This window comes from Calidris pugnax, unplaced genomic scaffold (genome assembly GCF_001431845.1).
Source record: "Calidris pugnax isolate Ruff unplaced genomic scaffold, ASM143184v1 scaffold24, whole genome shotgun sequence".
NCBI classification, from domain to species: Eukaryota; Metazoa; Chordata; class Aves; order Charadriiformes; family Scolopacidae; genus Calidris; species Calidris pugnax.
The window spans coordinates 17,974,990-18,044,477 of NW_015090922.1; the positions used below are offsets into that span (position 1 = coordinate 17,974,990).

The 69,488-nt window shown below is 38.6% G+C and overlaps 2 protein-coding genes across 6 annotated transcripts; one reads left to right on the forward strand and one right to left on the reverse strand.

Moving 5' to 3' along the window:
* Positions 1-2,952: 2,952 nt before the first annotated feature.
* Positions 2,953-17,963, reverse strand: YIPF4 (Yip1 domain family member 4). 2 transcript variants are annotated; one of them, XM_014950796.1, is made up of 6 exons: positions 17,725-17,963; positions 13,540-13,693; positions 10,529-10,700; positions 8,247-8,324; positions 6,307-6,420; positions 2,953-3,999 (listed from the first exon to the last, which is right to left on the reverse strand). In XM_014950796.1, the coding sequence occupies exons 1-6, from the start codon at positions 17,807-17,809 to the stop codon at positions 3,862-3,864; spliced, it is 741 nt and encodes a 246-aa protein (XP_014806282.1). In that variant the 5' UTR covers positions 17,810-17,963; the 3' UTR covers positions 2,953-3,861. The 2 variants fall into 2 exon arrangements, with proteins under 2 accessions (XP_014806282.1, XP_014806283.1); XM_014950797.1 differs by lacking the exon at positions 2,953-3,999 and adding an exon at positions 4,009-5,818.
* A 3-nt stretch (positions 17,964-17,966) lies between these two features.
* NLRC4 (NLR family, CARD domain containing 4) lies at positions 17,967-32,659 on the forward strand. Of its 4 annotated transcripts, none has more exons than XM_014950792.1 (11): positions 17,967-18,093; positions 18,473-20,626; positions 21,382-21,516; positions 22,119-22,201; positions 23,864-24,124; positions 25,524-27,503; positions 28,494-28,586; positions 29,390-29,560; positions 30,352-30,444; positions 30,781-30,948; positions 31,167-32,659. In XM_014950792.1, coding segments are annotated over exons 4-11 (3,084 nt in total). In that variant the 5' UTR covers positions 17,967-18,093; positions 18,473-20,626; positions 21,382-21,516; positions 22,119-22,200; the 3' UTR covers positions 31,484-32,659. The 4 variants fall into 4 exon arrangements, with proteins under 4 accessions (XP_014806278.1, XP_014806280.1, XP_014806279.1 ...); XM_014950794.1 differs by lacking the exon at positions 17,967-18,093 and having other exon boundaries at positions 18,134-20,626; positions 25,524-26,385; positions 27,049-27,503; XM_014950793.1 differs by lacking the exon at positions 17,967-18,093 and having other exon boundaries at positions 18,134-20,626; positions 22,144-22,201.
* Positions 32,660-69,488: the final 36,829 nt, after the last annotated feature.

The following is a 69,488-nucleotide window of genomic DNA, read 5'->3' on the forward strand; positions in this document are numbered from 1 at the left end:
GCCCGTCACGGGAGAGGGGCGGGGGGCAAAGAGAGGGGCGGGGCTCCGCTGCGCGAGCGCATCCTCAGACCCCCCCGGTCGCACGGTGGGGGCTGCGGGCGCTCTGCGCGTGCGCGGGGAGAGGGAGTCAGCGGGGCCCGGTCGGCGGACCTTGCCCAGGTCCGGGGGCGACCGGCAGCGCCTGAGCGGGGTGCGCCGGGGCTGGCAGTGGGACGTTCCCGCCCCGGGCGGAGGAGCCCCCGTAACTTGTCCCTGCGGGGCCTCAGCGCGGGCCCGCCGTCCGGCCCGGGCGAGGAACTGGGGCTGGTGTTGGGGGGAGCGCGTTTGCCGCCTCCGGCCCCGGGGAGCCCCGGGTGGGGGGGTGTTTCTCACAGCCCGGCGCTGAGACCCGGGTTCTTTTGGCGCTCGGGGGAGCGCCCCCGTCTGAAGCCGCCCCCAGCTTCGGTACCAAGTGGAAAAGTGGGAGTCCCCGCTGCCCCTGAGGGGACACGGGGCTCCCGCCGCCTCCTGGGGGCGGGATCGTCTGTAAATACGATGGTTCCAGCCTCCACTCCTTTTATCTGACCCCAAAAGTGAGGATGAAGTCATTCTGCCCACGGAGGCGTGTTATTCTGAGGCAGCATTCGCCAAGCTTCAAAAATGACATTAGTAAAGCCTTTTGTGTTTGCCTGCCTTTAGCTGGGTGGCGAGTTCTGCTAAAATAACTGAGAAAGATTTTGGGCCACTGAGGGTCTTAAATATAATGAAGTTTCCAATATAATGTGGCTTCCTACAGACGAGTATTTTTATTAGGAGGACCCAAATTAGCACAGGCTGCCGTAGCAGGGAAATGATTTAAGTAGTGTCTCTATAAAGAAAAAGAAACGCACCAGGCTTGTCCAAATTGTCCCGAGAGCGAAAAAAGCAGCTTTTAAGCTCACTTCACTATCTCAAGTAAAACATTGAAGGCTAACAAGAGTAGGCTAACAAAGAGAAGGCTAACAAAGCAGATCTCAAGCTGTGTGTCGTCTCCGCATCAAAGCAATTGATTTCATACACCTTTCAAGTAGGTATGATTTTTCTGCTAAACAACAAAATACTCCTGATGGGCAGAAGATGGAGAAAGACGTGCATGTGTGCATGCCTAGCTGCTCTATACAGGAGATCATCCAAAAAGCATTTCTAATTAAGGTACGATATCTCTTGCATCTCTACCTTGAAATGAGGCGTTGCATCTTGGAAAGGAATCTTTTTGCTACATAGATCCGCTGTAAGTTTCTAGTTTTGACAGAAGTAGTATATTTGTCACAAAAATTTATTTGTAGCCTCAAAACTTGAGATTGATGACACATGTAAGAATATAGATATCGTAACTCAGTAAATATAAATGAGCTTCATACATTCTGTAAACAAGTTTAATTCAAAATTTTTATAAAATACATGTTGTATTTACACACATACCTCATCTAAAAATATGAGTTTGTTTAATGCAAAGTTATTACAAACTATCAGAACCATTTGAGAGCTGTTTGTACATATTTCTTGCACAGCGTATGCAAAAGGTGACCCTACAGATACTAAGATTAAAAGGTGCAAATTTGCAATTGTGTACAAAATATGTACTATGTTAAACGCTTATCTACATTGCATATTACACATGTGCCAAGTCTGCAGAAAGAAACAGTTAAAGTCGCAACTATAAAATTTCACAGAACATTAGTATAGAAGAAATTAAGAGATTTGAAGATTAAATAGAACATTCTTGCATCCTTTGAATATTCCTAGTCATTTCAGACGCAAAGGACCTTATGGACACCACATGAACAGCTACAGACAGAGGAACTAAGCTTAAAGCTCCGACAGCCTAATACCCTAAATGGTCCTTGCCCTTCATGTTTGTGGTGATGTTAGTTAAATGGGTAGTCACAGAGCCTGCGTTGAGTCTTCTAGTATTAGCTGGATGTTCCTGTTAAAAAAGAAATACAGGTAATGAAAAAAAAGAATATCAGATTATCATGCAAGACTCCAAAGCTAGAATGCTTTTTTTTTTAATACACTGTAACTTGCTTTTTTTAAAATAATGTATTTATTTTGTATGAATGCTCACAAAACACTTGCAGAGAAGTAAGCTGCTGCTGCAACTGGTTTAGTACAACTCCGCAGTAAGTCCACCAGAACTTCTGCAGAAGTCAAAAAAATAGGTGAAAAGTCCATCACTTTACCAGTTTCTCCTCCTTCCATGTATTACAAACTAGAATATCACATTACAATTTATGTCCAGCACCAGCTTTAAATAGTTCTGTTTAAAACACACAAGTATCAGCCAGAAAAGCAGATGAATAAGCTAAAGGTTTGTGGCAAAGTTGGAATTTAAGCATGTATTTTGCAACACTAATGAGTGATAAAAATAAGTTACCAAAATGGCAAGTTATGCCATCTAAGAAGGTGAAAAACTACAGTTGTGATAAGGAAATATGCCCATTAGGGATCAAAGACAGCCCTTGCTATTACCTTGTCATGGTTGATTTTTATTTGCAGAATCAAAAAAGAAAAAAAAAAATCAAAAGACAGCAGGAATGCTTTTTTTCTGTTAGAAAAAAATAAATTAGAAACTTAAGATCTATTTGGCAATACTAAATACTGAAGATTGTAAATGCCTAAATTAGTACCATGCAAAGTGAACTTCAGTGGACTTCTCTTGGGAAGAAACATTACCATAAGGACCACTGCCTAAGCAATCAACACAGTACACAGGAAATACTTAACATGTCATCACCTTATTACATAATCCTTGGACAGTCAAAATTAGCGAGACTGTAATTGTTACTAAGGCTGTCATTCTGCCTCACTTTAGTGGAGGGAGAATCTGGCCTTACAAATCTTTTTATTTCTCCGTGTAAGGGATTAATAGGCCTGGGAAAGAAAAATGGATGCGTGTTAAATACCAAGCTAAAAGCAAGACAGAGCAAGATGTTGTAAAACATAGTTAGGGAAGCATTATTTTTATTTTGTCATCATAAAATAACATTGTTTAAAGATCACACAAATTTGATAGATCATCTTTTTTCTCCAACATTAAGCCAACACTACAGTCGAGAAAGGTGTTCACCCGTTTCTCTGTAAATTTATACTTTTAAGTAAAATAATTTGATTCTCTAAATATGCAATTTAATTAATAATGTCACGCAGTAAATATCTTGCTCCTTTGGTCAGAGATAGTAAATGAAGACTTCAAATACTTATATCTTCAGTTTTTAAAAACCCAATATACATCCTTAACCAAGGAGTATTTACGCTACTCACAAGCCATAGATACAAAATACACAGTATATACATGTTTTGAAAACAAATTGGAATTTATAAAAACTCAATAGCCAAATCAAAGTAATTGAGGCACTAAATTAAAAGTAGTATCTTCATGTCTTGATTATACAGACTATTCTGTGAACAATCAGGACTGTTTCATAAATATATATTATCTACAGAATTTGCTGCGCCAAAAAAGCCAGCTGTGTTTAAGCTCAAAAGAAAAATTGCACTTTGAGATTCTTAGAGTTAACATCATTTTTCTCCTTGAATATAGTAATCTGGTCCTAGTGCTTTTGGCACAGGTATTGAATTGTGGTTTTGCTACACTTTCTTATAAAACACAAGGTTCTTATTTTGTTCATTAAAATCTGAAGAGTCTTAAACAAACCTAGAACTTTGATACAAATCTATATAGCTACAATTGCTTCATTAAATAATATACACAAATATGCTCTTCGATCTTAAAACATCTTGACAACTGGATACAAAACAGTCACTTTATTATCTCCAGCCTTATGCATTATCAGTCTGCAAGGGAATAAAATATGGTTGCTGGCCACATCTTGCACTAGATCACACCCCAGTGTACAAGGACAGAAAATAAATGTATAATAAAAAGATTGGATAAATTAGAAGGGGTTTCTTGGTCTTGAATTCTTCTCCAACTAGCAATGATGCAGCACTGTATGCAGCCCAAAAGACTCCGAACAACTGAAAAAAAAAAAAAGATAAACAGTCTTAGCTGACACCACAAGAAATTCTCTCCAAATATCAAGATAAAAATCAGTTGTTCTCCCAGTATAACTAAAAAGAAACTCCCCAAAAAGAATTGGGGGAAAGGAGGAAGAATTCACACACACATACAATACACTCTGCATTTTCATTTAAGTTTAGAGAAATATTTATCAAATATGTATGTTATTTTTGTTTGAGACCTTTTTACTGCAGTAAGCAACTAAGGATCTACAGTAAATTTTCTTGAAGACATCATAGATAGCACCAAGCAAGCTGTAAGCTTACATATCATTTGAAATTTGACCGGATTAACAACTCCCCATTCTATCTTAACTGTTGTCAGCTATTAACTCCTCCCATTCTGTAGGCTATACTTGATTCTTCCTTCCATGCTATGTAGGATTATATTACTTTTTTTTTTTAATTCGGGATTCATCTGGCTTATAAGCTTCACTTTATTTATGGTGTCCCCACCTCAAGGTAACTGAAACTCACATTCCTATTCCTGTCAGGTGCAGTGAGAAAGCTATCAAAATACAATCTGTAACAAAACCTATATTGCTTAGTAAGTTAAAAAAGAACCAGTTTAAAAGACTGGTAGAAAGTAACATTACCTATGAATATCCACTATGTTATATGAAGTTAGCATGCATACTTTAAAAAAAAGTTTTGAGGTCAGTGAACTTAACTCAAACTAATAAGGTTTTAGCTAAAAGTAATCAGACATTATCTTTTAGAAGCACCTCGACTATTAATCAAAAGGAGAAATACTTAAAACCAAATGACATGCAAAACCACCATCATCTCCTGCAAACCCCAAGACCAATGAGGGCAGACATAATAGGACCCCAGCAAAAGACTTCCTCCACAGTTCTGTCAGAGGAGCTGAAGCCCAGCAAGGGATTGTGTGTCCCGTTCAACTGCCATTGAAAAAAGAAAAAGCAAAATTTGCACGTGATCGCATCCTTCTGTTTTTGCTACCTAACCCGGGACTGCAGAGGTGGGCAAGGGGACAGTCAAGATCATGACTGAATTCCCTAGGACACATTAAGAAAATTGCAGCAATTACAACAATTGAGGTGCATTAGTTGAGTAGTTTACTTTGCTGATTGCAACTGGAAAAGAACTGGCTGAAATGTCACTATTTCACAGTAAGTTCCCCAGCTTTAGGACTGCTAAATACTTCCCCTAGCACAGAGCTCTCAAGCCACACACAGCAGCACTTGCTCAGCGTGAGCAGTTTTGGCCATCCAGGCCTTGTCCTGCATTTTCACACTAACAATGCAAAGGTAAGAATCTTGCACAGGTTAATGTAAGTTAATGTAAGACTGTTAGTAGTAATCAAGTAACAGAGGTTTCATTCACTTATATTTATTTTCAAGTTATATATTAGTTAACTGGCATGTTAATAATTTGCTTTCTGACTGTATCACTTACTAGTAATTGCAAGTTACCAAATCACAAACACAGCAATTGTTATTTATCATATGCTTTAGTTGTACTTCAATTATGCTGTTTACCAGCAAGCTGAAAGGACAGAAATCAATCAAATCAACAGAACAAGAACTCAGAAAGCATACACCTTAGCTAGCAACCGATTTTTTTTTCGGTCAACCCTTCCAGAAGTTCAGCAGTAACTTCAAAGGCTGCCTAAAAGGGTTTTAAGTACTAGCGATGTTCAAGAACATTATGTAGTTCCGGGATCTATCAGGAAAAGTTGCTAGTTTCATAGAAGGTGTCCAACAGCAGGTGGCATCAGGCAAGTTATTCTTGCTTTGTGCCTTACATTCCACATCTGTAAAAATCAGAACAAAACATACCTTCCCTGCGAAGGGTATTGAGAGCTTTGTACTGCTGCCACTACGGGCAAGTCTCAGAACAATGACTAACGTCATATTCATGCTGCAGTAACTAAAAATAAACTAGATGATGGGGGAAGGGCTAGAACAGCTTATTTTCAGATTCTTCATTTTGAAGTTTAATTATGCCCCATCTTCTCAAAATTATAATCCTATTTATTTTCATGCAACTATCATAGCACAGCAAAATACGTGGTAACAACAGGTGGTGTTATAGCAACAGCACTGTATAACCCCAAGTACTCCAAAGAGACATTTAAAACAGAATTCATTTAGCAGTCATGTCCAAGAGGATGACAGAGCTCATAGTTCTAAATATTTTGACACATGGTTATGTTGTCCCAAACAGATTAATACTTGAAGTCTTAGGAACGTGACTTAAAGCCAACTGTAAAGAATTCTCAGTAGATGATACCAAACTTACTTTTATTAGGGTAGAAACAACTTCAAATGATCCAACCACCAAAAGTACAGGTGCTATGACAATGAGGGGAAGTAGGGAATATCCTATCACACCAAGAACTTGGCCATAAGCAACCTGAAATTTTCAAGCACATAAAACCAAGCTTTTTAGTACTCAGTCATTGTCACCAAACACAACTCAATCTTGTTATAACAGTAGTAGTGATCATAGTATGTTAGGTATTCCTGAAATTTCAGCTAAAGGAAATTTGCTGGTATGAAAATTGGTTTTGTATGCTATCCCTCTAGAATTGTGTAATTAATCATTCAGTTCTTAGAAATATGTTGTCTTGTCTTTTTTTTTTTACCACTGTAACGACAGTTTTGTCATTTCCAAGGGCATTATTTACACAGGTTAAAATTTGTAATTCCACCAACCCCTCACATTTCCACATTCTGCCCTAAGTAGTTCTCCACTGCCACTCTCCATGGAGTGTGCAGCTGGTGCCCAGGAGCACAGAACTGCAACAGACCTCTCAGTTACCAGCTGCAGTCCTGGCCGTAACAAGCAGCAAAGATATAATTTGCCGCATCAACATACTCATATCCATTATACATAAATTAATTTATTAAGTATATTAATGCTTTTGGCATCAGGGGAAGACCTCACAGATATAATCTGATTTTCAGTTTAAATTTACTCTATCAGATTTTTTCAGAATATTTCCATAATGGTTTTTAACTTCATGGGGATCAAAGTGTCCGGTTTTCCCCTACTACAGTTTGAAATGTTCCCGGGCCCAGCTGGGCTTCTTGGATTTCACAGGAAAAGACAAGTGATCATCTTGCAAGCAATCTCTTGTGGCTCTTGATCCCTCACAGTGAACTGTGCAGACCTATACTTTGTCCCCAGTTTATATGTTCTGATAATTTCAATTTTGAGCCAGAAAAATAGATTGATTTTAGGGCCTTTGGATTATGCTGGTATGCAGAAAAAACATGTAATCACATTTATGAAAGCTTTTCCTTTCCAGTGTTCACACAAGAAGACTACAGCAATTAGGATTAAAAGAAAAATCTAAAAAAATTAAAGTAAATGTAAATAATGCAGGAAGACAACAACTCTAGTTCATCATTAATGCAAGATGCGTAGTAAAAGTATAAAAATCAAGTGTCACTGGATATTTAGTTCTTCACGACACAGTTCAATGCCTTTTGTGTTGCAGAGCCATTTTAAAAAGTTTCTACCCTTCTGAATGTTCCTCTGAAGCTGTCTGTGGGCCTTGCTGTAAGTCATTTTTTGTTGTTTACACCTGAATCACTTAGTGACTCCATTTGTAAACAGCTCAAGCAGCTATTCCAACCCTGCTGGGCGAGCAGCCGGAGGGAGGGATGTAGGCCAGAATTTGCATTGGCTTTGCAGTTGAAGAACACGTGGTGACTTTCAACCTTTAATGGGTTTGAATTGCATCAGGCCAAGGATGAAAACAAACACCGGTAGGTGCTCTACCCACAAGGACATTATACAACTGATGTTAGCCCATTTTTTAAAAAAAAGAAAATTAAATAAAAGGGAGTGCAAGAGCAATGCAGAGGAGGAGAAAGGGTTCTAATTTAGCTCAGGGAGTGAAAAACTGAAAGCACTTGTCCCTCAAGAACAGACTTCAGTTCTGGATCACAGGAACCAGTTAGAATTCCTGGGACTCAGAGTACAAGTTTCCAGATTATTTATCACATCCAGTATGACATCCATCACACAGAAAGATTAGCTCTGTATTTTAGATTTTATTTTGGAGGCCAGGAACCTGAACTATAGATGTATCCTATATCCAGCTGCATCCATTTTTAGTTTGGTACAAGGTACAAAGCCAAGCACCAAGAAAACCCAACTACTGCTGAAAAACATAACCAAGAGACTTTACATTACCTCCCTCTACATCCTTTTCGCATACAGGTACTTACTTCTCCTCCAAGAACCCTGGCCAGTAAAAAAATTGTCAAGGATCCAAATATCCAAATAGTTATAATCCAAGAAACAACCTTTAAGAGATAAAAGAACCATTCATTTATATTAATCATTTTCATTGTGAGAAAGAAAAACTCATTTCTATTAATCACTTTCAGTGCAGTCAAGAATTGTATTATGCAAAACTTAATTCCGAATTGCAGCAAGAATAGTTTTACTTAGTATCACAATGCAACTTGAGAATAAAATTCAGTGGTTACGTTTACAGAATTGCATTAGTGGTAAATTTGGTGAAATGGAATGCACATGCAATGTGTTTTGTAAGTACTGTAATGTCGTATCAGCATAGGAGGGGTTTAGTTAAAACTAAAGCTAAGACCACCCCAGCTAAATGTCTTCACATCCTGCCTGTTACAAAAGGTGGGCTCAGACAGTTTTTAAATGTCAGCCCAATCAATACAAGGTACTGGAATTCTGCTTCTTTCATGCATAAAGATGCCACTTTATTCTTTACTTAAACTGAGAACGCTCAGAAGGTGACATAGGGCTTCAATTCTCAGTAGAATTTGATGATGATTTCAACTTAAGAAACAGCCCCAGCCTCCTGGGACAAAGTCTGTCATTTTTTCTTGCTTCTTTCATTGGTCTGCTCTTAAACTGAAGTAGAGATCTTAAAATCATTCTCCAATTTAATAGAACCTTCAAATAACTTAGTTATTCTTGCAGTTGAGGCACTGGGAGAATTAGAAGTAAAGCCCTCCCTTTTGAAGCATCTTTTTAGAGGGAAAGAACAGTATCAATCCAGTCTCTGTATTTCCAAATGTACAACAGCTGCACTTAAATTTAGTACTCAATTCAAATTTTTTGCTTAATTCAAAGCTTCGGATTCACAGAAGAATCAAGTAGGTGATGATTTTTCTTTAAATTTAAAAACAGACAAAGATCATAGCACCACTTCAAAAAAATTAAGATAACAGCTTTAAGCTATTTGTGAAAATAGTGCATGGCCTCCTTTTAGTTCCTCTTTTCTTCCACAGTCTAAAAGAAGAGGCCCAGATTAAATTCCTAGATCAGGAACACTCATCTCTCTCCAGTTTACAGTCCACTATTCAGTTCATCTAGTCGAGCTGCTGTCAGTCATCTTGTTGCTAGTTACTAGTTTCCCTCCTCATACAGATATAGCACTCCTGCATCGGGATGGTAAATCCACTGTTCCTAAGAAACCTTAGACCTACTGTTCAGGTACAGTAGGTACACAAACTGCAAAAGGTAGTTTATCTGTCACAGGATCAAGGAACAGTCCTTGCTTTGCCTAGGAGGCAGCTAAGCGGTCCACCCAGAAGACTTGAATAATACAGTGGTTTAGTCTACTCAAGTCTCTTAGAAACGAGATACTGAGAGTGAATTCTTAGTCAGCATTTGGTACACCATATGGCAGCCAGAGGTCATAAAGGGAATGATTTTCTCTCACCATTCACAAAAATCCTTGCATAAGCATATTCTGCTGCTTTACATATGGCTTATTGCTATGCTACATTGTATTCAAAACAACTGTAACTACAAACATAGTCAAAGATTTCCGAAGAAGGATCATCTTGGCTCACATTCAAATTGTGATTATAAATTATACCACTTCTCTATTTCAATCTGAACGTAAAAAAAAAGCTAATGGTGTTTACGGAGGCCAATTAAACCTGCACAATAGCTCTGAATAGCTGATCACCCTAGCATTCAAAAGGAATTATGGAAAAAAGTCTCTTTACCAGGGGAAAGTTATTTGATTGTAATTGAGCAGGGAGGACAAAACAGCAAATGGCACTAATGAAGATTAAATACTATATCACCACTGTTATCTGGTGTATGAATTAAACAAATAGCTTTATTTGTCAGGAAATTAAAATTCATAGCATCCAAACAAATGTTCTTCGGCAACATTTTTTTGGTAATACAAAGCACATTAACAAAAGGTCATGATTAAAATGGAAAGATTCACTAATATGACTATAAACCCATTAGTATCAATCTGTTTCCTCTAGAAACCACATCTTTCCTTTGTTTTACTGTATTAAAACAAATCTGACATTTCATCATGATTAACTTATCCGTGGGCTATTTTACTGCTGTCTTTCTACATATTAACTTGGGGAACAGCATTTGAAACGCCCCACATTAGTATGTAAGGAAAAGACTTTCTACCTACGTAACAATGCAAATTGCTTAGCAATCACATCCCCAGATTTAGTTTAGATATCTTTTTAGGTAGAAGGCTTATACCTACCTTAAATTGTCCATATAATGAGATCATTGAGAAGAAGAGGACAACTGCCAGAGGACCCCAAAAGTCTGGATTGTCTCTCACTACCTGCCTATTAAACCCAAGAGATGGCATAGGCATCAAAACACATCGAATTTTGTAGTAAATATCCTTCAGATCAATGTCGAGTTCTTCCCTGAAATTGAGTAAAACAAGGGGCTATTAGCATACACCACAGTAATGAAATAAAGCATAAAAAAGTAAGTTCAGGGGCAAACAGGAGGTTTATAGAGCAAGTCTCCTGTCACCCATAAGGCCTTCTGAAGCCATGCCTAGCAAAGGAACAGTTCTGTCCACAACAAAGCAACACCACACCTTCATCCTGCATTCAGTAACTGATGTGACACAGATATATTTAATTATTCAAAAATCAATTATCTGACTGAGAATAGAAAACGTATACCACATACCCTAACATACTACACTAAGACCATAGATCTATTTTCTGACAAGCAGGAACACATGACACTTTCATACCATTGTAACTACTTAAAAGTCAAAGACATGCATACACATACATAGGATGTCTGTATTCCTATGATGAGCAGTTCACCATGAACACCCTTACTATGGAAAGTTTTATTTCAAATTCTACAAGAAAGAATAACTTTACATTAAGTAATCCTAAAACATTCAAAACACATCATGTAAAAACAATTTTTGAAAATAAAACGGTGTTTAGCTTGCTTCAACAACAACAGTTTTCAGCAGACCAGTTTATGCCAATTGTTTAGATGCTGGCTTGTTTCCAATATGGGTAAAAATAAATAAAACCCAATTAAACTAGCAATAAATTCTATCAACAGACCTTGCTCTTCTCAAATTGCCTTCTCCACTCCCTGCTACAAATGATTTGTAAGCAGCTACAAACTGACCAAAAGACTCTTCTGCATAGGAGACTCTTAACTGGTACATCTTGCTCTGACTGCCATAGCATAACAAGAAGGAATCAGACTTGCCAAGTAATGGGCAATTCCACTTCTTTAAGTTTCTGTGTGGAACCTTAAGACAGAACTGTATGTTAGTGTTTTCCTTATGCAGTCATGACCTAGTACTCTAAAGAGACCTCCCAGCAGATACCCCTCTGTTCGACATTTAAGAGCACAGTGGAGAAAAACGTAGAATCTTATCCTAAATCTGTTTATGAAAGTCTTCCACAAGGCTTTGATTTATGGCTTTTTCCTCAGAAAAGCTGAAGCAAGAAATAAATGTGAAGACATGATTCACTCCAATTTATCTTTAAAAAAAAATAATTAAATATTGCTCATTGAATCTCTCAAGGCAATTTCAGGATTGCTATTACTGAAGCTATTTCAGAATTGGCATTACTAACTTGTGACTAAAAAAAAAATTGTTCTTTAACACATCACTGAATCTAAGGAGTGGACTAAAAGCATTTATTTCTCTCCATCTGTCTATTCCTTACCTAAGAAGGATGTAGCTTTCCTATATTTTACTCAGGAAATATTTATGTTACACAGTCTTCTGTCTGGAAATAATTCTTTGTCATTGCCTTGGGCCTCTGACAGTTTCTCATGTGAATAAACTGTCTTCTGTATGAAGCTGACAGCTACCTCATGGAAGAGGTAATGGTAGCTGCAACAGGAAACAAGCGTCTGGAGTAAGGCTGCCCAATGAGAAAGAAAAAAAAAAAAAAAAAGAATCTCACTCTACTGAACAAAATGCTTGCACAGTAACACTGCATTGAACTTCCCTCAACTGGCTGCTATTCTCTAAATCCTTAGTAGGATTCAGGTTACAAGGCTTCACTACAGCACGTGTCCTGGGAATGACCAGAACAGTATAAAAACTGCTACATGGAAGCCAGATTAAGATCTTCTCCATTAGGATGATTATATCCATCCTGTTTGCCACAAACTGATCATTTCCCTGGCATCTTCTCCTCACTTCCAGCAATCAGCAGCTTAGAATGCCTGTCTTTGAATCAGAAGTTTCGTTTTTGTGGTATAAGAAGCTAGACAAAAGAGGAAATTCATATGTTGTCTCCTCAGTACACCATTCTGTTTCTTAATTAAAAGTTAGAAGTTTACAGAACAGACTTATTCACACAAGGAGCTAGTTCTGCACACTTTAATGTAAGGTACTTTTCAAGCAGCATTTTCATTATTAAGCTCTCCAGACATCTGTTATCTCCCAACACTCTCATCTGAGATCTCCAGAGTACTCTCCTATTCATTCCATTTTTTTTAAAGCATCATTACCTTTAATTCACGCAGGAAAACACTGAGACACTAAGAATGAAGTTGCTGAGGTGCAGGAGGACTAAGACCCAGGCTGTCTGACTCACAATGTGGTAGCTTTAAGATACAAACTTTCTTCAACCAACCACATTTCTATGAACAGCATAAAACATGCAGAGATTTTCAGTTTTAAGGACATTTTTGTCTTTCAACACTGACACCCTTTTAATCTAGTTTTGTAATACAAGATAGCACCAAAGATCACAAAGTTTGTGCTACCTTGCTTATAGCATCCCTACTGTAATAAGCATGATTCAACAGAGTAACTGACAGAATTTACTTTGATTTACATAACATGAATCTTTCCACAGGATTGTCTTATAACCTCTGATTCTTTGATGAGATTAAGAAACTTGCAACATCAGCACAAAAGATAGAAAGAATACAATCTAATTTTCTAAACCATTACAAGATCAATAGATAAGAGCAGAAAAGCCACAATAGCTTTATGGACATTAATAAAATTGGACTTTACTTGCTCTTTCCTTTCTCCTCTACAGAAAACAACAAGCCTCTCTTTTCCACTAAAAATAAAAACCATAGTGAGAAACAATGTTTTCATTCCTGCACCAGAAAACACTCACTGGTCAATAAATTGTCAAACATAATTCTAGTCACAGCAAAAGGCTGTGGGAGAATTTGAGAGGCTACAAGTTGTTTGTTTTTCCTACACAGCTAATAAAGAGAGATACCCAAAAATTAATTATGACATACAGGAGTGGCTTGTTATCTTCTGGGTCATCATCTTCCACTTCCAGAAGCCAGCCGTACCCTCTCTGTCTTAGGAATGTAGTTGCAGTAGATTCTTTGATGAATTCTCCTCCAAGATTTAGCTTAACATCTGGAGTTGTTATGGAGCCACTAAGATCTGAGAGAAAAAGGGAGAGAAAGATACACCTTTTTATGTCTTGCCAAAAGCCATGTGATTTCAAAAGTACTGGAAGATTAACAGACAGATAAAGCTACATGTCCTGGTCATCACCATAACATATTCAAAGTTATACAATAAAATTATACTTTAACAGATACATAATTTGAAAAGCTATTTCTAGTTTTAAACCAATAGTAACAGAGTTGGTTTAGATCTCAAATTCCCAAGTTTTAGTTTCTAGATGGAACTCTTGTTTTGATGACACAGGGTTACAATATGACAGAAAGACTTCAATTTGTGCTTTATCATTAAGCATTTCATAGAATGGTTTGGATTGGAAGGGACCTTAAAGATCATCTAGCTCCAACCCCCCTGCCATGGGCAGGGACACCTCTCATCAGACCAGGTTGCTCAAAGCCCCATCCAGCCTGGCCTTGAACACTTCCAGGAATGGGGCATCCACAACTTCCCTGGGCAACTTGTTCCAGCCTCACCACCCTCATAGTGAAGAATTTCTTTCTAGTATCTAATCTAAATCTCCCCTCTTCCAGTTTAAAACTGTTACCCCTTGTCCTTTCACTACACTTCCTGACAAAGAGTCCCTCTTGGCTCTCCTGTAGGCCCCTTCAGGTATTGGAAGGCTGCTGTAAGGCCTCCCTGGAGCCTTTTCTTCTCCAGGCTGAACAACCCCAGCTCTCTCAGCCTGTCCTCATAGCAGAGGTGCTCCATCCGCCTGAATCTTTGTGGCCCTCCACTGGACCCATTCCAACATTTAAAGTCATAAAAGGAATTATCTAATGAAAGTATCATCACTATAAGTTGTGGCTTATTTACCTTTTTTTTTCTGCCCATACTATATTTCTTTTGGAGCCCATTTCTGTACAGTGACATTGTTTCAGACAAAATCATTCTCTGTTTTTATGTCCAATTATTCATTAAAAGAAAACATTTGTAGACGTTTTTATCTGTAGCCTGCCTTTGATACAGGTGAAAATATTAGAAAAAAGAATACTATCAGAGATCCTTAGGCTCCAGCCAATAAGAAGAGATACAAGAAGTTCTCTTTAATATACTATGATCTTGTTCTGCTAGAGTACTACACAAAGCAAAGAGCAATTTATGTATGTTCTGGCTGTGTCAAAGCCACCAATAAATATTAATTTTATCATGTCATTATACTCAGTTATATTCAGATGAAAAATACAAAACAGTAACTGAATATATACAAAACACCTTGAAGAAAGAAGACAAAATACAGAAGAGGGGAATAATTATTTCTCTGAGAAATCATGGATTTCTATTATTTGCTAAAAAGGAAAAATCCAAACACAAGCATGTAAATTTTTTTTATAAACTTTATTACAAATATACTGAGACAGAGACTCTCTTCTCATCCAATACCTTTTTGTTTCACCAAAGAAAATCTTATTTGCCTTTCCATTATCATGTGTACTTCACACAATAGTTTCCAGGCACAAATTTCCCAGAACAGCTAGCTATAGAGGTATTTCTGAAACACTCACAGAGGCTGTATTTGTAGATTACTTTTGTAACTCGTTCTATCAGAATACAACATCGATTTACAGAAATGAAGTCTGAACAGTGACAGAATCTCACTGTTTCAGCCAGCGTGCCTGAAGTGTTCACTGATCACTCAGTACCACAACTAATTTAATAGAATTCTCCTTCCCAAATCAGCTTGCTAGGTCACTCAAACTTAAATTTAAGCTTCTCCATAAATGCTTTTTTAACTGTTTCATAATAATGAGAGTTAATGATCCATGGTTTGATTTTGGAACACCGCCTGCACAGAATCCTTGTAAAGATCACTGGATCTTAAAGAAGTTAGATCGCTTAGAACTTAAAGAAGGAATTTCTCTTTGCTGCTGTCAGTATTGCCACACATACGCTGTTCTCACCAGAGAACAGCTGTGTACAGAGGGAGGAAAAAAGAAAAATGTCTTCTTAATGCCTGGGCATCAAGGTAGAGAAAGCCTCAGAAGTTTTCTATTGTTCCTGGGACCCTTTTTCATTCTAAAACATTTGTTTATGCTACAACAGAACACTGCTTTGCAAGGAAAGGTTCTTGCTACTCTGTGTGCATAAATGTGGCTGTCAAAACAAGTAAATATAACAGTCCAACCAGCCATTTATTTCTCCTTTCACAGTGACCACTGACAATCCATCCTGACGCAGGGAAACTTCTACACAAGCCTTATTTACCAAGACTCCTTTTAGTAATCAATGACTGGTGAATACCTACAACCACACTTTTTAATCTTGAAACATTTAATAGGTTTTTTGCAAAACATCTCAGGTGGGTCATAAAGCTGCAGAAACCAAGGGAAAAAAAACAACTGTCTCCTCCTCTTCTATAGACCACTGTGAACGAGATGGTTAAGAGCACACCAACTGAGCGCTGAACAACCTGCCAAGAACTGATGATTCTGATGCTTGCTAGCGAGAGTTAGGGTGCCGTCACTTCTACTGTCTCAAGCAGAACACTGCAGAGGCAAAACTCAGGTATCTCATGTGACTCAATTCAACCAGGCATCGTGGAAAAACAGCTTCCAAGACAGTCTTTGTTCTCAATTTTTAAAAAACAGTACAAGAGGCAAATAAAACCCCCAAACAGTCTGTTCTTCATACCATATCTGTCCACTTAATTGAGAACACTTCTCCAGCATTCTTTCCCAAACAGGTCCTACCTCTCATGGAAATAAGATGGTAAAATAAAACAGCCTATAGTTTTATTTTTCATATGGATCAAGATTTGGGAAACAGGAATTAAGAGTGCAGTGTGTAGTATTTTGATTTAGAAATATTAAGCTGTTTAATTTTTCTTATGTTTTTGTTTGTGAGGGTGGGTCTATACAGCACTTTGCTGACAGGACTACACTCGAACAGGCAGGAGATCATGCCTTGCTTGTGTTCATAGAGAACATAGAGCAGAGTCCAGTTCAACACATCCTGCTGGAAAGGTGGCTACACTGGATTGGGTTCAACATTGCTCAACAAAAACTTCTGGGGGAATCCAGAGAGTTTCCATTCAGGGGTACACAGATCCTTTTTCAGGTCAAGGCAGAGAAGAAAAACAAAACAAATAAACCAACAACAAAAAACACAGCCAAGATTCTACCTGTTGATTAGCACTCCTTGTCAGAAGGGCTGGGCAGTTCCCCAAAGAGGCATTCTATAGTAGCTTTTTCACTTCAGTAATTCTTTACCAGGGTGGGCACAATCAAGATTTACATGATTCCCTACCCCTGTCTACGATTACAACAGTAAGTAAATACATGCATAAAGCAGAATGCTTGTTGTTTAAATGGGTAGAGCCCAAAAGGTCATTCTCCAAAGTAAGCCAGCATAAAGCTGATTCCTGTATGTTCATTTTTGCAGCCTTAGTGCAGATCTTCACAGAGCACTGGTACACCACAGCTCGGCAGCAGGCCACACTTCACACCCCAAACTACACACAGGGCTTCTTCCTCTCCCTCCCTCCATCGTTACCGTGCTGAAGTCAGACACGGCACAGAGGCTTCAGCACAGCACCACAGCGGATGTGAACATCGGTATGTTCTTCAACAGACACCAAAGGGCGCTCCCAGGAACGCGGGGCAGGGAGCGGGCCGTGACAGCGCTTGTCACGGTGACGGCAGGTCGCCGGGCACAACCTGGATGACGGCTCTCGGAGAAGCCGACAACCGGAGCGCCGCGGCCGGCTCTGCCACGCTGGTGCTTCCCCCGCGCGGGTAGCGCGGCTGCTCACAGCGGGGTTAACCCCGCTCCCCGCACCCTGCCCGCAGCGGAGACCCGGAGCCGCGGCCCGAGGGCAGCAGCCACCGCGGCCACCTCAGCCGGCCCGCTCCGCCTCCAGCCACGCCACCAGCCTCGGGAGCGGGGGGAGGAGGGCACGAAAGGCCCCGCTCGCCTCAGCGGCCCGGCAGCCGACCGCTCGCCCGGGGCCCGGCCGAGCCCTTCTCCCGGGAAAAACGAGAGCGGCCCCAAACCCGCGGCCCCGCGCTCACCTTCGGCGTCCGCCGAGGAGACAAAGGTGAAGTCCCCGTTGCTGGGCGCATAGAGCGGCGGCGGCTGCGGGCCCGGGGGCTGCATCTCCCCGCCCTCCGCGGGGGCTGCGGAGCCGGTGGGGACAGCGAGAGGCGAGCGGGCACCGGGGCCTGAGGCCTGCCCGGTCCCTCCTGCGGCGGCGGCGGCCGGCACCCGACGCCACAGCGCGATCCGCCTCACGGGGGGGCAACAACAAGGGACGCCGCCCCACCGATTGGCTGCTTACAAAGCGCGCTGCTATTGGCCCTTGGGGGGAGCAATGCTAACTGGCTCCCCCGGGAGTGAGGTCACTTCGACTCCAGTATAGAGCTCCTTCTTGATTGGCGAAGGTGCGACTTGATGGGTGGAGGGGCTGTGGGCGGTGCTGGGTTATTCATTCGCGTCATCTCCGGATCGGCGTCATCGCTCTTGCGTCATCGCTCCTGCGTCATCTTCCGGCCAACGGTTGCTGCGGATTCCTGGGCTGCCTCCTTTTCCACCTCTTCCCTTCAAGGGCAGCTGCCGGTGCCGGGTTTCCCGCCGGTGCCTCTTCCTCCAGCCATCGCTTCCCGTGGGGGAGGCCGGCTGGCGAGGCCTAGGAAGGGGCTCTGGGGGGCGGCTGGGCCAGCTCCCACCTTGCTGGGTGCTCCTGGGCAAGAGCTGCCGTCATCATGATGGGCAGTGTTGAAGGCATGAGAGCGGGTGTTTTAGTCCAGTCTGACTTCCCAGGGCTGAGCTGAAGGCTGACAGCAGAAATCGGGCATCTGCAGAATCCTGGGATGACATCTTTCCCCCTCACTGCCATCTGCAAGAGTCGTCCAGAATCATAGAATGGTTCAGGTTGGAAGAAATCTTAAAGATCATCAAGTTCCAACCTCCCTGCCGTGCATGTCTCACAAGAGCAGGTTGCTCAAAGCCCCATCCAGCCCAGCCTTGAACACTTTCGGAGATGGGGCATCCACAACTTTTCTGGGCAGCCTGTTCCAGTGTCTCCCCACCCATACGGCCAATGCCCCGTGCCTGCCTCCACCTACCATCTGCCTGTTGCCCTGTTTAATTGAAAATCTGCTTCTCATTTCATAGTGAGAGATTGTGTCTTTTTAGATGCTGCTTGACCCACGTTACCCGCTTCCTGCATACTGCTGAAAATAGTACGTTGAAATTACTTTCAGTAGCAAAAGATTTTGCAGCCTTTCAAATGCAGCTCTGGACTTAGTATTTTTTACTTTGTCGAATAAAAGTATCATCCCAAATATGTTCCTTCCATGATGGATATGAAAAAATGCATCCTTCCTTTTGACTGGTCAGAAGGATTTGTCTCCATCTTTACTATCCACTGATACTTTATATGGCTCCACTTTGCAGTATCAATCATGGTCATCTGCAACCCTGTCACTAATTGTTTCCGTATATAATCGTCCTGGTTTGAGGTGAAAGAACCAACTTTCTCTTCAGTAATTTTACTTCTTATCTAAGCCTCTTTTAACTCTCTGAAATTAACAGCATATTGCTGTTTGTTCTCAGAGTCATAAGACAATGTTTACAGTTGTTTATAGTCAATGTCAAGGAATGGTGTGTAGAGAGACTTTTTTTATACTTATTGCTGTAACCACCGAGGTCAGCTAATTTTGTTATTTACCACATTGGAGGGTTGGAAATGGAAAACTGCTGAGGGGTCCCACTTGCAGGGAGGAACGGACAGGACAGGTGACCCAAAACTGACCACCAGGGGTATTCCATCCCATCTGCATCATGCTCAGTATAAAAGTTGAGGGATCAAAGGATCAGCCCTCTTTCTGCAATGGCCGACGTCCAAGGAGGACTCTGTTCATCTGCCTTTGATCCCAATCTTTATGTTCCTGAGTCCAGTTCCCATCCGTCACTGAGTCCAGTTTGGGACTTCCCTGGTGCCTGCCGGTGACATCAGCCTGGGAGCTTGATACAGTTTTGTATATATTGTATTATTTCATTATTTCCTTTTTATTTTCTTTTTAATATTTCATTAGTTTAGTTCATTATAAACTCATGAATCTCTTTATCCTTCCTCCTCTTTTCCTTGGAGAGAGAGGTAAGGGGAGGCCAATTCAGCCTAAACCATGATGGAAGGACTCCTGTTTAATTTTCATTTTAGAAGTACAAGAATCATTCAGTATGTGAATTTACTGGAACATTTTGTAATATTTACTGTGTGAAAAGGAAGTAAGAATCAATGTTAAGAGTCATCTTGCAATTTCTTGGGGGAAGTCTGGAGCTGACTGGTGTGACGGGAAGTAGACAAAGTTGCTGGGGAGTTTTATTTAATGTCTCGGAGTAATATGAGAATAATCTTTATGCAAATAGTATGAATCATCCACTTTAAAATGGCTTTTTCATTTGCGTCTAGGGCTGTTAGATCCTTGTCCCTGCCTCACTATATCTAGTTGCTTGAGTCAATTAGTGAGGAAAGCCCTGAGCCCTGGCTTCTTGGACTCCACATCTGGATATCACAGAGTCCCACAGTGAACATCTCACTCATCAATTAAATTTGCTATATTTTAATAAAACCATTACAGAGTGAATGAAGTAAATGCATCATAGATACATTCATTTCTACTGGTGATAGAAATATTTACTAACTTGAGCATTAACCCTGGACTGAAGGCTATGTTTTTGGTAACTACTGTATCGTAAAATTTCAAATAGTTATGAACCGGAACTTGCTTTACATCAAGAAAGAGTTTCATATGTTTCTGGCAACAGAAAGATATTGCGCAAACAAGATATTAAGTAATTGTACAAGGAGGAACCTTACAGAGGAGGAACCTACAGATAACATGGAGTCAGTTTTCGACAAGTACTATGACACTTTGCTGCTGAGTCTTTTTAATTTAAGAGCACCATGATGTGAGTAAACTGCTTTCTTTCTTAACACTACCTTACTTCTTGAATATTTGTAAAGAAGAAAGTTCAGAGATGTTTTAACTTAATTTTGCTATTTTTTTTTCTTAAGAAACCTTACATGCCTTTTGCAGTAGGGAATTTGCATCTGTTTATTTTAACTAGTTCTTTAAACAACAACAACAAAAAAGCCGGTGTAACATTTGCTTAAAAAAGCTATTAGTCTTTCAGGACTGTAAAGCTAGCCAAAATTTATGGCTAAGTAATAAGCTAGTACACTAGCAACTATTATTAATTACTACAAACTATTAACATTCTATTTAGTGTGCTACAAACTATGATATTATTACTATTATTACTAAGTAAAGCTGGTAATACTGAAAACTATTGTAGATTCTAGTAGCTTTAGAATATTTCAGTTTTGGCTTAGAGAGGGTTAAAGTCAATAGACCGTGCTTCTACACTTGATATTTGAGTATTTTAAGGATTTTTTAAAAAAGCTTTTTTAAGCATACAATATTTTTTATTCAGTTTTTTGTTGTTACTCTTAAAAATTGTGGGTTTGCTTACATGAGGATGGTGATTAACATTTACAAATGAGAGCTGGGGATTAAAATTGATAGCTCTGTGAAAATACCTGATCAACACTCAGTAGAAGCAAATGGAAGGAAGTGTCAGAAAATGAAGAATGAAAGGGAGAATATTATTGTGGTACCGTGTTCATCCATAAAGTCATATGGTATCTTAATATCATGCTCTAGCATTCCATCTCAGAAAGAATATAATGGAAATAGAAAAGATCCCGAGGAATGGAATATCTTACAGAAGGCACTGCTGGAGATGAGATACTGAGCTAGATGGATCTTTAATTTGACCTGCTACCTGTTATGACAAAGGTACTTTATTCTCAGTTGTATCTATTAAAAGTAATTTTATTTAAGGCACCTTTATTTAGTTTTATGTAATGAAATGTTGGGTAATGTAATGAATTAATTTAAATTTTGGGCTTGTACGCTATTACCTTAGTTACCATTTTCATCCAAATGTATCTTGGTATCATTCCAGTAAAAACAAATAAATAAGCGACGTATGCCTCATTCACCATCCTTAATCACAAAATTGTGAAAAAGAAGAATCTTCATATATATATATCTATGACACTATGAAACTATGTGAAACATGAACTGAAACAATGTGAAAAATGAACTGTATCTTTCTGGCTGTCAAAAATAATGACCAAATTTACTTTAAAGGTTATATTTTAATGATTATGCTTGTCTATGAGAATGATCTGTTTCTTGGGAATTAAAGCACAGAAGATTAAAATCACTTGCTTAAATCAGTATTTCCTACTTATTGTTTTGAAACATGCTTTAAAGTTATAAAATATGAATCATCAAATCAAAGTAATTGTAGTCAATTCACCTAGAGAGAATATTGTTATATCTGACTAGTTTCATATCAGCATTTCATTAACTTTATTGTTTTTCTGGTCTAGGAGAATGATTTGTTTTATTTTTCAGTCTGGATATTAGATTCCCTGTTCCACAGTTCAAGCATTGAAACTTTCAGTCTGAACAAGTAAGATTTATAAACTACAGTTTCTTTGTATTTAATGTTAGATGTAAATAGTAACTAAAAAATCAAATAACCTTAAAAAGGAAATGTCTTTTCAAAAAACAATGCATTATAATTACTATCTTTATGTCCTAGTTATACAATATGGCTATTTCTTAACATTGTAAAAAGTCTTGCTCTAAAACATTTTTTAAAGGTAGCGTTTATAGAGAATTTTTATTAAAAAATCTCTATTTCAACATATTACAGATAGAAAATTTTGGATTAATAATTTTTTCTGACAAAATATTTTTCTGAACTGGATATTTCTTGTGTTAGCCATCTGATAATCATTCCTACAGTATATTCCAAAATATTGCAGATAATTTCAGACTTGTAAGGACCACTTTCTCCCTTTCCCCCCCAATTATGCAGAAGCTTAAGGTTTATAAATTATCCCTGAAAAAGTCTTGTTTACTGTAGCATTCAATTTTTAAAAAACTTAGAGGAATGATAGTAGTTTTGATTTTGACATGCAGATTAATCAATGTCCCCAACATTTATTTTAAAATTCCATGCAATGAAATTGCACATTTGCAAAAAATGTCAAATTCTCAAAATGCAGCTCTTTCTGGAGAAATGCTTGTGGCACACACACATATTCCCACAAAAGACATTCCCATGACTCCCCTAGTTATTACTATTATAGCTCAAACCTCTTACCCATTTTGGGGAAGGAAAGAGAACGGAGCTGCCCAACTGAAATGGGGGTGTCCCTAATGATTCCAATTTACCGACATCAGGCCGGAGCCCGACTTCATTCCTGTAACATCTTGCTTTTATCTCCTTACTGCCTCTACAGTGCTGTTACCTACCTTCAACTGGCTATTAAAAATAATTTTGGCCAGGTATTTTTGGCTAGCTTGGGAGATGAGAATCCGATAGATAGATAGATAGATAGATAGATAGATAGATAGATAGATAGATAGATAGATATCACGGATATATATATATATATATAGGATATATATCATATATGTATTCCTTCTTGTTAGGAGCCCTTGCATACCTTGACACTAATTCTTAGCCATCGCAGCCACAGAGTACAGAAGCCTGTTTGGGAGCGTTTTCATCCTGGGATGTGTTCAAGACTGCCTATGAGCTTGGGCATTAAGTGTAACTCGTTTTGACTTTTTTACTCTTAAAATGAGTGTAAAAATGTTTAAGTACTTCATACAGGTTTTGTTTGAAGAATCAGATGATATTTGTCATGCCCTGCATGAACTTGCCACGGTCTTCTAATGCAGATCCAAAAATATGAACCCGTATTTAGACATATTAGTAAATGACTTAATTTTCAAAAACAATTCCTACTGAAACTTTTAATATGTTTCTGCAATGCCAGCCAACCTCTCAGACATATCCTGTGACTTTTATGCCCATACTGATACATTCTACACTGCACTTTTTTTTTGCCAGAGACCTCCTATCCATTCACAGAAGCTTTTATAAACTTTTCCACATTCCTACTAAGATCTCACCATTTCCTGGGTACTATTTGTACCTGTGTAGATATTAGCCACTCAGTGCACCTCAAAAGTGTGCACTGAATACCAAAGGACAGTTTATGTGTCAGCTGCTCTATGAGCTAGACTTATTCTAAGAAGTTGAATTTTCCCTTCTCAGTGGAATTTATAGAAAGCAACAGAGGACATCTCATTCAAAGAATGGGAATGATCACTGTCAAGAAAATAGCAGATGACCTTTTGGCCTGCCGTGTCATGTCTTATGAGGAAGTGAATACCATCACCTGTGAGAGGGTTGAACAAGAAGCCTCAAGAATGATGATTTACATGATTTTGAATAAAGGTTCAGAAGCCTGCAATATTTTGGTTAAGTCACTTGAGAAACACAACCCTTTTCTCTTTCATGACCTGCAAGGAGATTGTAAGTATTACTGGTTATATTTTTTTCTTCTAGTTAGGAGTTAAATTATAGTAGAAAAAAAAAACTCATTAAAAACTTGCAGTGCACTCATTTTTACAATAGTCTTATAATACTGTAGTTAAGCAAACTCTAATTCAATTTGTATGGTCTGAATTGTTTCATCTGAGAAAATAAGACGGTGAATAAAGTCTTATTGACAGTAAAATTGAAATTTTACAAACGTCAAGACACAAAGAGGGGAAACCCAAATCCAGTGAAAAATTCTGAAAGGGTGAAAATCACCTGTGATCAGATAGCTGAGGTTCAGGTGGATAAACATATCCTATCACGTTATAAGTGAGTTGTGGGTAAGCTGAACACTGAATTAGACCAGTTCTATGAACAAATTTAATGGGAATATGTAAGGAGTTTTTCAAATATAAACCTCTTCCCTGGAAGCTGAAACTACATGTGCACAGACTGCAAGTTTGTTATGTCATTAAAGGACTTACTGTATGAGTGTTAAGCACACGCCTAGCCTAATCTTTCAGCACTCCCAGAGAGGCATGACATTTGTTGCCACAGCATTTCCCTAAAATAGGTATCCCTATTTCCTTCAGGTTGTGGGTCTGTGCTTGCTTCCTCCATCTGCTTCAAAAGTCTGATCTTAAAATACGTCTGACTCAGCCTTGTCCCTTAGTTTACATAAATGCGCTTTAAAAAGCAGTGCATACACACCTTCCAGGACTCCCTTCAGAAGCTGTTGTTTTGTAAGCTTCAGACTTTCTAGATGTTACTATATTTTTATTATATCTATGACAGAATGCTCTATTAAGCTTACCTCCAAACTGTATGAAAGCAACTCTTACACTAACCAAAAGTAACAAAAATGCAAAAAACATAGTTTAAAAAAAAAAGAACTAGATTAAAAATTCATTCCACCCAGCCGTCAAAAACTGGTACTGATTTACAAATCTCTCTCTAAATACCTTTCCTCTAAATACCTCTTAATATCTTTCATATATATAAAAATGCTGCTTTTCCCTATTAAAACTTAATTACATAAAACCCCCTCATACTTCCATGCATTTCCACATATAAACTTTCATATGCTTGTATGCAAGCTTACATCTTTGGAATCCAGTGCACAAATAGGGTAAGTCTAAAAGGCCCTCAGATAAGGAATTAAGTGGAGCCAGAGTGGTATTTGGAGACTGTAAGAATCTCCTGCACAAGGAATAGCTACAGCCCTTATCAATTAAGTCCCACCTAGAGAGTGGGCAATAAATATATCTCATGCCTCTTGCTTACCACTGTGTCATTGATGTAGCAAGTACATTCAGGCAGTTCTTCCAAAAGTAATGATAATTGACAAACTCATTGACTATTAATTCACTGATACATGATCTCTTTGCCTTAGATACTCCTGGGCAAGTGGAACAAGATAAATTAAATGACTTAATTCAGGATTTAAAGTATGTGTATCTATCTTCGGCTTTTCAAAAATACCATCCTCTGGGTAGTGATATTGACATAATTTTTGATTTGGGAACTGCCTATACTGACATCTTGCTGTGGAAAAAGGATATACAAAATAGCAGGAAAGGGCAGCTGACGCTAAATGTCCTTCTGGAGGAACTGAAAAATCCCTGCATTATAGAAGGAGAAGCTGGCAAAGGAAAAACAACTCTCCTAAAAAGAATTGCAGTACTCTGGGCTTCTGAAAATTGCTCCGCTTTGAAAAAATTCCAATTTGTTTTCTTTATCAGCCTGGCTAGCACACGAGGTGGAATATATGAGACTGTCTGTGATCAGCTTCTTTTTGAACAATACCCCATCCGTAAACAAGATTTCATGAAAATGCTACTAGCACAAAGACAAAGGGTTCTTTTCCTGTTAGATGGATACGATGAATTCAACCCCCCAAACTGTCCAGAGATAGAAGCAATGATTAAAGAAAACCACAAATTCAAGAACATGGTCATTATTGCTACCAGGACTGAGTCTATCCATAAAATCAGACAGTTTGGGTCATTGGTTGCTGAAATAGGAGACCTATCAGAGGAGAGTTGCAAGAAGCTCATTAAAAATGTCTTGACAAATAAGCTGGCTGATGGTTTGTTAAACCAGCTTAAAGAGGCAACTTCTATGAAGAATCTTATGAAGACTCCACTCTTTGTCATCATTGCTTGTGCCATCCAGATGGGGGAAAGTAATTTTCATCCAAGCACCCAGACTCTACTTTTCTCTACTTTGTATGATTTGATGGTGGAGAAAAACAGGTACAAAACAAAAGAAATAACAGAAAATCATATTATGCTGAGCATAAATCATTGTGGAGACTTGGCTTTAGATGGAATATTTGACCAAAGATTTGATTTTCAGTCTGAGGATTTAGCTGATATAAAAGAAGAAGTCCTACTAGCTTCAGGTCTTCTAAATAAATACACAGCTCAAAGACTAAAGCCAACATATAGATTCTTTCATAAATCATTTCAGGAATACACTGCAGGCAGAAAACTTTGCAAACTACTGACGTCCTGCCAAGAAGCAGACGTGAAGAAAGGGTATAGTTATCTACAGAAAATTAATACTATTTCAGATATTACTAACACTTATTTCAATTTGCTCCTCTACACTTGTGGATCCTCTCTAGATGCCACTAGAATAATTTTGGACTTATTGAAAAGAATTGATCAGCACAGAGATATTTCTGAAAAGAATCTGGCTTTGGAAAGAGAATACACAAAAAAATCAGAAAATATAACAGAAACAGAAGATTTAAAAAGAACTGATAAGGATATTTTTGCGGAGTGTGTAATTAATTTCTTTTATGAAAGTTCTTCAAAATCAGCCTTGAGCAGAGATTTTGAAGATTTTTTTTGTGATAAAAGTATTTTCATTAATACTCAAAATATCCCAATTTATTTCTCTGACTTTTTTAGATACTTACCAAATTGTCTTAGTGTACTAGGACTCATTAAATTAGATTTTTTTGGAAATTACTCACCAAGTAAGGAAATAGATGATGAGAATGTGGAAGACCTTCAAATTAGTTCACTGAAAACTTACATTCCTGAAAAGGCTGTCTCTTTATTCTTCAACTGGAACCAGAGTCTCAGATCTTTAGAAATTACACTGCAAGATTTCAACAAGTTAAAGAAACGTGATATTAAATATCTGGGCAAAATATGTTGCTCTGCTGCAAGCCTCAAGCTGCACATCAGCAATAGTGCTGGTATCACAGGAACACTGAATGAAGTCCTTGAAACCTGTAAAAACTTACAAGATCTTACTGTGGAGTCCACCCCTCTTACTGTGGAAGATGAGCAACAGATCACAACAATGACAAAGCTGAAAACCTTACATATAAGAGATCTGCAAAGTGAAAATCTAGAAGGTACAGTATTACGGTAATGAGTAAGTAAATGAGATTTGCTAGATAAATGTGGATGAAAAGGTAAAACAAAGGGGCTTTTGGCTGCCTTGTATATGGAAGATGCCTGGCTTTGATCAGTTTAAGAAATGTCATATTACTAGAATGCAATTCTGTATTTGTGGTGAAAATGACTGTAGTCTACTCTGTTATGTACATTTACTTATGTTATTTAGTTGTGTAAGTCAAGTCTGGCCTTTGAATTCCTGTAAGTTGACATTCCATTATGTTCTTCATTCTTGCTACACAAAGGCCTTTGAATTCTTGTAAGTTATCATTCCATCAGATTCTTGGTTCTTGGTACACAATATATTAAAAATCTGGTTTTTAATAAAATACTAGATGGGAGAAAAAATTTAACAGCTCTAGTGCAAATAATCCACAGTAAATTAGATAGTGTCTATAGGCTAGATAAACAAAACTCAAGTTCTGAGGTTAATACCTAATATGGTGAAAAATCTGCAGTAACTTTTGATAATGTCATTCCCATAATTAAGTAAATGCTTCTATCTCGAATAATTGTTTTCTCCCAAAATTACAATGGCATAATAAGCAAGAGTGTAGTAACTGTAGTGTAGTTTGCTCCAGATGTACCTGCCAAATCTGGAGCATTATGTTCCCTTTCAGGCTGCCCAGTATAAAAAAGGTACTAGCAATCTGGCCCCTAATGTGGCTGGGGAGCTGGAACACCTAATACACAAGGAGAAGCCGGACATGGTTTGCCTGGGGAAGCAAAGGCTAATGGAGAAACTAATTGAAGTCTGCAATTATTTTAAGGGTGTTACAGAAAGGTGGAGCTTTTCAGACGTACACAACTAAAGGGCAAGAGTCAACAATTTTAAGTTTGTAAAGTTGCAACCGGACATAAAATGATTTTTACCAGGAGGGTGATCAAACATTGCAACAGGGGTCTGGAGGTCATTTAATCCCTGTTCTTGGGGTTTTTTTTGGCAGGTGGACTTATTGATGGAATAAAGAAACTGGTGAATGCTGAAGGGCTTGTACTTGACAACATAAGTATGGATGAAGACGATGCAAAAAAATTAGGTCATTTCTCTCTCCTATTTCAACCATAATCAAGTACACAGTGCTGATAATGTGAATGTTTTAACAAGTTGGTCTGAAGTTTGTACACTATTAGGACTTGAAAATCCTATCATCTAACTTAGAGAATTTCTTATAGATTTGCATTGAAGTCTTGATATGTTCTATATCCTGATTGTCATTGAGTGCTCCTTTCATGTTAGTAATGCATACTGTAGTCAAACAGATCTAACATACTGATCCCAGGACTGGCTAATCTGCATGAACTGCAAGTCAGGAGGTTGCAAAGGTGATATAGTTCCCTTCCCTGACCCATTGCTGACTTTCTGCAAGGTCAGTCACTGGATACCAAGGTTGAAAAGTTTGAATGATGTTTGCTAGGGCCATACAACCCGGTAACTGAAATGGAGATGGCAATTCATATGTCTACCCATCCTCTCTTTGATGGCATGGTAAAGGAAATGTTTCTCCTGGATTCGTTCCACAGGAAGATCGCATTTGATCTTCTATGAGTTACTTTCTCCTCGCTGAGGGGCAGATTCTATTGATTACATGATACAGTAGCTGAAGAGGAGGCTGTGTTTATTTTCAAAAAAACTTATCGTAAATCTTTAAGATCGCTTCCAACCTAAACTGTTCTATGATTCTATATATTTCAAGGCATCAAAATATAGATAATTCTAGTATTTCAGGCAGTAAATGTCTAATTCTGTCTAGCTGTTTGCTGTGATTGAGACATTTAAAACTTATCAAAACAGTTCACCTAACAATATGACCTGTGGGTTTTTTTTTTAATCCATTCATAGCTGAAGGTATCAGAAATTTGAGAAAGCTACGCTTATTATACATGAGTCATTTGACAGCTATTAGGGATGGCATAACCTACATTGTAAGATCAGTCTCTGATGACCTAAGGGAACTTGAAGAAATCCGACTCGTCAACTGCTGTATCTCCAGTGATGCCGTGGAAATTCTAGGTATGAATAGTAATAGTAACTTTACAGACTGAGTATGTCTGTTTTGAAAATCAAAACATAATTCTATAACAGAATAAAAAAGCAGATAAGGATAAAATCACAAACAGGTTCACAAAGTTTCAGTTAGCAAAGATGTAAAATGCAGTAAGGAAAGTTTATATAAAGCTTTTCTATAAATCCTAAGCATAAAGGTTATATAAAAGAGGAAGATAAATGATTTCATAGTTCTGTAAGCAAAAAAAAAAATGCAAAGCAAATAATGGATAATGCAAGCAAAACTAGTTTTCTAAGTTGTTTTTGTTTCAGTTGTTGCCAAAAGGATTCATTCTGGTCAGGTACCTACTCAAATTTTAACAAGGTCACAGTAGTACAAATAAGGATAAATAAAAGTTATTTAACTAAAACACATGAACACATGAACAGGTTAGCAGAACTTAGGGAAACTCATAATTAAATATGTAAGCAACAAGCAGAAAGAATCATTGAACCATAGACAACTGCCTCTGAAAATTTGTGGCAGCAGGAAAGTGGAAAATACAGTATTTTTTCCTCGAAAGGAGGAAATCATAGATAAGCCAACCTCATTTTGATACCAAGAAAAATTCTTAGATAGGTTATCACATAAACATTTTATAAGCACTTAAATTATAGACATAAAAGGTAGTGTGAACAAATCACATCAAACCTTTCCAGGGAACAGGATAATAACATTGTAATCTAAGAAAGGTCCACTAGAAGACAAATCCTGGTGCATTGAATTCACATATAACAAGCTTTTTTTCCTCTTGTAGCTCAGAATCTTTGTAATTTGCCGAAACTGAATGTACTTGATTTGTCAGAAAATTACTTAGAAAAGAGAGGAGAAGATGCTATCCACAGACTTGGTAAGTCAGATTTCTTTAGATAAATCATTTAAATTGGGAATGAGCTCCAATTCTAAGGCTTATGCAGACAGAAATTCAAGAATTCTTTCCTCTTTTATTTTTATGTAGGATATAATTGGTATCCTGAACGATTTCCTGTCAGCAAATGGGAAGTTTTTAGAAGTGAGCAATATTTTATACAATTGTCTGCTTGGTCTTTGCTATCAAAGCAACAGTCTTGGAGTCTTTAACCTACCAGTATTTTCTTCACTGTTGAAATGTGATTTGGTTTAAGTTTTTAAAGTGATTTTACAGTGAGCTGTTGTAACAAAAAACCCCACGCTTATTTTCATTTAGTTGATGGCTTAAATGTCCTACCTGGGATGAAAGTGCTGATGCTTCCCTGGGGAGATGATGTAAAGGTTTGCCTAACAAAATTGTTAGAACTACTGGAAACAATGCCACAGCTGACAAAACTTGGATTGAGGAAGTGGAGCCTCACTGACGTGGAGATCAGAATTTTAGGTAAGGAAAGGTACTGTGTATGAGAAAAGATGAAGGACGAAAACCAGACTAAACTCAAAAACAGTTCAGGAAACCCAGCAACTTTTAACAATGTCAATGAAATAAAAACTTTTAATAATGTAAGTGAAATAGCATCAAGTCTGGGTGGGAGATACATAGGAAGAGGAAACATTTTCACTGAAGCAAAAATAAACACATAAATAAATATATGTTTACAGGCAATTTTTTTGAAAAAGAACATCTGCAGAACCTTCAGCACTTGGACTTGGCAATGAATTGTGTGACAAGTGATGGCTGGCTTTCCTTCATGCAGACTCTGATCTCTGTCAAGAAGCTGGTATCTGTAGATTTCAGCAGTGAACAAGACTGGGTGCCTGCATCACTGTTAGTCTGCAAATTAAGTCAGGTACTAACCACACTGAATTATTTAAAGGAGATTAAAGTGACTGGATGGAAGTTTGATTGCCATGATCTTGGACTTATTAATGATGCGAAGATAAACTGCAGAAAACAATTTCAGCTGGTGCATTCCTAAAGAGAACAAGCTTTCCCAGCAGAAGTGTCCCAGTGGACTATTTCCATGGAGCTTTCACTTTCAGTCTTTTATATTTTTATATTTTATATTTTATATTTATATTCTCTATAACCAGAAATTGAACCAGCAGCTCTAGGTTATTTGGATTTCGTGGTCTGCTAGTGAGAATGGAGTGAGAATAGTATCGCATCCTCTTCTGGGAGAAACAGGTCAAAAGAAAGTTAGGGAGAGGTCACCTTGTATTAGCCCCAAATCCTGCAACCTGTCATGCCTCTCGGTGGTTTCAAGGAGTGTCCATTTTATCTGTGTGTGCTTTCTATGAGCTCATTTGTATTAGCTTTGAAGTTTAACTGTGTAGATTAAGGAAAGCTGTTAATAAAAAGGTAACAAAGTCTGCAAAGGTAATTGCAAAATCTCAGATCCACAAAGCAGCTGACAAAAAAGGGTTAATAGCTATTGCTGAAACTGAAGAAGAAAGTGTGGGTAGTCCAGGCAGATGGCCTTCTAAGAACAAGATCTTGGAGATGATGCTAAAAAATCAGTCCTGGAGCTTGAATGGACATCGGTGATCCTTTTTTTGAGGATGATTGCAATTAAGGCACCTTAGGAAGAACCTTAGGAAGCAAACCAGGAGCTTGGACAAGATGCTGAGAAATTAGAATGACGAAGAAAATAGTTTCTTTGTACTCCAGGTGGCTGTGCAGTTTTGTTGCCCGTTGACATCTTGGACATAATAGGACCAAGCTGGACACCTGAGCTATAGAGCAGGAAGATTTGGGTAAAGCCTAGAGAGAAAATGAAAGCCAGATGAGGCTTACGTCTCATGCTATGCCAAAACCCAAAGGACTATGCGAGCACTGAGGCAATTAATGTTCTAAAGCTATAATTGGAATATATAAAGCTTTTCAGTCGAGAAAAGGAAAGGAGAAGAAAACTGAAAAATAAGTCCATGGAGTCACAAAAATGAACAAATGATGTTGCTCAGGTAGTTGGAGACAAAACTGCAAGTTTGATTTGACAGTGCTATCAAATTGTACTGCTGTCTTCACCTGGTTTTAGGCTCTCATGCTATTTGGCCTTATTCTTCTGGTCTGAAGACCTTTCTGTTTCCTATGAAAAAACGAACAGAACCATGCATAATTTAATTGTTGAAATTAAAGGACTATTCTCTTTTTACCAATGTGTTGTGTTGTCTTTTATCCCGGAGTGTCATGTTTCCAGAGTGCTTTGCAAAGGCAGACTTTAGCCCTCATTTACTTACATACTGATGTAAGTAAATACATACAGTGCATAGCAATGGCAAATCAGGCACTAGAAATGTGGAAGACTATATATATAATATATATTATATATATATAGAGAGAGAGAGAGAGTGGCAGTGTGTAGCACGTCTTGAAGATCAGAAACAAGTGTCACTAACTGTAGTCCTTGGAGGAATACTTTACTTTTGGTAAGTAGTGGAAAAGTCTTTGTTGGGACTGTTGACAGGGGTCAAAAAGCAAGCAACTGAAGAGCAATGTTTTAACCACTTTCAAGAATGGGTAACTGAGCCTTTGGAAGACAGTTCTAAAGAGGAGCCAAAGTAGCCTGTGGATAGTCTCAGGCCTACTAGAAGAAAGGCAGGATAAGATTAGACCCCAGTTGTTCCATGGTGGAGTCAGTGAATAACCCTACATTTTGGTGTGCGGTTTTCCTCACTAAACCAGCACCTTTCTGTATTTCTACAAAATATTTTGAAAGTGAAAAATACACCAACAGCATCCTCCTATCCATCCTATAAAGCAAAGGAGCCTGAGGCATATATAAAGCTGATTTTTCACATCATTCTCTCAGTTGCTTTCCCCAATTTTCCTTCACGATATCTTGGATCATATTCTTTTATATTTTGTACGTGCTTGTAGTAAGCACAGCTGCGTTGCCTGTAAACATGAACAATTTTAGGTTTGTTTTTACAGTCTATCCCCTTCCTTCCTAAAGGTCTGATGATTAATAAGCTGAGTTATAATGCTATTGCTACACATTCACAACTTAGGGATAAAAAGATGCTGATGAGATACTTAAAATGTCAAAACGTAGATATATAGAAAGCAGGAAACTGCACCCTACAGAAGATCATTGTTTGTTGTTACAATACTGTATAGTGTATGCTTTCAATGATTTATGAACGATCATTTAATCTGCCTTCCCAGCCCTCTGGTCCTGAATTAGTCTCTTGATAGCTCTGATTAACTTGGCCCCCTTCAGTCATATAATGCTGTTTTTGCTTGTAGATAAGCAGCTTTTAGTTCGTTGTATTTGGACTGTTTCCCACAAGTGGTATAAATGTGTCCTTAATGCTTCTTACAAGTTTGCTAATAAGATTAGAAGGATGATTGTAATATTTGTTGATTACTATCCAGTATACTGCTAATCCATTATGGCGGTGAGGAAAGGGAAGTACACAGCATGGATTTGAACATAAATCTCAAACAGTAGCACTTGTTAACTTTCAGCAGCTTATGTATTTTATTGTGCTCATTGCTAATTAAAATTCTTACACAGAAAGCTTGCTTCACCCTAGCCTTGACCTGCCTCATATGATGCACTGAGGTGGCAATTTCCTTGAATTAGGGTAGTTTGGGCATGTGACAAGTATTCTCTGATCACCTTCCTTATTGTGAGTCTCTAATAACCAGCTAGCACGCAAGAAGAGCATTAATGTCCTTATTGTGTTAGTTCTCTTGTGTGAAAACATAATGGATTCCAGTGGAAGGAAAATAAGATTGGGGCTATTTCTGACTATAGGGATTCCTTCATATATGTCAAGCAATTATTTAAATTTATTCCTCTGCATTTGCTTTGCTTTTCTCCTCTAACTTTACTTCTTTCTACTCCCATTCCTTTTTTCATGTGAATCTTCCCTGACACCCTTTTTTTATACAAAGAGATTTTTATTAATATGTATTTAACTAAACTTTTACTGGGGTATAGGAATGAGCAGGTTACTTTTGCTGGAGCTGCAACTGCTCAAATTCTTTCAAAAGTGAGACCTCAAAATTTAGTTTGAGATTTGGATCAAATGGTGCCACCTGCCAAAAGGCAGAAAACAACCATAAGAATTTGTGTAATGAATTAGAAAATTTTCTCCAAATTACAAAAATATAATAGGGAAAACAGCAAAGGGGTGTTCCTCTTCAAGCCCATGGATGTTCCAGTGTCCAGAGAGAAATCTCATTGATCTGGAGGCAGTTGCAGAAACCTAGCTACTTCTAGGCCTTTTTCATGGCACACGGATGTCTCAGGAGCTTTACTCACAATCTGTTAGGTTATTTACTCAAAATTACCCAGACTGCTTCCAATTGAAGGTTTGATGGTAGGAATGTGGAGCACACCTAGCTCAGCACTTACAGGGCAAGAGGACATGTCAGCTCACAGAAAAGCCTAAAAAAGGCCTAAACAACCCCTGTTCTGACCAATATATTAGAAGATGAGACTGAGCACGCGTGATTGGTAGGAAGCTACCTTTTTCCAGCACTACATGAAAAGAAGTAAGGGTGACTAGGAGTTTTTTCCACAGGCTTTAGGACAAAACCAAGTATTTCATTAAAACCACAGCCTGGAAAATAAGTCAGTATATTAATACACCCCAGCAGTCAGTGTTACCCTGTTGTAGCGTAACAGTCAACTCATAAGCATCTCTCTTCCTCAAGCTTGAAGACTGAAGGTGGTTGAATTACTGAGCTGCTGCTCTACAGAAACAATCAATGGCTCTACCGCTAGATTAGAAATCAGGAACCACTCCTCAGTATTAATTTCAAGCAGGAAGCTTTTTATTTATGTCAAAATAACACAAGAGCAATTTGATTTTTAATTAAACCTGGCATCGAGTTTCCATGTTGAAGCCTGACATGGCTCCTGCAAAAAATCCACAATAAAATTTCAATCTATGCTTTAGAGTTAAACTGGCTTTATTCTTGAAAATATGAATGGTCTTCACACATTATCAGCTGTAAGAGCAGATTTTCTAACCAAAACACTAAAATAAAGGCGGAATAAGAAATTGAATATAAACCATTCTATCTCCTGCCCTAAAGACAAAATAGAGAGTATTTTCTCTACAGACTTAATTAGCAAAAGTTTTGTGACAAATGAAAACAGCTGGTTATTTGAATTGTACTTGAGCCAATACGGTTTTGTTTAGAAAGGGCTCTAAGAAAACACTACATTAACTTCATGTTACTGTGAGAAGCTGGAAGAATCCAGAGGTGTAGAGTTTTCTTAAAGGAATTTTTCAGACAGAAGTACAAAAAGTAACCTGAAAAGATGGAGACTTGTGACATTTTTATTATTCTTTGCTTAGTAGAATTAGTGCTGTGTATTTCTAGTTTATTTTGGATTATTTTAGTTTAGGATCTTCAATAAAATCTATAACATAGGAACGAATAGTGATTCACGTTCTTTTTCAATGAGCAGCTTTTCTGACCCTGGGATGCATAGGAGCTAGTTAATGACCTGATCCAGTTCTCCAAATAAATGATGGGTCAGTCTGTTATATTTACCAGCAACCACCGGGTGTCGCTGTGTCTCTGCAAATACAGCCAAAATAGGCCTGATACGATATTAAAGAAACTGCCTCTCAGTTGTGGATAATGCACAATCACAACCGTGATTGTGTCTTTTTATGGAACTGTCAGGTTGGTTGTTCTCCTGTGTATACAAAACTCAAAGAAACTGAAGTAATGAACGGCCAATGATTAGAAAACTGGCAGCCAACTAGGAGGCTGCCCCAGGTACTCCTTCATCTGCTTTTTATGCACTCTGTAATTGTCATTGCTGGCATCAGCATGGGTGTAGCTCATTTTATATTTCTTTGTTTGCAATGCTTTGGCTACAAAAAAAATGGCTGCCGTACATTTTGACCAACCTCTGCAAGTATCGTACTATTAAAGCCGCATCCCTTACTGCAGTTAGAGGCTGTTCTCCTTTAAAAGATTCATAGTAGCTATAAATAACAACTTCAGCATGGAATTCAGCCTGTAAACAACGTGTGCTCCAGAAGGAAGTTCTTTCTTCAGTGAATATTTTAAAAAGATTGATTATGGCACACAACGGCTCAAAACTCTGGTTTTCAACCCTTTGTTCCATCAACAGCTTTCACCCCGACTGAGGAAGCGAAGGCCAGGATGACTTTTAGGCTCTGAATAGACCTTAGCACATATTATGCCCCCCAAAATTCTTCTCCAACTATTTAAGTTTCACTAGACAGAGAGTAATTGGCAGTGAGGGTTACCATGCCCCGCTCACAGGGAAAGCAAAGCTCACCCCGCCAGCACTACCCGGGCCGGGAGCTGAGCTGTGCTGAGCTCCTCCCTGCAAGGGCTCAGGTCTGACAGTAGGTACAGCAGGGGCAGAAAGAGGTGCTGCTGTCAGAGGAAGAAGGAACCTGAATCCTGCTCACCATGATGCTTTAAAGTCCTCACTGGAGAGTCCAAGCATGCAAGTGGCCTCTCACCATCTTTTTTCATATGATTCTGCCATGTATGGTTGCCATGAGCTGCACATATGCAAGGCTCAGAAGACATACATGCTGATACTCTTCTGGCATCTGTGGACTTAACACCAACATGAGCAGAAAGTATTAAGGCTGGGAGGTTCTCCTGAAGGTATGAGATGCAACATTTCTTTAGCCTTGCTTCTACAGTTACCACAGAAAGTGGTGGTACAGTGCTTTTATAGTTAGGGTGAAATTCATGTGATATGTTGAGCTATCTGAAGCATTTATAGTAGAGACCGGCAGCCGTAGGTATCGATGACAATCTTCAGCTTGATCAATCACAGCAAGAGAGGCAGGAAGGTGAGTGTCCTGAAGAAAATAAGAGAGGAGTGCTGGCTTAGTGTGAGCCATATGTATTTTGTCTTCTAAAGTCTGAGTATACATAGAAACATTCCCTGGTGAAGGGCTGGAGCTAGTCTGCAGTTAGCTCTTCCCCTCGGAGTCAGTAGATGCCTAAGCAGTTGCATAGATCAAGGCCTTGAGACTGCAGCTAGAATTGCATAAAACTTAGTTTCTTGTACTCTGAAACATGGAAGATTGCCCCTCTGATCTGGAATGGAAATTGCAGTCATTGTCATCCCCCACAGATTTCTCTGGTCTTCTTGCTTTGGTTTTTTTTGGGGTTCTTTTTTTTTTAATTTAAAAAGGCGACAAAGCTGACTTATCTCCTGGGGACTCCCCGGCGGGTTTGCTGCCGCAGCCCTGTGGCCTGGCACAGAGCTCGACTCCCTGGCAGAGAGCCCAGGACACTCAAAAGCCCCTATCTGTGTCCTGGCTTCCCGGCTCCTCACCCCAGCTCAGGCTTCAGGCAGCCTAAGAACTGCAGTGTCTCCATTTGGCACCCAGTCCTCCGGCAGGGAGAGGGAGAGTCTTGTGAGCCCCTGTGTGAACACGGCCCCCGGTGCTGCTGTGCTCGGTGTTACGGCCCAGGGGTGGTGAGAAGGGAATCCTCCAGCGGGACAGGCAGGGGGCTTGAAATCCTGGGGACCTCTAACCATCGGCTAGCCTGAAGTGCAAGCACCCATGGAGTAAATCTCTGTGGGAGCCACCACCACTCTGCCATTAGCCCATCCCCAGTCCAAAAATGAATTTGATCTCTCAAGCCCCAGATCAGTCCTATACCTGTAGAAGCAAGATTTACGACAAGCTGCTCTCTGAGGTGCTTTTCTCCTCCCAAGTCAGTAAGGGCAGTGTCCTCATCCTCTTTCCCAACACCGGGCAGAGCCATGTACTTTTTGGCCCTTCCCCTTTCACAGTGAGGTTTTGCAGGGATGGAAATGAAAGAAGCAGTCCTGTTGCTGCCAGGGTGGATCCAGAGGTGCTGGATTATTTCTGCTCTGGTCTTCTTCTGTCAGAAGGGCCAAGCAATGGACTTTGCTTGCTCCCTGCAGAAGCTGTCATCAGCTGCTGTAGCCCAGAAGCAGGGCTGTGAAGCCGGCAAGCATTAGAGGGATTTCTTCTGAATATTTTATCATGTGCTCTCTTCTATAAGCCACCTTTCTGTTCACAAACTATAAACTTTGGGTCCTCGAGTCCTTCCAATTCAGCTTATTTTAAGCTTGGCCAGAGCTGGCCAGAGCTCTAGACCTTGGACACACAAACTGCTGAACAGCCCACTACATGAATTGTCAGAAAACTGGACAAGTTTTTAAAGGAAATATGACTGTGATTTGGGAAAAGTTTGTTGAAACCAAACTATTTCCAAAGAATATGTTGTTTTTGACAGATCAGCATTTTCCAATGACATTACATTTTGTCCCTAAATTCCTGAACAGTTCCAGTCAGGTCTTCGTTCTGGTTCATTGACAGCAATGAGATCATCATCCAGTCATGCCAGACAGAAAATTCAGTTTTGAAAAAGGACCTTTCTCAAGCTGTGAGTTTCTACTTTGCAAAGGGCCTCACCACTACTTTTAATTGCCATTTGCATTTTAAATTTCACTTTCTTGAAGGGAAAATCACAGGATGCTAAGAGGAACACCAAAGGCATACGTTTATAGTGAGATCATTCATTCAAATGCAATCAACTACAAATGTTGATGACATCTTTGGAAAGGAAGGTGAACATGATTACCTTGAGCCAAGTAGCAAGAAATCAGGGTGTTTACACACTTCCTCCCCCATTCTGCAAATGTAAAAGCAACATCTGTGGATGTCTCTTGGTTGAAGACAAATAGGGGTAGTAAGGTAGGAAATGACAGAACTAATAGGAATTTGCTGACATTCAACTCTCATACTGTGATTAAACTGACGTGACGTGTCCCCAGATATCCAGCAGTTAGAGAGACTTGCAATACTGCCAAGGGAGATCTTCACCAGGAGCATCTCTGTTCAAATATTTAGAATCACTTTGTGCAGTATTACCTCTGAGGTCTTATTTGGTTTACCATGTTATACATGCTTTTATCAGCTATGTTTATTTTCTAGCCCTTCATGATATCCATGGAGTGTATCCAGTTTCCTACCCCTGAATCCCTTTTTTCATAGGCTAATGCCAGAGTGCTCTCTGACCTTTTTTTACTTTTTTTTTTTTTTTTTTTTTTTTTTTTTTTTTTTTTTTTTTTTTTTAGCCATTTGGAATTGTGGTACCAGACAGATACTGTGATTTTAACACTGCAGTCCTTAGCAGTAAGATCACCACCAGGAGCTTGCATGCAGAGCTCTTAGATTATTTTTTTTGTTTCCACTGGGTCTCAGAATGATCTGAAATGTTCCCTGTTACAAAGAGGCCTGTGGGCAATACTGTTCACCAGCATCAGCAATAAGATTTTAATCCCTTAAATTTCAGTTGATCGATAAATTCAGATTCAAAGATCGTGATCCAAATTTGCCTTAGAAGTGTTTGGTTCAAGACAAATCAAAACATAACAGAATCACAGAATCACAGAATCTTCTAGGTTGGAAGGGACCTCAAAGATCATCTTGTCCAACTGTCAACCTAACTGACAAAAATAGACACCCACACAACAAACAAGAAGCATCACCATCACTAAACCATACCTCCCAGCACTACATCAACCTGTCTTTTGAACACCTCCAGGGATGGTGCCTCAACCACCTCCCTGGGCAGCCCATTCCAATGTCTGATAACCCTTTCAGTGAAAAAATTTTTCCTAATATCCAGGATACTAACGGGATAACGGGACTTGCTTTTCCGGGCTATTTCTGATTTGCTGCTTGCTAAGGAAGTAAGCAGTTCACCAGAGGGAGAGAGGCAAAGCCTTCTGGAAATATCAAATGAGAATTTGGTACCATCAAACTTCACCCGGTAAGCACTTAGATTTGTATTCAAAGTGAGACTGAATGCAAACCAGCTGCAATACAGACTCAGTCCCAAAGCTTTTCATTCCACTCTTAAGCAACATTAAAGACTGTGACAGCCATAAAAGTCCACTGTGCGGTAAGGGAACTTGTTAAAACACACATACTTTTGATCACTTGAGACAATGAATAAACAGAATAGCAAGCACTCCTAGACTCAGGACTGTAGGTGAGTTAATTCGAAAATATTTAGATTTACTAACCTTGAAGTGAACTTCACTGTGTAGTGGGCTGACAAGGTTACCTTGCTCCGTTTGTAAGGTACAGTAGTGGCACAACTCCCAATGGATCAGGCACCTCCAGGCCAGCCCCTCAATCAGAAGGGAAGGAAACAGTGGAGAATGAGAATTTTCTTTCTCTGGCCTTTTGTACACAGACATAAGATTTGTTCTGAGCTTCATGGTTATGCATTGGGCCTGTCTGCCCAGTTCTGAGATATGGGATTTACCACAAACTTCTTTATGGGTCACTTAGGAGCCTCTAAAGTACATTGCATGTGAGGAGCTTATTGCTTAGGTTTTACGGGACTCAAGCAAATAAAACTGTTTGAATACTAACAATATCTCTTGAACTCAATAAACTTGGAGGATTTTTAGATACAATTAAAATGGTGCACAAGCCAGAAGTATTATTAAAACTGATTCATCTCAGGGCTGTTTTAGCCTGAGAAGCTCGCAGCTGCTTTATGTCAAGGTTACTGTGGCTGCAACATCCTGATGAAACCAATTTAAACCTCCCTTATTCATTTTTCTACTGTGTTGTAGCTGTCATCAGTGTATAGACCCAGTGCTAACCTCAAGGATGTCTTTTAAAAATAAATGTAAACTTGAGTTTATAGGTTTTGGTTAAACAGATAAAAACCCCTATAAAATACCAGGGGCTATCTAGATCTTCAGTTCAATGTACATTCGAATGATTGCCATAGAAACAAGTGCGTTATATTTTTTCATACTGGAAGAAACTAATGAATTAGAGCAGTGAGTTAAATAATTTAGAAGATGAGTATGGGTGACTGCTTAACTCTCAAGCAGCAAGCTTGTTCTATTTATAGCATAGTTTCCATTTTTCCTCCTTCTTTCTGTATGTATTTCAATAATTTACTTCTTCACTAATAAAGTATTAAGTGAGGTCAGGAAGCTTACTGCCCTTTTCTACATCATCATGCAGAAAATATGAGTTTAGGAGACTTGCTTCTGAGGTCAGAAGAAGAGGGCGCATAGAGAAGATGATCAGCTTGAGGGCAGAGGTAGTGATGCTGATGTGTTGGCATGTATGAACAATCCTATGGCTGATTTATCAAATGGAGTGTGATGACACCATTGCATGACTGACAATTTCATTTCATAGTCTGGGATGACGCTACATAATTATCCTTCTGCTGAGAAATAAAAGGGCAAGTTGAATGTTGATCCAATTAAATAGTTCCAGGAAGGGAATATTTCACTGAAAGAAAGTGCAGTTGCAATGCAGAGCATCCCATTTGAATTAGGCATTGGATTACTTGCTGCATGACCTCTTGGTTGAAAGTAGGGCATGGGCAGAATGTCGTTATATTTGAAAGGGGCACATAAAGACAAACTATTATAACCAGGCATTCAGACAAGTGAGAAGGCAGCAGCACGGTCCCAAAGGCAATAACAGAGGCTCTAGAATGGAAAATAAAGAGAAATCATCACGTGTGTTCCCCTTGATACCAACACATGTTATATTGGTGCTGGAGAAATCACTAATGATCACTAATCAATGAGCAATTATGGTCTCCATATCCGTTTTTAAGTGTTTTGCTGCTAGTCATTCAAACTCCCTTCAACAACAGTTTTAGTGCTCATCAGCCTAAAGGTGGACAAAGCAGATACTACTTAGCAAAAAAGAAGACCAAGGAGCTCCAAATTCTAATATATGCAGCTTATGGTACAGGACAAGGTACAGACAGGCCAGCAGACAAGACAGTACATGGCATAGTGTCAGGAAAAAACCTGTCTGGAAGAGTCTCCCAGTGGGTGAAAATGAACTACTGGCTATTATACACCTAGATTTAAAATATAGGGAAACAAAATTTTGGAGAGCAGCATGTCTGCAGAATCTACTTCAGCAGTAGTTGATTAAAAAAAAACAAAAACAACTACATAAAAATGAGAACTCCTGTTGAAATAAGGACTTAAAGGGGGTGACTAAAAGAGTAAATGTTTGCAGTTAACATAAAGACTACTTATAGACAAGATGTCAAAGGCTCAGCAGGATGGCACAGACTTCAGATATATCAGCACACTCCATGCGAAGCCCAAAGCAATCAATTGACATGATTTAGTATCAGGTCAATAGAAGGTATTTGAAGTAAGAAGACAGCTTTCAAATATCTGAGGCTACAGTGAAAGGAGAAAAATGGAAAATAATATAAAAACTGACAGGTTAAATATAAATGCATATGAAGGCAGATTGGAAAAGAGTTTGAGGGACAACTTGGAAAAAACATAAAATGTCATATAAATTCTTTTTCAAATAGATGAGGAATAAAAAGCCAGCCAGAAAGCTTGCAAGGCAATCAATGGCCAAGCATAAAAGGGAGAACTCAGAGAACATAAGGTCAGAGCAGAAAAAGTAAACAATTTTTGTGGTAGCTGTGCTCTTTTTGGAGACTTTAGGAACATTTGCACATCAAACTCATTCCCATTGGGTGAATCTGAGGTTGTGTCACAGGCTGAATCGTCAATGGAACTGGAAACATCAGTGAAGTGAATAGTAACAAATCACTGTACCCAGATGTTGTTCAGAGAAAAGTGGTAAAGGAATGCAAGTCTGAAATATCAGAACTATTAACTGTCATGTATAATTTCTTGTTTAAAACCACCTCAATACCAGCTGAATGGAATTTCTTAAATTTGTCAGAAATAAGAATTCAAAACCATTAAAAACTCCAGATAAACTGGCAAAAACAGTGGTAGAGAGTGAGCTGGAAAAGGGGTTAAACAGTGAAGTGGTAAAATTTGCTGATGATACTGTACTGTTCAGGGTAATCAAAAAGAAAGCTGACTGTGAAGATTTGCAGGAGATCCTTGTGATGCAAAGGGAGCAATAAAACAACAAATGAAACTGAATGCATAAATGTAAAGTACTGCCTGTGGGAGAAACAACCCCGTATACATGTTAGACTCAGAAATAGTTTAATAGTTTCTGTCACTCAGGAGAGAGATTTTGAAAGGTAAGTCTTTACTAACGAACAATTAAGCTGCTAAAATGCTAGGAATTATTTGGGAAAGAGTATGTCATGAATCCATAGTGGACCCAGAACCTGAAAACTGACTGCACTTCCAGTGCCCTCTTCTCAAATAGTAAAAACAGAGAAGATAAAGAGAGGAACAAGAAGGACTGTTGAAGCTTAGCAATGGCTCCCCTTCACGGAATGGCACACAGCCCAGAAAACAATGGAGGGATGCTGTGATAAGACTTCTGTAAACAGAGAGTAGCAAAGAAAAGGTGAATAGGAGCTAATTCTCCCCTGTCTTTTCTAATATAATAACTATGGATATCAAATAGACCTAATAGGTGACAGCTTCAAAACAAACAGAAAAGAAACACTGCATATAATATATCATAAGTTCTTAAATCCCTGAGCTGAGTATGTACAAAGGAAGCATCACTGGATACCTTCTCTATTCTTATACTTGGATTTTTCCAAGTATAAGAATAGGGACTCTTCTAAGAGTAGAAGTCTTAGGGGTAGAATGCTATTCTCATGTCTTATGAGAAGGTTGTTATTCTCATGCCATAAGACAAATTAATTTCATTCCTCCCCTTTCCATTTTCTGAGTTTATTTGTTAAAGGCTCTTATCATGTCAGCAAAATATACAAGGACCTGAAATTGAACCACTGTAGCAAGAGCTTCCCAAGAAAGCTGGACTAAAACAGATAAGTTTAGTTTCTGTTGAACTTCAAGTAGAAGTCATTTTGGTTAAACACATATCTTCATAGAGAAAACATCCCTTTTAAGGCAGAACAATATTAGATTACAGGGTATGTGACACCATTTTTCCACATTCCAGTTTAACATTCACACAAGCTCTTCCTCCCAGATGCGACATTTCGCCCGACACTTACTGGATGTCATGCACTGGCCTGAAGGCAGTAGGTGAAAGTGACATGGCATTTAAAGAAAATGTTCCTGACAGCATTGTCATGATCTGCAATCTCATGAAAATCACTACTGTTTATTTACAGTGGCTTGGTTAAAGATCTGTACCCAGCTCAAGGGCATAAAGCAGTGACCTAAAGTCTTAAATAAAATTCCACATGAAATAAAATAAAACAAAGGAAATATGCCACAGTAATAATATTTGAAAGATCTGCTGAGTGGTAAAATAAACACTGCCTCTATTTATCTGGCTATCAATCCATGGAGAACACAAAGTAATTTGTCACACTGGAATGGTGAGACCCATAAGCATCTTTGGGATCACTTAACTCACATACATAAAAACTTAGTGGGAAGACACAAGATCAAACCCATCCCTTTTTAAACTTGGTATTACAGCCAACACTGAGTAAATAATAATTTCCCTTTCTTTTTCCCAGCGATCATCCATCGTATTTTCCTCAGGAATTCCAGCTATGCTCAATTTTAATTTAATATCTGAAACAATCTTTTAATGTACACTAAAAAAGCATTTCTGTATATTTGCATATTTTAAAAAGGAATTTACAAATAAGCTGGAGTGGTTTAAACAACTACATTTTAAAGTATACATGATGTTCTATAAAGGTAAGTGGGAGACAGGATGTGTGGATTACAGTGATTTCCCTCCGCAGATGTGATAGATAGGCTTGGGAACCACATACAACTGTCCCCATGGTGCCACATCCCAGCAGCTCAGAGAGCAGCCGGGGGCTGTCCCTGTTGGCCTGATGGAAGGGTGGTACCCACCACGTTGAGCAGAGCACCCATGCAGGTGGCTGCCTGAGCTGGCACCAGGTGCAGGTTATGCCCAGACTCCCTCCCCTCATGAGTGCCTGATCCCACTGCCAAGTCAGGCCTTGCATTCATACAAGGAAAAGCAGCAAGTCTGGGCTCCAACAATGAACAACACAGATGCACCCACGATTCTGGGAATTTTCTACCTAGTCCTTCTTCTGGGTCATAGTTTTGACTGCCTAGTAGATTAGTGTGAAAATGATGACTTTTGCACAACAAGAACAGAAGCAGCAGCCATTGCTGTTCCTAACAACTACCAATTCAGGTATGTAACATTGAATCAGAATTACAAGGCTGTTCTTTCATTTTATGCGTCCGTGTGCTGCATTTGCCACGTGCTTCCACATTTTCAGCAAATCAGGTAGAAGTGCTACAGAAACTCTCAGTCGTGACAAGGCTGCCTCACTTGCCATGTACACCGCTGAACATTGACCAGAAATGTTGCTGGACAAAGCAATAGATAAAACTCTCAAAGATTCAGTGCAGTGCTTAGCAGCAATGAAAAAACAAACCCACAATATATAAATAGAAACACTGCCTATAATCTGGCAGAAATAATTTTAGAATGATTTCAAGTGGACAGCAGTATGCAAACTTGAACAATGTGCACAGAGATTAATATTCAGGGACTAGTATGAGGGGGAAAAGTGGCTGGAGTAGTGTCTGAGTCTATATTCCGGGGTTACAGAGAGAGTAATGGAGCAAATGGCCTGGTTCTCAGAGGAGAGCTGCATGAGGAGTGCCAAAGGAGTTTCTCTGCCCGTTTTACATCCATGAGCAAAAGAAAGAAAATGATCCAGAAACAAAGAATAATCTACTTAGCACTGAAATCCTGATGCCACCAACATTTCCCTTAAATTCAGTGGGCTTTTGATGAATCCCGTATATAACCAGAGCAGGGAAAAGAAAAAGGAATGACCGGGAGAAACATTCCGAAAGGTGGCTTAGTTATCTATTTGAGGGATTTAAAGAAATGGTGAGGAAACAGCAACGAGCCCAGGGCAGTGACACTGCTGAATTTCTCACCTTCTTTACATTTTTGCATCTCCTGAGGCTTCTCAATAGAACTGTATCTCTGCTCTGAAACAGTAGGAGTCAGCAGGATAAATGTACTGTAAGAAACACATTTTCATCCAACAGTTCAAAAGCCTCAGTAAAAATGGTAAAGCTTAATCTGTCCGCTGTGGGCTGCAGCAGCAGACGGCATGGGTGGGGCCTCAGTGCAAGTCTTGGCTGCTTGTTTTTTTAGGGAGCTTGAATAAAGATATTTATTCTTGGAAGAAAATAGGTCAATTATTTTCTATGGCAACTGGAAAATAAACACACAAACTGGCAGCAAAACATCTATCCCCTGGTTGTTTTTTTTTTAGAAAAAAGACCAAGTAAAAGGTTACTTTGTAATATTCATTGCTAAACTATTTATTCAGTTAAATTCCACGTTGGCTTTTTACAGCCATGCAGAGCAGAGTCTGCATAGCTGGAAGCTGATGGGACGAGCCCCAAGAACTGCTGTGGAAGCTGAGCCCAAGCCCAAGCCTGACCCAGGCCACTGCTGACAGTGAGCAGGGAGAAATGTCACCTGGATGCTCATGCAGCAAAAAAAGTGAATCATGAACACTGTCTCACTTCCAGCGGAATTTGCATATGCATCATTTATATATGAATTACATTTACGTCTTAAGAGATGTCGGTACTACTGGGTTGTTGAGGTCAGAGGGAAGCTACTTTATTATTTACTTCCCTTGTCTTTGCAGAAGCCAGCATGACCACAACAAGGCATTCAGCCTGCAGTTCATTTGTTTCTCTTAAGCTCGAGTCATCTCTGTTTCTGTAGATAGGTTCTTCCTTCCAAAAGTCAGAGAGTTTCCTCAGAGCAAGCAAAAGAGCCTGCTGCTTCTTTCAAAAGGAAGTTGACTGACTTCCCCAGCATCTTTCCTCCTTTTAAAAAACGGGAACCTTAGCCCCTCTCAGACTATTTTGGACTTTCAGTTGTACACCTCCATGTCAGCCTCTCGTCTTCTTTGTTGACAATGGCTGATCTGCTAAGCCATTGACTGTGAAGAACAGGCAGGTAAGAGATACCATTGCTGTCTATACTTGCCAAATGAGACTCAAATTCTTATTTCTTGTATACATTTAGAGCAGCTCAATGAAACCAAGTTGCAGGATTCACTTCAAACTTATGCCAATTCACTTCAAATTGATGTCAATTGATGAAGCTTTATAGAAGTAGAGCTAACGTGTGAAGCCAGCCTATCTTTTTGTGGAAAAGTGGAAGAACTCAGAGCTATTTGAGTTATTTCAGAAGGAAAGTATTAAAATAGTGGACTATAACTGAAGTCTGGTTTTAAAAACTAATAGCATCTTTTAATACCTTGAAAAAGGGACAGCAGTAGTGAGGCAGTAGGCACAGCACTGAAATGTAAAAATATGAAAATTCTTAAAAATATCTTCACATTCCCCATGAGTGGAGAGGAAAACACACTGCTGTTAGCAGCATGGTTTGATCCTAACAGTTGTTACATCACCATCTCCTAACATCTGCCAGTTGGGAAAAAAGCTTAGCAATGGATTCAATCACATGTCTTTATACAACTTAACTTAGAAGAATGTATAAATCCCACTTCCTTGACTGTAGAAAAAAATCAAACAACCTATGACAGCTTCTTCACTTACCCCTTCAAGACTCTTTCTGCCAGAACATTAATCCAAGAGTCACCTCTCCAGGCTTCCCACAAGCCTACACAGGAGAGCTGTTCAGACTGCTGAAGCTGCTTTTTCTCTCCCTTCCAGTGTGTGGTCTCACTTTTTGTATCCCCAAGCCATATCACATACACACACAGGCACGCACACACACACACTCACACATACTTTTCCTAGCGCCTCATGCAGCCAAAATATCTTTGCTCAGAACATTTAAATTCCTGAACAGCTTTGTTTTGCCTTAATTTAGTGTTAAATATCTGAGAAATTAAGAGTCCCAGGGCAAGAAAGAGCACAAGAAAAGTACGATCTTGATCTGGAGACTGTAGTATTAGGGGTCCTCTGCCCTAAAAGTGGGCGGGTATGGTCTCTAGTGCCAGCTTCCTTGAATTATTTCTCTTTCATCCAATAAATGTGCACTGTGACTTGCATCCTTTCTGGGGCATAGACTCTTCCTTTTTCATCTGAGTGCTTTAAACAACACCTCTCCTTGCTTGCTCAAGGGAAGGGGCACTATTCCTCCCTAAGTTCCTGGCACAGCCTGGCAACTCAGCCCTCTCCTTGGCAGCAGAACATGTGATGCAGGAAGTATCATTTTTCAGATAAGGGTCATTTTTCTGTGAAGGGTCATAGGTAAAGAGGCATGAAGAGGTAGATAACAGAGCTAAATTCTCAGATTAGGTTACCTCTGAATATGTAGGATATCTACTTCTAGGTGTCCAAGTAACTTCTGATCTCTAAGTACTGTTAAGATAAAATGTTTTGAGGCAGTAGGCTTCTGGGACTCCTTCCTGAAATTCCTGCCTATATGCAGCATAGGTAAGGTTCAGGCAGATTGTACAATGCCTTTGGTTCTGATATTCTTTTCCAGTAATGCTGTTTACCTCAGTGATAATAATTTTTTTTCCATTGCAAATCAATCAGCATTGGGCCCAGAAGCTGTAAGCCACTGAAGCATAACTCTAATAGTTTCTTACTCTTGGATAATTTTAATAAGTAAAGATGCCAAAAGTTACTTGGGTTTGGAGAGCAAGACTGTTTTCACAGTTTCTATCCACTGTAAATACTGCATGAACTTCTTTTGCTACAAAACACCTCTGTTAAAAAGAGACCAGACTTGCAACTTTTTTTCCCAAACATCTTCTTTACTGAGAAATCCTTGGGAAAAGAAATTTTGTTATTAGCCTGAATTTCACTCTTCTCCTTTCTCATTTTTACCATAAAAGTTTATATATACGCCTGTTTCTTATTTTCCACTTAAAGAACTCACCAGAACTGACGCCGTTCCCAGGGACAATGCTACACACAGCCTTGCTTAAATTAGAATTAAGTGGGGAGAGAGAAAAAAAAGACAACCTAACTAACTCTTGCAGTTTCTAATGGCCTGTATCCCATTTAAGCCATGGCTGCCTTATACTTTGCAAGCATAAATTTCTTAGGCGAGAGAGGAAATATGGGTTTTTTTTCCCTTCCTGTTAGTTTTCATTCTTTGTTCTCCTGCCATGGCCCCACCACCCTTCCTGTTCCCAGAATAGCAATTTGGTGGCATCTCTGAGCAGTCTGAGAGAAGGTGGGGAAAAATGTTGTGCCATAATATGGCAGGAATGGCTGATAAATAATAATGGAAGAAAAGAAGAGTGGAGTTGAGCCTTTTGGCTACAGCTGGCTGGCACAGTCATGCAGTGCCAGGGGTAATGCAGTGGCCCATGTCCAGATCATTCCAGCGCAGACTGAGTGCTGGGGATGGAGGGGTGAGCCCTGTCTTCCTCCTGACATCTTTCAAAGATGTCATTTTAGAGGTGTAAAATGGCCTTCAAATATGGATAAAATTACACTTGAGAGAGAACATTTCATATCAATCAACCAACGACCTGGATTTTTCACATGTGAAGTGCGGATTTTGGTATGGAAAACTGCAACTTCCTGAAGATCTTGGGTTAGTTACTCATCCTGATTGGAATTCTCCCTGCAGGCTGGTTGAACAGTTTTGAACATCTACATGTAACACCTTACAACATATAAATTTTTATTCCAAAATACAAAGGAAAACAATGAACGTAGCTAATTTCTCACTTTAGTGGGTAATTACCACACAGTGATAACAAAAGGCATTTGGGGAAGATGGTGAGAGTGACCACTACATCTATTTTTTGTAAATATACCTACAGTATTGAATAATTGACTTCCTTCATTACTTTGATTTGCTGGCCATTCACACTGCTAAATGTTAGTTTGTTCCCAGCAGCTCCTTAATATCTGCCAAAGCAAAACTGGGTTGTGGGATTGGGCATTGTTGCCAAGTGAAAAGACAGAGCTAAATGCTCCGTGCTGTGCATGCCATCGGTCTGCTCAGGAAGGACCCTGCTCTCATTTTCTGAACAAACTGGTGAAAAGAGGTGCGGGCACTGATGTTGGATGTGAGCAAAATGTTAGCTAGTATTTGGAAGTGGAGATAGAGGGGAGAGGGGAAAGATAGGGTGGAAGTTTCAGTGATGCTCGGTTGTCTATCATCCGTCACATAAGACTTCCTGAGAACAGTGTTACAAGGTCTCTATTAGGTCTCCATTTATTTGGATACCCTGATAGTTTGATGAGATGCTAGAAGCCTCAGGATATTAAAATGAGCAATATTTTTAGAGCAAGCAACATCATCTTTTTGCAAGCCCTTCTACCTGCTTCTCCCCAAGCTTCTGAGAGAAGGAACAGGCTGTACAGCTGGCCAAGAGGGCTGCTGAGGTTCAACTGTTTGCTACACACAATGGCCTCTCTTGGAGAAAGCAAAGACATTAGAGTCTACCATTTAAAGGGAACAAGAAGAAGTTCAAAGGCCTCATGAAATTACAATCCTAAAAATACAGCAGGGAGGGAAGCCATTTCGCTGGCAAATGGGTCCACATTTAGTTGCAGGGTCATATAGCTTAAATTTACATCCCAAACTTTGTTTGGAAACTTTTTGCCAGCTGGTGCAGACAGGGTACATTGACACATGAGCAAGGAATTCCACACACAGGAGGAAATGGAACAGTAGGAGATAAAATTGGAATATTTGAGAAAACAATAAATTAGGCAAAAGAAAAAAGCTTAAACTCTGGTAATGGATTACAAGTAGGTTTTTTGCGGGAAACTGGAGAGCTAATCCATTTGCAGATAATGTGACATTTTCCAAAATATATTCTCCTACATGTGAGAGCATTGAGTTGGTGAGAAGATTAATCTCTTATGAATGCCTTGTTTATTTTGAACATTTACAGCTAACATTTACTAACAGAATGATTTATCAGTGGCTCTGAAATACTGTAAACATGTCATCCAGAGTTTCTACATGCACTTTTGCTTTGGGATCTCATAAATAAATTCTATAACTGAATTTGTATTCACATTTTGCAGGATAGGAGATATCAATGTGATTCACATTTCTAGGATTGTTACTAGATGTGGCAAGCAAAGAAAAGAGGAAATATTAAAGGAAGAACTAAAAGGATCAACCCTAACTGCTACTCACAGCAACTTATTATGAGATCCTATCAGTCACATAGAAAAATGCGCTTTCTCTTAATGCTATTGATTCTATATCCCGAAAGAAAACCGTAAAATAGGCTTTCTTTCTTTTTTTTTTTTTTTAAGATGACATCCAAGATTGCTGTAATTAACAACAGGAGACTGAAAGCACACATGAAAATAGCTGAAACATAAGCTTAACGCATGTTGGAAAAGGAGACAAAATCCCTCAACGTGCTTCCCTTTTTAAGACTGAAAATGGAACTGCTAATTTATGTCACAAATCTGTTTGTAGCAGAGGTTTGTGTAGTCTGTTTCCTCAAAATGATGGAAAACTGTGGTACTGATTCAGAGAAGATACAAGCTTGAAATGCTTTCAGTGGGACTGAATACCCGTTCGGTATCACAATTGCATTTAGAACCTTTTGGCTGATTTTATCAAAACTTTTTACGATGTTCAGCGTAGGGAAACAAGAAAATAATTAATAAGAACCAATGTCATAGAAGGACATGTTTTAGCAAGTTCTAACTTGTTAGTGGAATAGGAGACCCTACTGTGGTGTTCTGTTGTAATAGAGAGCTGTAAAGTTTTCATAACTTGAGTGATTGTGTGCTTTAATATGCTAGAGGTACAAAGCATGTACTCAGATGTTTCATTTGATAAACTGCCAATGCATTTCTCATTGTCCACTTCTTTGGTAGAAAAAAAATTAAGTATATATGTGAGCAGGAAAAGTAACAACTTTGATCACTGATACAGCTATACTCAAACTTGCATCCCTAGAAGTGCTGACAGCAAGTACATTGATATGTGTTCTTGGTACTTTGTTATCTTTATCAGTCATCAGCTCCATCATTCATGATGAAAAGGCATTCTTTAAGAATGAAATAGCACAAAACATTTAAGACCCGGAGGGCTTTAAAGGAGTCTAGGTGGTCCACTTACCTCTCCGGCACCACTTACTTCTCTATTTGTTTGTTGATAATGTTGGAGGAAGATTCTGGTTTCTGGGGACATGATAAAGCAGACGTATAGCTAGCACTTACACAGGGTTAACAGGGCTATGAAAGCCCAGAAATAATATCTTGGGAAGAAGATAATACATAGCCTGTGAGAAAGAGACAACAATGTAGCTGAATGACACCCTTGAGATGAATTTGTTCTTTTTCACTGTAATTACTGACAAATTTAAACGTTCTGTATACATGTGGCCCCTGTGAATTTCTGTAAGACTATCTATAAAGACAAAGAGCTAGTTCTAATGAGTTTAAAACTTCACTCCAATGTTATGATATTTAAATAATCATTAAGATTTATTCAAACAACATATATGGGTTTGTTTTGATATTTCTGTCAGTGTTATAACCATTCCTACAGTTTTATTCTGTCTGTACACATATAAGATTGAGAGGGGAATAATTAAACGATCATTATAAGCATATGCAGTCTAACAATGAAAGACAAATCTGCTCTTGTATAATTTCTAGTTTCACTTCCACATTGACAGAACAGTTATTAGACTGAAGATACTTTACTACACAGAACGGTAAGAAATATATGAAAATGATATTAAAGAACACTGAGGTTTCATTGTGATGGCCTCAGACGTAAGGAATAACAATGTTGTCCATAAATCCTTAATTCCATCCTTTCATGTACATGCAGTACCAATAATTAGAAGATCACGTATGATCACGTATCATTAGATTTGTCAGTGACTTCTCTAAAAATCTCATTAGATCCTTGCTGGCCTTGCAAGACCCAAGCCTACTGAAAAGAAGCTCATTTTTCCTGATTTTTCACAGCAGCAGTCTGCAAAACCCCTCATGAGCTGGGATTCTGAAGCCCAGGGAGGGGTCAAAATCTTTGTTGGGAGCCTTCAATTTACATCTAATTAAGCCTATGAATAAGCAAACCTTGCTTTTTGCCTGCCATAAATTCCATGCTCTTTGAGACTTTCAATTGTCACGAATTCACTGTTGAAACTACTGGTGAGCTGTGAATATCATCTTCAATAAAACATACTCCTAGAATCTACTGTTAGAATGCATATAGCAGTTTTCAGCGCTGATTAGAGCTGCTATGCTATAAGCCATTGTCAGCACTAACCTGTTCCCATTGTTGGGGCCTCTTTTCTGCAGCTTCTTTACCGCTTTGATTATATATCAGCAGTGTTAGAATTATTTATGTTTCATCCCTATTACCATACTGTGAGTGTGCCACTCATTTGTATGCAAATGTAGAGGCAGAGTCCATATTATACCTCTTCTTTTCTTGCTCCTGATTGGAAACCTAATTGTAAGGTTTCAGCACTAATAAAGTACGACAATTGTCAGTACTCTCAATTCTTAATATTTTTAACACTCCTGCAATAGTTGTTGTTCCCTGAGATTCTCAACTGACAAAATAAGGATACGTTAGACTGCAGATGTTCTCGCTACAGAAGAAAAAAAAAAAAAAAAAAAAAAGAAAAAAAAAAAGGAACATTTCTATCATTTCAGTTTTGAGGGTAAAACCTTAACATGCAAATTTCAAATGCTGACAGCAAGAAACATTTAAAGAGAACCAGAAATCCATTAATACTTTTGGATTGCAATCTTATTTTAAAGCCAGTCTCAGTTTTGGGGGATCTGCATCAGATTTTATAAGAATGCTTCATAAATGACTTTTTATTGTGAAACATAAAGCACTATATGGTAGAAATCTAGTTTAAAAGCAGAAGACAAAACTTTGCCAAAAGACAGCAGCAAAAAGAACTTGAATATATTACTGCAAGTCAGGAAAAGAATTCATCCTAGAAGAGCAGAGGAAAAAAACCCTACCACCACATTACTTAGGAAGGAGGATCTGGGTTACTGTAACATCTGGTGTGGTCTCATACTGGTCTCAATCCCAAATAAACTCTTCTGTGTGATTACATGGGGCAGGAGCTACAGTCTGGTAGGCAGCAGATTTTGAAAATGGCAATAAGATTTTTGCTTATTGCTCTTGCATTTATCATATTTTCATTCTATGCAACAACCACCAAACAAAATGATAAATGGTAGCTACTTATATCCTACATTTAACTTTCCATCACAGAGCTGTTGACAGTGTAAGTAGAGTTGCCTTGAAAGATGTTAGACACCCATAGAATCCTTACCAAATTATTTTCCTGATCCCAAATTTGCCCTGCAGCCAAGAACTAATTTTGCAGTCTAGTGCTGTCAGTTAGGAGCATGCTGCTTATCTCATGTTCCTTAGTCTTGTTACTGACTTTAGTAAGTAACACCAGAATCTCGTGGATACCTTATAAGCCCAGAGAGCTCAAATTTTCTTAAGATATCTGCTTCCTGACTCTGCCAGCAAAGGAAGCACAATGAAAGACTGAGAGGAAAAATCTCTAGTTTGTACAGTCACCTAGCCAAAATTAGCTTTTTTATAATCTGGGACAACCTCACCTTGCAGTAAGAAAAAAGCTTTAAGGATTGTCAAAGCTAATCTTTGGGCAGTGTTTTTAGAAACCTGGGGACTGCACCCACACACCCCTCAGCAAGAGAAGAGGCTAAGTCAAGGCCTGTTTCTTTCCAGAAACTCCCTGGACTTCAGTAGCAAGAGGCTCCATAAATAAACATTTTTTGACAACCCAAAGTCTAAAGAGAAAGAGGTGATCTGGAGGGATGTACTTTGGCATGGTCATGACAGAAGCAGCAACTTTACAGAGACACTCTCCAAAGGGAAGATTAATTGGTAGAAAGGAACGTCTGTATGACTCAAATAGCAAATAAATTAAATTGGATTGATGTACTGCAATACAGATGCATAATTATAATCTTGCCTAAAAAAAAAGGAAAGAGAATGGCAAGAAATATCATCTTTTCTGATAGCAAAACAGATAAACAATAAACATGCATGAAAATCTTGTTATTTTTGATATTCTGTGTGCTCTCAGCTCCTATGGTGCTCATACAAAGACATGGTGGGGCTGGATACTGCCTTACTACTGCTTTTGAAGTTAAATTTTCAGGCAAGATTATGCATTACAGCATAGTTCTGTTTCTTTATGTACTGTATATGCTAGAATCAGAATCAGTTAACTCTTAACCACTGTATTTATTTCATAAGTTCCTTTCCCTATAATATCCGGTGACAGTCAGGGAATGTATCCTTTGATATGAATTTACTGGCGACTCTTAGAAACATGGTACAGCATGTTTTGCTGTTTGTACAGCAAAGTCAGAGCATCAGTGAGAAGGGCATGGACCTCTCCTCTGAGCAATTTCTCTTCTCTGCAGCCTCACAGAGAGAACTTGTCAAAGGCTGTTGCCAGAGCAACTGAAACCTCTCATAAAATAACATTTCTGATGTGAGACAGCTGTACCCTAGGGAAATACAAAAGCAACTATTTTCAAATGAAAACACCATACTGTGATAAACATCATAAGATATTACAGTTTCATGGTTTGTGGGATCATCTCTTGTAATGCTGCTTTCCTGATAAATAGATATATAATCTACAGAACAGTGTTTATGAGGAGGCTTTAGGGATAAATTCTGTCCTTTTCTCCATGGATGAAAAAAAGCTGTTGATATTATAAGTCTACTGACTCAGCTATGGGATAAGTTCAACGGGCTGGATGCAAAGGGTCATGATATCCTCATTAGTTCCCCATGCGTCTGTCCAGGGAGCAAGAAGAGGCAAGAAACCAAGCTGTGCAGAGCCTGAAGAGAAGAGAGACTTCTCGAGGTTGAAGGCTATGACTATGCTTTACTGCTGTACTATAGATGTTAAAAATAACAGCTCCATGCAGGTTTCTTTTCCTGTTTGACTTAGCTTGCAGGGCAAGTCTTCAGCGAGGAAGCAATTCCCTTTCAGTCTATAGCTAGAGAAGACGCATTTAGGCTTAATAAGTTTCTTTTTTAAAAGTGACTGAGGACTGTCTGCAAACAGAGAGTTTCTCACTCATAATAAATGTATCTTTCACCTAGCCATCGATTTCTTTCTTTCTTTTTTTTTTTTTTTAAATTTTATTTGGGCTCAAATTCAATTTGAAATTAATGAAAAACCATTGATTAAGGGAAGGTAAGAGACAAAGAACACATGTAAGCTGAGTTATAGTGTATACAAGAAGTTAAGTGGCATCGAGTTATTTGAGCAGGCTATTTTCCATTCTCAGACCATACAGCTTCTGCTTAACTCTTATGCTGCAAAGCACAAGAAGGTATCAAGGCAGCCACTGGAACTGGATACTTTAATAGATTGCATTAAGGAAAATGAGATTGTATTGGAAAGTGACTGTGCCTGCAGAGAATTTGTAGGGCAGCAAATGTAATTTCTCAGTTTTCTTGGAGCTGGAAACAGTGATAAAGAAAAGATGTGTTGCTTATGAATGTCACTCACGCATATAGCCATCTTTGTCTCAGATACGGAAGAAGATGAAGGAAAGAGTGATGGGATTAGAAAGTGAACACTGACTTTTACATTTATATTTCTCATTGGGGATATCAAAATGCAAGGTGCTGAGCATGCTGCCCCCTATTAGATTAGCCATGTTGATGTCAGTGACCCTAATAATTTATTTAAGTCCATCCCTGAAGATTTTGCTGGATTAGGCTGATGATGTTTGACAATTTGCAGAATTAATTTCAAAGCTCTCTCAATGGTGTATTTGAGACATAACTGACATGATACTCTTTTCAGATATGCTCTGGTTTGGTTATGTTTCAAAATCTCCTGACACTAGATGACATGACAGTTATGGCAGCTGAAGAAAGTATTATCTACTCTCCATAGGAATATCTGTAAGGTTTTTGGAGATTTAAGGACTCTACTGTGCTATCGTTTGTCAAAGTAATTTAAAAGTATTTTCCTATTTTTCACTTTTCAATGTCATCAGTACTCAGATGCATAGCTAGAATTATAGAGAGAGGGATTTGAGTGTCACAGCTGTGTTAATCAGGAGTCAGTCCATCAAAGCTAATGGATAAAATCAGGCCCAAACTGAATATGTGTTGTTGACTCAAAGAAATCAGTACAACCCTTTTGAAAACTATGTTAATAAGAGCCTCTGGGAGCTTTCTTCTTTATCAGATTAGTCCATCTAACCCATATTATGTGCTCTCCACTTTATGTCATTGTTTCCTGTTTTCTCTCTTTCTTCTAAGTGGAAAATTTTTGTTTCCTTTAAAATACTTCAATTGAGATCTTTACAAGAGTATTGATATTTGCATTGCCTGCATAAGATGTACCTTTCCTGATATCCCACTTGCCTTCTTCAAGATTTAGAAAAAGAAATGTGCCATTTTGCATAAAATGTATTTCACTAGAAAACATTAAAAGAGTGCTCTAACATGGTAATTTCATTATGGGGTTGTGAGCCATTTCCATTTGAATCAACTTAATCTTACAGAGAGTATACATCTTTTAAAAATCACTGTTAGCAATGTTTGGACACAAATATGAGTACAGAACAGATTGCATTTCAAAATGTCTGGAATCTAGCTGTGAATATTTTTCTAAATGATGTTTTAGCTGTCCAGCTTCCAAGTGCTCCAGCACTGGAACACTTAAATTAGAGCATTTGTATTTACTAAACTGGTCATTTCTAGAAATCTATTTGAAGAATCTTTGTGTCATTAACAGCATTTCTATACTGATGACTTCTAAGATTGGAACTTTCATCACTTTATTGCTTGTTTATATGATATTATTAAAAATTCAAATTACTATTAGGTATTCAGTAAAGGAGACACTGTGTCTATCCTCATTTTCTCACTTTCCTCCATTTCTAACAAATTAAGATCTATCCACTGGCAATCAGCTTGCATAGATTGAAAACTTCCTTTAATTTCAGAAATAGCTCTTCTTATACACAGGTTTTTATTTTGCTTTTGTCTCCATAAGTATTTCAGCTAAAAAGAAAAGAAAAGGGTAATGATGTGGAGGCACCTTCTAAATTACGAAAAAGTATGTCTGCCCTTTGATCTCATCATTTCTGTGGATCCAGTGCAGCTATTTACTCACATGCTATCTCCTTACCTCAGACAGGAAGATTCAGACTTCCACATATGCAAAGAACAGAAATGGGAATAACATCAGTAGGTATGTGGAGCTCTGGTGACATTTCATAAGTCTTCATTATCAAAGGGAAGATACACACATCTACTAAGGCAGTTCTGACAACAAGTGCTGAGACAAGCAGCAAGAATTTCCAGAGTCTGAATGGAAACCTTGTGTGTCTACCACTATCATGAGATAAACTCCTGAAGTACCTTTGGTAATGTCAAGGAATTAAATGGGAATTTGATTGTTGACTTTAGTGCAAACATGGGTTTTTTTAGGTGTTATTAGACTGAGCCAGTGTGCACTCTGACAGATGTGAGGGAGATCAAGGTCTTCCACAAAAGGACCTTTGAACAATTTCCTCTGTCTTCAAGAGCTACTTCAGACAACCTGACTGGGTGGAGAGGGGGAAAAATGCAGGCTTGCTTCATTTCCCAGATTTTTCTCATAGTAGAGCTGAAATAAAGGATATTCTTTTTGAGACCTCAATAATTAAAACTCTTTGTACCCTTCTCCCTGTTCTCTTATGACTCTCCTTCCTTTGCCCCAAAATTTCCTTTCCACTTTGAAATCACTTTGACAATTGGGATCTGAGCATGGCCCAAAGCTGTTACTTTGTCAGGAGGTCATGAAGTCCTGTTTGCAGTTATTGGGTATTACTTTCTGGATGCTTTCGTATTTTAAACAGTATATATCCAAGCATTGTAATATTTTCTGCCCTTGAAACGCAAGAAGCTTATTTTGTGTGTGTGAGATCTTAATCATAAATTGGTTTCTTGGATAGGAATATTCACTTGGCATTAAGCAACAGAAAAGGACTTTGCTTTTACTTCAGGCTGCTTTAGAACATTTCAAAGGCTACAGGAAATATTCTTTCTATGATTTACACTCTATCTTAATTGTGCTGCAGTATTTCCAAAACAATATTGAAGGATGTTCTTTTGTGGCTAGCTAGGAACAAAAATATCTTGTTTAACTTTTGAGCTGTGTATACTTTCTTGGCAAAGATTAATTTGAGAGGTGGATAAAAGATAGCTTTTTTGCTCCAAGGAAGAGTTTTACTCTAGCAGATTGAATTTTTTACAGATTGGGTTCAATTATAAGAAATACAACTAGGAGAACTGATATTTTCCTGGCTGTTTCCCAGAGGCTGTTGGTTTGACAGGTTTTCTTGTAAGTCTTTGTCCTGCAAGGTATCGGAGTGTTTGTCCTCTATTTCTCATTTTTGGAAAGGAAACTAATCTCAGGGTCTAATCCAAATCAGCATGGAAAAGGTAAGGAGTAACAAAGAAAGACTTTTGTCGACCCTACCTTCTCCTGACTTGTGTGCTGTTTTTTCTCCTCTTTTCGTCTGCTACTGCAACCCTGCATACAGGAACAGAAACAAGGCTTTTTCTAGAAGGCTGATGAAAGGACAAAGATCAACTAAAACAACTCCTCCATCAGACCCAGTGTAAACTTGGGTGCAGAACCCTGGCAGGGAGGAGCAGTGCTGTGCCAGGGAAAGGAGATTTCTATACAACACTGTACTAGGAGAGTCGAGGGTATCTGGAATTAACTAGCATTTGTATGCTTCAAGAGGCTTACTTAAAAATAAAGACAACAAATGATACACTGTAAATGTTCACAACTTTACACTGCAAAGCCTAGTCAAATTTTAATGGGTAATATTTGCGTTAAAGTTCCATCACTTCCTAGTATTTGCCCATCACTTACATTCAGCAAATTAAACTCAGGTGGAAATCTTATAATGACCTCTCTGGTCCCTGGTGACAGTCAGTGCATCCTGCCCAGATGTGTACAGGTAACTGCCACTCTCTGACAGTCACACTTGTCTCCACATGTGTATGAATGCACCCTGTTGTCATCAGGATGACTTTTATTCCAAAAGAAGTTGGCTCCTTTGCCACAGCCATGCTTCCCCCTCCCCAAAATGTGCACAGTTTCTCTCACCACCTTTGTGTTAACAACAGACCCTCACTCACACACCTCTCCATGGCATGCAAAAGGGTGTTTCAACAGATCTGTGGACCCTCTATATGCCCCTTTTGAAATATGCTTCACCTTGGTATTTGCAAGGCACTTTCTACTGAATCTGACACTAATCTACTGATCTATGAATGCAGCTGGGACCACAGTGACAAGCTTGTACTTGCTTTCAATTCTCATATGTTGTATTTGGTTGCAAAGTGGCTGTTTTTCCTCCTCAAAAGCTGGGCTGTAGAAGCTTTACACACTTCTACTGCAAACTTCTGGCAGTCTATGAAACTCTAATGATGATGGGCTACAGCCATCACATGTGCACAGGCAGAATTCAAGGAAACATGGAATATATAATAAAAGAATACATATTTCTAAACCTATTGAACATGTAATATGCAACAGTTCTGACTTAAAATGAATCTTACAAAGCACAATTGCTAGTATGTTTGCATGCCTGTGAAATATATTGTTAAGAAAAACTCATTTTCCTTCTTTGTTTCTTTTTGGCTCTGGTAAGAAAAATAGGCCATATTTAAAGCAAAATGTGGCAGTTAAAACTGAAATGTGGGCTTGTGCTCACAAACACCCTTAAAAAGGTGTCAAATTGTATTTACACTTATTTAACTGCAAATTTCTGTCTAAAGAAGAATTTAAATGTTTTCAGTCAAGGTCTAGTTTTCTAGCCTAGACAAGTTGGAAACATTGTCCTCTCCAAAACAAACTTATTTTTTCTAAATCTGACCTACCTTTAAGAATTTCCAAATAAGCAGCTATTTGTCCTGTTTCTGGTTTCAATCAAAACCCAAACCAGCACATTTATATTTCATAATGCTGCAACTGAAGTTACTAGATTTTTTTGCCTGTATTAAGTTGAACACAACATACTAATCTTAAGTTGCGGGGATACAAACCAAAACTGGAGTACCAACTGGAGAAATTGTTAATGCCCACATAAATCAAAATTGGCAAGGTTTGGAGAGTTTTAGCTTTTGGGTTTGCTCCAAAACTTTTAATATTGCAAAACAGACTTCTTAGCTAGGAATCCTAAAGATGCTAAGAGAATTAAATGTTTAGAGAAAGGAAAGGCTGTACAAATATTTACTTATGATTATTATTATGGTACTTTCAGATCCAGGCCTCCAAACACTTAATAGATGTACTTAACTTTAGTGAGAGTACTTCCACTGAGTTAGTAGAAATATTCATCGGCTTAAAGTTAGACACAGATGTGTTTGCAGGAATAGAACTCTATATTTTATATGACTGGTATTAAATTCACCTTCCAGCTGTAGCTTTAAAGTTCATTTCATAATGGGACTCCTGGGGAAACAAGCTTAGAAATAATATATGGTCCTAGAAAAATATTTTGAGTTCATAAATAATATGATAGAGGATATTTTCAAACTTTGGAATAACTTTTCCATTGAGGCAGATTTTAAAGATTATTTAAAAGAAACCTGAAGCTTGATTTAAACATTGGAATATATTGCCAGAGGGAAGAGAGTATACATTTTCATTTTTATGAATTAGATTTTGCTGAACTATCTTATTTGCTGCCATCCCATTTGCATTTGCAAGGGGCTTATTTTACAAAACACAAGAAAAGAAAGGACATTTCATGCCTAAGGTGTATTATCATCTTCTATGAAAATGTCATGTATTTCTTGAATATGAAATTTAGGTGTGCTACTATGCTATATAAGGAAAAGAACTCAGTATGCTTGGGTCCAATTTACTTATCCTTGCTTTTTGCCCTTTGCATTGTTAGTAACACTGATACAAAGTCTGTAAAACTCCAGCAGGTCACAGTGCCACCTGCCCTGGTAGAAATGACCAAATATAGTGGAGAGTAGCAGTGCATATGGCCCAGCAGGCTTCTCTACTGAAACAAAACACTGCTCATAAAACTGTGGTGAATGGAAAAGGATGGGGGGGGGCATAATCTCCTCGCTGTGCTTTATGTGAAAGTGGGATCTGACCTGGAGCTTGCAATGCAGTGCTGAAAGCTGAAGGATGTGCCTGAGAGAGAGAAAAAACACAGGAAAATGACAGCAGAGCCCTCTTTTTAGGACAGAGAATTATAGGTCAGCTGAGAGGGAGAGGAAAGCACTGGGCTGTAGAAGCATTTGGGAAGACAGGATGCAGTACTAACAACAAGTCATTTTTTTCAGAAGATTTCTAATTTTAGGCCACAATTAAATTTAAACTTTTAGGACTTTTCTGTGAGGCCAAGTGGAACATCCTTGTGTAGTTCTACACAGTTCTAACAAACCTGAAAACTTACACCAAAGAAATATTTTTCCCCAACTTGAGGAAGTACTTCTGGAAAAGTTATAAAATATAAGAAAACATAAACCTGTTAGGATTTTATAAACACTATTACAGAAATGCAAAAAAAAATTAAGACCATATAAGATCTTCTCCATGTGCTTCACTAAGCAATCCTGGGAATACTGCATAAAAAGATGATCATTCTCCATCATATCCTCTCAGGCTGTGCCGTAAGGACCACAGGCATATGCAATCTAGTCAAAATGCTAGAGGTCTTTTAATGTGGTCAAGACCTTATGTTTAGGAGATAAGGTTTTCTGATGCAAGATTCAGAACAAACAAAAGTGCCAGGTGGTATAAACAGACTAAAATTTCTGTGTTTGTCTAGGGGAGGACTGCCTGAGCAATATAGAGAGGCAATCGTAAAACCTCTCCTCTAGGACCTCTTTACAGGCACAAGAAGCACTCTGAGGTCAGAAGGAATAAGCTCCAAGGGGGTTAAATGCCATGCAATGCTTAGGAAATTAGACAGTGCTGTCTAAATTAAACCAAACACTTCTCCAGGCTCTGGGGTATCACTAAAAGGTGCAAAGATTGTTTAAAGCTGCCTTCCTTGCCAAGATGCCAAATGCTATACAGCTAGTTTCCTATGCTGTGAGCATATTTCTTGGCAACATATATGAGAAACAAAGGAACTGGACTCTGCAATGACACAGATATACTGGACATGTTCCTACTGTCCTCCAAGCCAGTTCACTTACGGGGTGCAAGGTTCCTCATAGATCTGCTCCAAATCCAGTCACTCGGTCAATCAAATGTCTGAACGCTGCATTCAGGTTCTTTCTTCCTATGGGAGAATAAAAGTAATGTCATGACCAGGATTTATGAAACTGAAGTCTAAACATGGTTTCTTTTTTAGTAAACATGTTCATTTTTGATGAAGTTGGAGATTGCGGAGAACAAGGAGTATCCTGGTATGCCTATCAGATCAGATGCAAAACCATCATGATTCCTGTCTAAGGATTCAAAAATTCCCACTGTAGACTATGGTAAAAGGCTACAATATGATTCTAATTTGGTAGGAGATGCAAATAACAGTGTAGACAGATCAACAGTATTGCAACTAAATCATGGGTGGAAAGGAACGGTAAAAAGAACATACCTTACAAGCTAATACATTGGGGGAAAATAATCTGAAACATATTGAATTCAACAGGAGGAAATAATACTAGGAATGGAAAAGGACTGTTTGTAGGGGAACAGTAACACTGACAGGACTGCTGTAATAAAGAAGAGAGACATTATTTGTGTCACTGAAAACTTGATATAATTATTTACACAGAATGGCCAGTGTAAATGGAGGATAGACTGAGAGAAAAGTGGGGAGAGTCCGATGAAGGCTTACTGCCTTCATGAGGTAGGGAAGATTTGACGATCCATCTATCAAATAAGGAAGGGATATAAGCAACCTAAATAAATGAAAAATTAGAAAACTCTAGGGCTAAACTGTCTTCACCTTATTCATGTGAGTATCTTTTTAAAATCAACAAGACACATACTATGAGCAAGCCAGGCATAGTTAGACCTTCAAGAAGTACTTGTATGTGAAACTTAGATTTCTTCAGGTGCTTCACTGAGTCACTGGACTCAGAAATACTTCTGATAATATTTCCAACTCCCTGGCTACAAAGTTTTGAACATGCTAATTTCTCTGCATGATTCCATCCCTTTTCTTTCTTATTTATTAATTTGGAAACTCTTTAAGGCAGAAACTTATTCTTGCTGTGCAAACACACTTAGCCAAGGACACATTTTTGAAGGGAATTCCTAAGTACAATTATCACACATCAATACACATTCAATATAACCTTTTAAATACATATTCGCAGTGCAGGTTACTTACCTTCACATCATCGGTTAGGTCTAAACTCTATTTCTGTTACTTTGGCTGTTTTGGTTTTAGTCATATAAATACTTTTTGAGAAGGGCTATGTTCATCTGAGAGGGAGATCTTTGGATTGTTGGATTTGAGTAAAACACTGTAACTGCTTTACATAGCCACAGCTGTGGCTTTCCACTGTAGTTTTGTCTAGTATTCTAATATCAGTTCAGTGTTACAAGTGAAATAGTATGTTGGTACTAGTGCGCTGTAGATAATTAGGCAGAAAGCAAACTTGCCCAGGAAGTTTATGAAGTTTAGGATTTCATTACAAATGTCCTTAAAATATTCTGCTAATGCAATTCAATTAATTTTTTTAACCAGAATTGCTATGTGGCCCTGGACACCTGTGGTTAGCACTAAGCAGCATATAATACTGAATCCTGAAGGAAAAGATTGCTCTGTCAGCCAAATACACAAAGCATAAATTCCCAAAGAAGCTCTACAATGTACAAGATAATGGGAGATTCATCTTTCAGAATGGCAAATTGACATACCTGTAGACTAGCGTATGTACTTTAAGCACTGAGAAAGGAAAGAATTTTTTCAAAAGCCTATGCTTTGTTCTTAAAATGCCATTTGTTGCATAAAATCTTTTTGCAGCTCTTCTATCAAACAAGTTCAGGAAACATAATGCAATTGACCTTCACAATGTAGTGCACCATTAACAACCACCTAATCAAACAGTGGGTGTTTGAAGATGCTTTTATTAAATGTCTTATGCCACATTTAGATTGCATTATTTGAGCAATGACACAAAATCAGAAAAGTCAAAATATTTTAGTTATATTTACAGTTTCAGTGAGTGAGTTTGTTGTTCTGATAGTTGTTTAAGTTTCAAGTATATTGGGCCACCTACTCTCCTTACTTGGAGTCACAGTGGGGCTCACGCTGTACCAAAACCTCATTTGGTTTTAGGTCCATTTTCTTCTCCTCTACCTCTGAGTGATACAATCTGCTCACACCACCTTATCCTTTCTGCATGAATTTTCTCTGACCGATGTCTCTCGATCTAATCGAAAATATGAGCTTGTCTCCACACCTTGCCTCCTAGCATTTCTCATTTCCCCTTACTGAGCTGATCGGGAGAGATTCTTCATGCCATGTAAGAAGGCTGGAAGAACATCAAAGGGCCCTGAAGTATTGTATCTGGTAAGGGATCTATTCCAGTACTATTCCAGTACTATTCCAATCATCTTACACTTGGAAAGTCTTTCCTAGTATCTGACCTGAATTTCCCGCACTGCAGTTTAAGTACATTATATTTTTTCTTGATCTCCAATAAACATGAAGAACAATTTGTTTCTACCTTTTCCAAAGCAGTCTCTAGGTACTTAAAGACTGCTCTCACTCTCTCCTCAGTTCTCTCTTCCCTAGACTAAACAAACCTCATCCTTTCAGTCTCAGAGGTCAGATTTTCTAGGCTTTTGATCATCTCTGCTACTTCCCTCTGCTTCACAGATTTCTTAAAATGGGCTGCCCAAGCCTGAGCATAATGCTCCAGATGAGGTCTTGCCAGAGCTAACTGGGAGAGTCACGATGTATACTTCTAAAGTGTGTCTTACACATTTTTATACATCCTTCATTATATACAGTTTGTGGTCTACTAAATCTCCTAACTCTTTTGCCCAGAAAGGCAATCTAGCTATTTGTTCTTCATTTTTAATCATACAAATAATTATTTCAAAGTGCTTCTCCTTATCAAAACATAATTTATTTATTTAGTATTTTAATAATAAAATGAAATACTTTTTTCCCCCATCATCTGAGTCACTAGTGAAAATGGGGAAAATATTGATTTGGGAAAAGACCATTTTAAATGGACTTAATACAATCATCTATTTTGACAAAGTGACATTAATAGCTGTCCTTAGAGCACAGTTTTCTAACCAGTTTTCCATTCACCATGTTATTAGATTTACTTTACCATACATCCCCAAGTTGCTTATATCATCTAAGACCAAATTAAGATTGGTCATTTACTATTTCTCCAGTATCCACATGGCCAATTACCGTGTTATAGAAGGAAATCAGATTAGGGCTACGTCACTTGTTCTTTATAAGTCCATCCTGCTATTTACTTATTACCCTGAGGCCTTCTAGTAATTACAAATGCATTGTTTAAATACCTGTTTTGATATTTTTCCAAGAATTGGAGTTCAGTCAACCTATCTCTTTTTTAAGGAGGGACATTATGTTTCTTTTTCTGTGAAATCAGGAAGAATGATGTAACACTGCCTTTGAAGAATGTCCTTGGCTCCCCTTGGTACAAGTCACAGCAGGCTCAGTACCAGAGGTGGTGGCAGAAGGGCACAAATGGGCCAGCGTGGTTACACTGAAGACTTTTGTTTGAGACACATAGGAAATACATCATAGAAGATATGCTTCCCTCCTGGCATGCCCAGCCATGGCTGAACATGCTTGACAAAGCTGAGCTCCCATCACTTACTATTGCCTCCTTTATAGTGTTAACCCCAATAACTGGCATTTTAAGCAATACTTTACAGAGCCTGAGTGCCTTTCTTAATGGGATCCTAATGAACTGGCATTTCCTGGTGTAAAACACTATGCACCTAGCCAAATGCAAGTCGTTCTTTCCTTTACAGATGCTCAACATCTCTTGTCATACCGAGTTTTATAACTCCCCACCTGGCCTCATGCTGCACGTTTCCCCCTTTTCATCACTGCAAAACACAGGTGCTATGTGCTTATTACTTTATCTATTCATTTTTCCTCATCATTCTGATAACATCAGTTTCATTCTACCCGTTAGCTCCCCCCTTCCCTGCCACATGAGACTGCGTCAATGACAAACTGAAAAGCAGCAGCAATGAATCATCCCTAGCAGCTATGTTCACACCTCTTCTATAAAGCAGGTTTGGGAGTGGCTGTGAACAGGCATCAACCTGCCTGTCTCTTACTGATGTGGGTGACTTGTGGACACCTGCAGCCACCAGCAGCCAGCCTGCCTGGATATGCCGGCGTTGTGGTAACTCACCCTGGGTGCTCAGTCACACAGGAGTTTGTGTGCTCCGTTAGGCACTGTCCTGTCATATCTGGGGCCACGTTTTCAGGTGTCTGCACAGACAGTGAATCTGGTCTTGAAAGCTGCCCTGGTGCTCTGACCCACAGACAGCACGGGTAGATCTGATGGTTTCCTTGTGGCATTTGAATGTGCTGCTGGAACTCATTTGGAAGTTTATGAATGCAAGGATTCAGACCCACTTCACCTCAAATTATTGATGTGAAGGACTGAGTAACCACAGAAACAAAAAAACATACAGAAAAATTAAAATATAGACCAGATATATATAGTGACTTTTAAAAAAATAATTAATGATCACATTATTTTATCTTCTACCTAAATAGTTTTCTGCTTAAACATTTTCCAAATAATAATCCTTTCTTTGATGTAAGAATGTGTTGAATCTTTGAAGATTTTTTTTAAAGGAGAGATAGAGACCAGTTGTTGATTTTTTTAACAGAATGCATATATCAAACATCTACATCTACATCTTCATCTTCACAGATGGTTCTGCAGAAGAGTGAGTTATGCTGGGCTGAAGTCAGGAGGGTAATAACATGAGATGTGATATTGGCAGGAAAAAATAAGCAAAATCCTCATAATAATGTCAAAACAATTTCATAAATGGCAACAAACTAAAAAAGTTATGAGGAACATATTTAATGAGTCCTCAGCCATCTTAAAAATTTGAATGACTGATACAACATTATTATTTAGACACAAAGAGTCTAAGTATGAAAGTTGTAAAGGCATCTTTTACTCTTGCATGTGCAACCAAAGAGACATTGTGTACAAATACGATGTGCAGATTTAAGATTAAATATGGTTTAGTTTGCTTTTCTCCAAATGTAATAAAAATTGCTCTGCCATATATTTTCTAACGAGCATATCAGAATTCATTCATCTTCAGAATCTTACTGAAGATTTGTGGTTACTGAGAGGTGCTCATCTCAATACAAGGATAGTGCAGAGAGTGTATAGTGAAACAGACTTAGGCACTTAATTACTGTTCCTCATTCATCCCTTCAGAAATCCTCAGAGAGAATGGAATGTTCTCTGCCTTGAGATACAATTCTTCCTCTTCAGTTTTGTATCAGAGGGGATTTTCTAGTTCTTTTTGCACTTTCTTGTCTTCGGTTCCAGGCTTTCCTAATCAAAGACTTCAGTAGTCTCCAGTAAGAGGTGTAATATTTCGAATACAGGAGAAATATATTAGTATGCCTGAGCTCTTTGCTACAACTATGTATATGTATAATGTGTTCCCATTGGACTTTTTCATTTTTGTGTTGACAGAAAAGAGAAATTGAGTAACTGCATCTCTTCATTTGTAATCTTTGAACTGTTCTGCTTTATGCCTGTATTGATATTGTGTCCAAAAATGCAGACAAGGATTTGATTGCTTGCAAAATAGGGGGACCTTTTTTGAGTCCCCAGAACTTCAGATTATAAAATATGATTACCTGCCTAATGGCTGCAGGGCCAGATTTATTCTGTACCTGAGTTAGGCTGTTGCCAAAATAACTAAACCCACCTTACTATGAGCTGTATTATTCCCTTAAATTGGGGGGGGGGGGGGGGGGAAAAAAAACGCGGCAGAAAGAAAAAAAAAAAAAAAAAAAGAAAGAAAGAAAAGGAAAAGAAAGAAAAAGAAAAGAAGAGGAAACCCAACTACCCGGGGAGCATCACGCAAAAGGGAATAGCACTGAGGGCAGTGCTGGTGCC

What these genes read in the sequence shown, in the direction of transcription:
- YIPF4 (XM_014950796.1), bottom strand. Translation starts at nt 17,809, where the DNA reads ATGCAGCCCCCGGGCCCGCAGCCGCCGCCGCTCTATGCGCCCAGCAAC. An exon ending in CCAGGGTTCTTGGAGGAGAA is followed by an intron (nt 6,421 to 8,246) that starts GTAAGTACCTGT and finishes TGAAAATTTCAG; the next exon opens with GTTGCTTATGGCCAAGTTCT. An exon ending in TTGTTTCTACCCTAATAAAA is followed by an intron (nt 4,000 to 6,306) that starts GTAAGTTTGGTA and finishes TTTTTTTTTCAG; the next exon opens with TTGTTCGGAGTCTTTTGGGC.
- NLRC4 (XM_014950792.1), top strand. An exon ending in GCAAAGTGAAAATCTAGAAG is followed by an intron (nt 27,504 to 28,493) that starts GTACAGTATTAC and finishes TTTTTTTGGCAG; the next exon opens with GTGGACTTATTGATGGAATA. An exon ending in AGATGCTATCCACAGACTTG is followed by an intron (nt 30,445 to 30,780) that starts GTAAGTCAGATT and finishes ATTTTCATTTAG; the next exon opens with TTGATGGCTTAAATGTCCTA.